Source organism: Monodon monoceros, unplaced genomic scaffold (assembly GCF_005190385.1).
Source record: "Monodon monoceros isolate NGI ecotype Baffin Bay Population unplaced genomic scaffold, NGI_Narwhal_1 Super_Scaffold_3, whole genome shotgun sequence".
Taxonomy (NCBI): Eukaryota; Metazoa; Chordata; class Mammalia; order Artiodactyla; family Monodontidae; genus Monodon; species Monodon monoceros.
Window position 1 is genome coordinate 56,127,170 of NW_021703780.1, and position 71,125 is coordinate 56,198,294.

A 71,125-nucleotide genomic window follows, 5' to 3' on the forward strand; every position below is an offset into this window, starting at 1 on the left:
CATTGGCAGGTGGATTGTTAACTACTGTGCCACCAGGGAAGCCCCCCTTTTTTCTTCTTAGGTGCATGTGTCAATGGCCCCCAGGCCCTCCCTTGCTTTCTGTATTTCAGACCCCATGGGTAAGGGGCCAAGGTCCTTCTACTGTATCATGAAGGGTGGTGCTGGTATCTGTTCCACCTGCATGGCTTTGGCTGCGAAGTGGATCCGTTGGTCATGGGGGACCAATGGTTTGCAGGGGGTTGAATCTTGTACAGTCTATTTTCTTCTCTTGCTCTAAGCGAACACTGTATCACTTGAGCCCATGTGTGTGTTGTCTGTTCTCAGGAACTTAGAATTACGCTCTGGTCTCTTCTGTGGGTGGCACTGATCTGCTTTTTAACCTTGGCTGCATAGCTTGACCACCCAGTGAACAGTGAAACAATTGTATTCTTTCTTAAAGGTCTAGTACAGTCTTTTAAATTGTTGTATGGTATTTCATCCTATAAAGTGCTACACTTTTATTTAGTTGTATTGATGGGCCAGTAGGTCATTTCCAATATTGTGTTATTACAAAGAGTACTCTAGTGAACACCTGTGTAAATGCCTCAATACCTGTGCAAGTGTTTTTCCAGGGAGCTTCCTAGAACTGAAATTTCAGGGGCATAGGTAATATGGCTTTTTAGCTTCACTGCAGACTTTCAAACTACTTTTCCTAGTGGCTGTAAACATTTACACTTCTGTCCAGTGGTTTGTGCTTTTGTTCTTTTTTTTTTTTTTTTTTGGACAAGAGGTTTTAAAATACTGACATAGTCATATATCACCCTTTTTCCTTTGTTTTCTTAAGAAATCCTTGGTTACCCCAGGGCTCTTACTCCTTTTTGTTTTAATATTTGTTTATTTATTTATTTGGCCGCGTCAGGTCTTTGTTGCGGCACACAGGATCTTTAGTCGCGGTATGCGAACTCTTAGTTGTGGCATGTGAGATCTAGTTTCCTGACCAGGGATCGAACCCAGCCCCCCTGCATTGGGAGCATGGAGTTTTAGCCACTGGACTGCTAGGGAAGTCCCTGTTTTTGAAGTTAAATCTTTAGCTAGAACTCGTTTTTTGTGTGATCCCCTGCAGGTACTGAAGGATGGCTGTATCCGTCTATCTAGGAATGGAGTTGCAAGTAGTAACTGTACGTTTAACTTAATGATGCGTGACTGTTTTCCAGTGTGGCTGCACAATTTACATTTCCACCAGCAGTGTATGAGTGTTCCAGTATTTATCTCTACATCCTTACCAACATATGTTATTTTCTGACTGTTTGATTCTAGCCATCCTAGTAGATGTGAAGTGGTATCTTATTGTGGTGTTGATGTGCTTTTCCCTGATGACTAATGTTGTTGAGGATCCTCTGTGTTTTTCAGCCATCTTTATATTTTCTTTGGAGAAATGTCTGTTAAGTTGCTTTGTCTAATTTTAATTGTGTTGTCTTTTTATTATTGAATTGTAAGTTATTTATATTTTCTAGTGACAAGTCCCTTATAAGATATGTGATTTGTAAATTTTTTTTTCCCACTCTGTGTGTTGTCTTTTTACTTTCTTCATGAGACCTTTGAAGCACAAGAATTTTAATTTAGGTGAAGTCCAATTTATCTATTTTTTCTTTTTTTTGCATGTGGGATGCATTTGGTAGAATCCATTGACTAATCCATTGTCACAAAGTATTACACTTACATTTTATGATAAGAATATTATAGTTTTAGCTTCTTACATTTGGGTCTTTGATCCATTTTGAGTTAATTTTTGTAGGGGTCCAACTTCATTCTTATTCATGTAGACATATAGTTGTCCATGTACCACTTGTTGAAAAGACTATTCTTCCTCCCTTTGTGTGGTCTTGGCACACTCGTTAAAAATAAATTGACCATAGACAATTTGTGGACTCTTAATTCTGTTTCATTGATCTCTGTGTCTTTCCTTATGCCAGAACCACACTGTCTTGATGACTACTGCTTTTTTATAAAGTAAGTTATGAAATCTATTCTCCCAGCTTATGCTTTTTAGTTTTAGTGTTTCAATTTTTTAATAGACTATACTCACTCAAAGTTATTATAAAATATTGCTGTAGTCCCTGTGCTGGACAATATATGCTTGTAGCTTATTTATTTCATACATAGTAGTTTGTACCTCTTAATCCTCTACCCCTGTCGTGCCCCTCCTCCCTTCCCTCTCCCTATTGGTAACCACAAATGTTTTCTCTGTTTCTGTTTTGTTATATTCATTTGTTTCATGTTAAATTTTAATTAATTAATTTCTTTGGCCATGCCACACGGCATGTGGGATGTTAGTTCCCTTACCAGGGATCGAACCCATGCCCCCTGCATTGGAAGCTCGGAGTCTTAACCACTGGACTGCCAGGGAAGTCCCTGTTTCATTTTTTAGATTGCATATTTAAGTGATAACATACAGTATTTGTCTTTCTTTTTCTGATTTATTTCACTAAGCATAATACCCTCCAGGTCCAACCATGTTGCAAATGGCAAAATTTCATTCTTATTTATGGCTGAGCAATATTCCACATCTTCCTTATCCATTCATTTGTTGATGGACACTTAGGTTGCTTCCATGTCTTGGCTATTGTACATAATGCTTTTATAAGCACGGGGGTGCATGTATCTTTTCAAATTAGTGTTTTTGTTTTCTTTGGGTATATACCCAGGAGTGGAATTGCTGGATTATATGATGGTTCTATTTTTAGTTTTTTGAGGAACCTTCATACTGTTTTCCATGGTGGCTGCACGAATTTACGTTCCCACTAACAGTGTACTAGGGTTCCACATCCTCACCAACATTTGTTATTTGTGATCTTTTTGATGATAACCATTCTGACTGTGGCTGATTGTGGGTTTGATTTGCATTTTTCTGATGATTAGCAGTGTTGAACATCTTTTCATGGGCCTGTTGGCTGTCTATATGTCTTCTTTGGAAAAATGCCTATTCAGGGTTTCTGCCCATTTTTTAGTTTGGTTGTTTGTTTTTTTGACATTGAGTTGTGTGAGCTGTTTATATATTTTGGATTTTAACCCTTTATCGGTAATATAGTTTGCAAATATTTTCTTTCATTCAGTAGATTCTCTTTTCATTTTGTCAGTGGTTTCCTTTGCTGTGCAAAAGCTTCTATGTTTAATTAGGTACCATTTGTTTATTTTTGCTTTTGTTTCTTTTGCCTTAGGAGACAGATCCAAAAAAATATTGCAATGATTTATGTCAAAGAGTGTTCTTCCTATGTTTTCTTCAAGGAGTTTTATGGTTTCTGATCTTAACATTTAGGTCTTTAATCCATTTTGAGTTTAATCCTTACTTCATTTTGAGTTTATTATGGTGTGAGAAAATGTTCTAATTTTCATTCTTCTACATGTAGCTGTCCAGTTTTCCCAACACCACTTATTAAGGAGACTGTCTTTTTTTACATTGTAAGTCTTGCCTCCTTTGCCATAGATTATTTGATCATAAATGTGTGGGTTTATTTCTGGACTCTCTATTCTGTTCCACTGATTTATGTGCCTTGTATGTGTGTGTGTGTGCGCGCGTGCACATGTGCAGCACCATACTGTTTTGATTACTGTAGCTTTGTAGTGTAGTCTTAAGTCAAGGAGCATATCTCTAACTTTGTTCTTTTTTCTCAAGATCACCTTAGCTATTTTGGATCTTCTGTGGATTCATATAAATTTTAGGATTATTTGTTTTAGTTCTCTGAAAAATGCTGTGGGTTTTTTGATAGGGATTGCATTAAATCTGTAGCTTGTTTTAGGTAGTATGGACATTTTAACAGTATTAATTCTTCCAATCCATAACCACAGGATTTCTTTCCATTTCTTTGTTTCATCTTCAGTTTTCTTCAATAATTTTTTTTTTAATTAATTTACTGGCTGTGTTGGGTCTTTGTTGCTGTGTGCAGGCTTTCTCTAGTTGTGGCGAGTGGGGGCTGCTCTTTGTTGCGCTGCATGGGCTTCTCATTGCATCGGCTTCTCTTGTTGTGGAGCATGGGCTCTAGGCACACGGGGCTTCAGTAGTTGTGGCACGTGGGCTCTAGAGTGCAGGCTCAGTAGTTGTGGCGCACGGGCTTAGTTGCTCTGCAGCATGTGGGATCTTCCCGGACCAGGGCTTGAACCCGTGTCACCTGCATTGGCAGGCAGATTCTTAATCACTGCACCACCAGGGAAGTTCCTCAATAATGTTTTATAGTTTTCAAAGTATATAGGTCTTTCACCTCCTTGGATAAGTTTATTCCTAGGTATTTTATTCCTTTTGATGCAATTTTAAATAAGGTTGTTTTCTTGCATTTTCTTTCTGATTCTTCATTACAAGTAACTAGAAAAGCAATAGATTTGTGTATATTAATCTTGTATCCTGCAACCTTACTGAATTAATTTAGTCTAACAGTTTTTTGGTGGAAGCTTTGGAGACTTTAGGGTTTTCTATATATAGTATTATGTCATCTGCAAATAGGGACATTTTTACTTCTTCCCTTCCAGTTTGGTTGCCTTTTATTTTTTTTTCTTGTCTGATTACTGTGGCTAGGATTTCCAATACTGTGTTAAGTAAAAGTGGCGAGAGTGGGCATCCTTGTCTTGTTCCTGATTTTCTAGGGAAAACTTTGAGCTTTTCATCCTATGGTGTTATCTGTGGGTATGTCGTAAATGGCCTTTATTATGTTGAGATATTTCCCTGTAAGTCAACTTTGAAGAGAATTTTTATCATGAATGGATTTAAATTTTGTCAGATGCTGTTTCTGCATCTATTGAGATCATGTGGTTTTTATTCTTTATTTTGTTAATGTGGTGTATCTCATTTATTGATTTACGGATGTTGAGCCATCCTTGCATCCCTGGAGTAAATCCCATTTGATCATGGTGTGTGATCCTTTTTATATATTGTTGAATTTGGTTTGCTAATATTTTGTTGAGGATTTTTGTGTCTAGGTTCATCAGAGATGCTGGCCTGTAATTTTCCTTTTTTGGTAGTGTCTTTGTCTGGTTTTGGTATCAAGGTAATGTTGGCATTGTACAATGAATTTGGGAGTGTTCTCTCCTCTTCAAAAGTTTGAGAGGAATAGGTATTAGCTTTTCTTTATATGTTTGGTAGAATTCCCCTGTGAAGCCATCCAGTCCTGAGATTTTGTTTGTTGGGAGTTTTTTGATTTCTAATTTAATTTCACTACTAGCGATTGGTTTGTTTGGATTGTCTGTTTATGATTCAGCCTTGGAAGAGTGTAAGTTTCTAGAAATTTATCCATTTCTTCTAGGTTGTCCAGTTTGTTGGCATGTAACTTTTTGTAGTATTCTCTTAGGATTTTTTTTGCATCTCTGTGATATCGGTTGTAGTTTCTTCTCTTTCATTTATTATTTTGTTTTCTTGGGTCTTTTCTCTTTTTTTGTTAAAGAGCCTGGTTAAAGGCTTATCAGTTTTGTTTATCTTTTCAAAAAAAAAACCCAGACAGTTCTTAGTTTTATTGATCTTTTCTGTTGTTTTAAATCTCAATTTTATTTATTTTCTCTTTGGTCTTTATTATTATTATTATTTCTTCTGCTGACTTCGGGCTTCATTTATTCTTCTTTTTCTAATTCCTTTAGATGGTAAGTTTGATTGTTTATTTGAGATTTTTCTTGTTTCTTGAGATAGGCCTGTATTGCTATAAACAACTGCTTTATCTGTGTCTCATAGATTTCGGAAAGTTGTGTTTTTATTTTTATTTGTCTCAAGGTACTTTCAGATGTCCTCTTTGATTTCTTCTTTGACCCATTGGTTTTTTAGTAGCATGTTTAGTCTCCACATGTTTGTATTTTTCCCATTTTTCTTCTTGTAATTGATTTCTAGTTTCATATCATTGTGATTGGAAAAAATGCTTGATATACTTTCTGTCTTCTTAAATTTGTTAAGAGTGTTTTGTGGCTTAGCATGTGATCTATCCTGGAGAATGTTCCATGTGCACTTGAAAAGAGTGTGTATTGTGTTGGTTTTGATGGAATGTACTATAGATATCTATTAAGTCCAGTTGGTCTAATGTGTCATTTAATACCACTCTTTGTTGATTTTATGTCTAGATGATCTGCCCATTGATGTAAGTGGGGTGTTAAAGTCCCCTACTGTTATTGTATTACTGTCAATTTCTCCCTTTATGTCTGTTAATATTTGCTTTTTGTATTTAGGTGCTCATATATTGGGTACATATATGTTAACGAATGTTATATCCTTTTTTTTTTTTTTTTTGGCTGCGCCGTGTGGCTTGCGTGATTGTAGTTTCCTGACCAGGGATTGAACCCGCGCCATTGGCAGTGAAAGTCCTAACCACTGGACTGCCAGGGAATTCCCACATATCTTCTTCTTGTATTGATTCCTTTATTATTGTGTAATGTCAGTCTTTGTCTTTCGTTATAGACATCGTTTTAAAGTCTACTTTGTCTGATATGAGTATAGCTGCCTCAGCTTTCTTGTCGTCTCCACTTGCTTGAAATATCTTTTTCCATCCCCTCATTTTCAGTCTGTGTGTGTCTTTAGCTCTGAAGTGAGTCTCTTATAGGCAGCATATAGATGGATCTTGTTTTTATATTCAATTAGCCACCTTTTGTCTTTCGATTGGAGCATTTAGTCCATTGACATTTAAAGTGATTATTGATAAGTATATACTTTTTGCCATTTTGTTACTTGTTTTTTGTAGTTCTTCTTTGTTCTCTTCTTCTGTTCATTTCTTTCTTTGTGGTTTGATGATTTTCTTTAGTAGTATTCTTGTGTTCCTTTCTCTCTAGTAGTTGTATATCTATTATAGGTTATTGATTTGTGGTTATCATGGGGTTCATATATGTTGACCTGTAAATATATCTACTTGTTTTAAACTGATAATCATTTAAGTTCAAAATACATTCTAAACGATTTATATTTTTCATTCATCTCCCCCATATTTTGTTTTTGATTTCATATTTTACATCCATGTTTCTCCCTTAACTGTTTACTGTAGTTACAGTTGATTTTACAATTTTTGTCTTTTAATCTTTGTGCTGGCTTATTTAAGTGGTTGATCCTCAGCCTTTACTATATATTTGCCTTTAATAGTGGGGTTTTTCCTTTCCTATATATATATTTTTAAATTTATTTATTTTTGGCTGCATTGGGTCTTCGTTGCTGCGCACAGGCTTTCTCTAGTTGTGGCGAGTGGGGACTACTCTTTGTTGCAGTGCCCGGGCTTCTCATTGCTGTAACTTCTCTTGTTGTGGAGCACAGGCTCTAGGCGTGTGGGCTTCAGTAGTTGTAGCACATGGGCTCAGTAGTTGTGGCTCGCGGGCTCTAGAGTGCAGGCTCAGTAGTTGCGGCACACATGCTTAGTTGCTCCGCGGCATGTGGGATCTTCCTGGACCAGGGCTCGAACCCGTGTCCCCTGCATTGGCAGGTGGATTCTTAACCACTGCACCACCAGGGAAGTCCCCTTTCCTATAAATGTTTACTTTTTATTGTAGCCTATTCTTTTCCACTTAGAGAAGACTCTTTAACATTTCTTTTATGGCCTGTTTAGTATCGATGAACTCTTTTAGTTTTTTTGCGTCTGAGAAGTTCTTTAGCTTTCCATCAATTCTGAATGATAACCTTGTTGGTTAAACTGTACTAGGTTGTAGGTTTTTCCCCTTTAACACTGTAAATATATCATGCCACTCCCTTCTGGCATGCAAAGTTTCTGCAGAAAAATCTGCTGATTGCCTTATAGGGGTTCCTGTATATATGACTCTTTGTTTTTCTCTTGCTGCCTTTAGAATTCTCTTTATCCTTCATTTTTGCCATTTTAATTATAACATTTCTTGGTGTGGATCTCTTTGGGTTCATCTTGTTTGGGACTCTCTGAACTTCCTATACCTGGATATCTGCTTCCTTCTTCAGGTTCAGGAAGTTTTCAGCCATAATTTCATCAGATACCTTTTCAATCCTTTTTTCGGTCTCTTCTCCTGGAACCCCTATAATGTGAATGTTGATATGCTTGATATTGTTTCAGAGGTCTCTAAAACTGTTCTCATTCTTTAAAAAAATCTGTTTTTTTCTTTGCTGTTCTGATTGGGTGATTTCTATTATTCTACCTTCCAGTTCACTTGTGCATTCCTTTCTATCAGCTAGTCTGCTGTTAATTCCTCCTAGTGTGTTTCTCATTTCAGTTATTGTATTTTTCATTACTGACTGGTTCTTTTGTACATTTTCTAGTTCCTTTTTAAATTCTCACTGTGTTTATTCTTTTCCCTAATTTAGTTACCATTCTTATTACTGATGCTTAGAACTCTCTATCTGGTAAATTACTTATTTCTCTTTCATTAGTTTTTTTTTTAGGGGATTTCTCTGGTTCTTTCATGTGAGACAGACTCTTCTGTCTTCTCATTTTACTTAACTTTTTGTGTTTCTGTGAAATTAGGTGAAACAAGTTACCTGTCCCAATCTTGAAGGGGTGTCCTTGCGTGAGAGCGTTCCTATACAATCTGTGTGTGCCCAGTGGCTTTGGTGCGAGAGCTGGATCTGATGTGAGCATGAGTCACACCTTCCCCCAGGGTGTGCTCACAGCTCTCACCTTAGTGGGAGGTGGGGCTGGAGATGGAGGGGTTAGAGCTAGAGCCAGGTGTGAGCCAGAGCTTCTCCTATGCTCAATAGCCAACACCACCCTATTGGGAGCAGGGGTGTGTCTCAAGTTGCTGGAGCAAAAGCCGAGGGTCGGGTCCAAGCCTGTTCTGTTTCTTTTAAGTATGTGCTCTCCTCCCTCCCAGGACTGGCACCCTTGCCACCCTTGCCCAGTCTGCTGCCTCTGCATCTCCAGCAATAGCCACCCTCAGATGCAGTGTCAGGTCTGTTGCCCAAGTGTGCACTCTCCTTAGCAATGGCAGCCTTCACCCTAGTGGGGAGCTGCACCAGAGTTAGAGGGACTGGAGTGGGTACTTGCTGGGGCGGTCGCAGGAAACCAGCCAGTGCCCCGGGTGGTTTCAGTCTGCTTCGTTTACTTCCTTTACTTTGTTTCCGGTAGTGTGCGTGCTGTTCACGAGTGGAGCCCTCCTGTAAGTCCCACTGGTTTTCAAAGCAGCCAAGGGGACTCGTCTTCCTGGTGTTGGACTCCAGATCTGGGGTGCCCAATATGTGGTTTGAACCCCTCATTTCCCAGTGAGGATCTGTGAGCCCATGATTATCCCCCTCTTCTGTGTCCCCTCCTCTTGGCTTAGGCCCCAACATAATTTCTTCTCCTCTCTTCCTGCCCTACTCCTTGTGGATCTTTCTTTATAGCCTTGGTTGTAGAAGAGTTTTTCTGCCCATCTCCAGCTTGTTTTTAGTAAGAATTGCTCCACATGGAGATGTGTTTTTTTTTTAAATATTTATTTATTTATTTGGCTGTACCAGGTCTTAATTGCCTAGTGTGGGATCTTCGATTGTGGCATGTGGGATCTTTTAGTTGCAGCAAGTGAACTCTTGGTTGCAGCAGGTGGTATCTAGTTCCCTGACCAGGGATTGAACCTGGGCCCCCTGCATTGGGAGCTCAGAGTCTTAGCCACTGGACCACCAGGGAAGTCCCATAGATGTATTTTTGATGTGTTCTTGGGGATGTGAGCTCATTGTCCTCCTACTCTGCCATCTTTTTTCTACTCTGCCATCTTGATCTCTTCCCTCTCTTCCAGCTTATTCTTTTTCAAGATTGTGTTGTGTATTATGTGGGTCTCTTGAGTTTCCATATGTTAGGATCAGTTTTTCAATTTCTACAAAGAAGCCAGCTGGGATTCTGATAGGAATTTTTTTGAATCTATGGATAAATTTGGACAGTATTGTCATCTTAACAATGTTTTGTCTTCTGATCCGTGAACAACGAATGTCTTTCCATTTATTTAAAGTTTTAATTTCTTCTAACAATGTTTTGTAGTTTTCATAGTATAAGTTTTGTTCTTATTTTGTTAAATTCATTCCTAAGTATTTTATTCTTTTTCATGTGATTGTAGATGGAATTGTTTTCTTAATTTTATTTTTGGTTTGTTCATTTTTACTATGTAGAAATACCACTGATTTTTTTTAAAGTAAAAAAAATTTTCTTCTAGTTTTTTTGAGATATAATTGGTATACAGCACTGTATAAGTTTAATGTGGACAGCATAATGATTTGACTTACATACATCATGAAATGATTATCACAGTAAGTTTAGTGAACATCCATCATCTCATTTAGATACAAAATTAAAGAAATAGAAAAAAATTTTTTCTTGTAAAAAAAATTTTTTTTTCTTGTGATGAAAATTCTTAGGATTTTCATCTTAACAATTTTTATATATAATGTACAACAGTGTTAATTATATTTATCAAGTTGTACATTACATCCCTAGTACTTATTTATCTTATAACTGGAAGTTTGTACCTTTGACTGCCTTCATCTAGTACCCGCGACCCCTGCCTCTGGTAACCACAAATATTATCCCTTTTCCTGGTCTGCTTGATCCTGACAGGCTCCACTGTGCAAATGTTCATGAGTCCTTTTCTCAGAAATCCAAAGATGATCCTAACTAACAGCATCGACTTTGTACCATCCTTCTCACATCCCTCCTGAACAGTAATGTTGGTTATTTCAGTCTCTTGCCAGTGACTTCTGATGTCCCAGCAAATGGCATTGTCCCCAGCAGTGCTGAAGAGATACTCCCGAGGGCCCAGCAGTGATACATACAACTAACGCAGACTTGCTTGCACTCTGCTGGGTAGACCTTGAACAGGAGTGATGCCTCCAGGCAGGTGGTATGCTGTCCATCCAGCTCAGGCCAAGGCTTCAAGGGAGCGAGGATGCCTTCAGATGGTAAAGAAGGAAGAAGAGGATGAAAGCTACACTTCAGTGCCAGCTGCCAGACCACAGACACTCAATCGTCCTGGCCAGGAGCTGTTCCGCCAGCTCTTCAGACAGCTTCGCTACCATGAGTCTTCTGGGCCTCTAGAGACTCTGAGCCGGCTCCGGGAGCTCTGCCGCTGGTGGCTGAGGCCAGATGTTCTTTCAAAGGCCCAGATTCTGGAGCTGCTGGTCCTGGAGCAGTTCCTGAGCATCCTGCCAGGGGAGCTTCGGACCTGGGTGCAGCTGCATGACCCTGAGAGTGGTGGGGACGTTGTGGCCTTGCTGGAAGAGCTACAGAGGGACTTCTATGGGACACCATGGAGGGTGAGTGTGAGCAAGCGTGCAGTGCCCAGTGAACTCTGCCTGCTCGTGAGCCTGCTTGTGGGTGGGGGGGTGGGCCTCTGAACCTTCAACACGGAGGAATTCAGGGGAAGTCTTCCCTTCTCATTCCCATGGCACCTGAGCAGCTAAGAACTTGACCCTAAGCAAAGGACCATTTAGCAGGCAGCCCTTCCCTCTTTCCCAGAGGAATATAAGCTCCAGGAAGAAGAGGGTCTGCAAGTATCCATAAACAGTAATGAGGTTTTGGACACATTGACTTAACAGTGCATAAAGTACATCTCCACATACCTAACTTGACTTGTACTAACCTGTAAAGTGGGGGTGGTATCTCTTGCTCATACACGGGGGAATTAGTGTCAGCATCCTTGGCTTCTAAGTACATCTTGAGACCTAGAAGAGCAGTCTACACAAACCATGTTACTTCTTTCTCAGTAAACTTTTGAGGATTTGTTCTTTGCGGGGGAGATGGGGAAGAAGAGTGGTGAGGGGCAGCCCAGGGCTAGGAAATTGGAAGATCACAATTTTAGACTGCATTCCACAACCTCTGTGTTCTTGCCAACATTGTGGTACCTTCAGAGCCTCAGTTTTTGAAAACAAAATGGAAAACTGATCTAACGATGAGAATTTGTTCGTTACATATTTGAGTGCCTACCATGTGCCCAGCCCTGGGCTTGGTGCTAGGAAACAGAGCTGACAGTCCCAGTGCAGGCAGTAGAGCAGTGGGTCAGTTAAAGTGCACTCTGCATGCCCCTCTGCCCCACTCAGGCCAGCCTCTCAATACTTCTCCATACCTTTGAGGTTTTTTTTTTTAAAGAGCATTTATCATTTTTGTAGGCTTTTAAGAATTTTTATAAAGTATGTGTAATTCTACATGTATGATTCATGCATAAATGAAAGTTACTTTTAAGATTTTTGAAACATATTTGACATACTTCTCCCCTAAATTTAATATAAAAATTAGATCAATCAATTAAAACATTGAACATTGTCTACCAGCAATAAATGATAACAAATATTTAACAAGAAAACCTTTTGCCCAACATTGGGTACTATTTTTTAAAATCTAAAAGAACATTTATAATTTTTACCCAAACCATGAGTTGTTCAAAATGACCTAAAGATAACTTTTAAAGCAAATAAGGTACATAGTAGGTACAAAACTGTGGCTTGGGTATATTCAAGTCAGTCGAGAGCTAGGTGTGTGGTTTAAAAATCCATGAAAACATTGCCAAACGAGCGGAAAGGGCCTACCTGGTTGAAAGCTAGTTAGAAATTAGAAAACAAAAAACAGAGCCTGGAAAAAAGCCTACCAGATTCTAAAAAATGAACAGAAATGCTCAAGATGCATGTAAATTATAGTTTATCAAAATTACCAAAATTTGAGAAACAGGGGCCTGAGAAAGTTTGTCCTTAAACTCATTTGTCTATGCTTCCATATTGTTATTGTTTCTTTATTCTCCCTTTGGTAGGATTTGGGAGGAACAGGAGATAAATTGCTGTGATCACTTTATCTTCTTCAGTCTATAGCTGGGTATTAGGTACTTAATGGCCTCAGGCTAAGATTCGTCCATATCAGTGTAGAGAATGTCTTGGCCACAGGGCCAGAAAAACCTGAAGTTCACTGGCTGTAGCTTCCTATACTCACTTTTGCATCAGGGATAGCCTTGCCTCCAGAGACCAGGACTGTTTGAAGTCCCAGCACAGAGACCACCTTTCTCCAGGTCTCTGCTTGGATGGGTACCTCCCTGTTTTTGCACCTGAGACTTTTTCTTCTGTGATTCCATAGCTGACCCTCACAGTTAGCATTGTCTCTCTAGTGGTGTTGCTATTTTAGTCAGGTTTATAGTCTGGGAGCCTTCCTGCCTCTTCGAGGTCACTTTGCATATCATTACCTAGAGCAGTGCCCGAAACTTGATAGATGTTATCTGACTGCATCTCTGCTGTGAACCATTATCAGTTTAACTCTCAGGGATAAATTTCTTATTTCTAAGTTCCTGGCCAGGGGTGGGGACTGAGGGCTAGTGGGGAGGTATCCTGCAGCACCCGAGGCCTGACAGCAGTGCTGTCACTGACTTGCCATTTGCTTTCCTATGTCAGGCAGGAATCTGGCTTCACCTGTCTCCCCATGGCCCGCATTAGAGCCCAGGGAGGTGGAGGGGTGAGGGGATCCTCCCTGGGCTTTCTATTCCTCCTTTTCCCTCTACCTGTAGGTAATAAAGGACCTAGCTCACCGCTCCCTGGGCCTCTACCTTTTAGAGATTGGCCATGTGGCCTGTTCTGTGAGTTTGCTTTCTGATTCCCACGAGGATCCTCTCACAACATTTTCTTCTTGCCAGGACCCAGCCCTTGCCCAGAGCCCAGATGTGCATTGGATGGGCACAGGAGCCCTGCAAGCCGCACAGATATGGCCCCCTGCTTCACCTCTCAGGAGCGGCTCGGCTCTGGGGGACCACCTGCAGCCTCCCTATGAAATAGGAGTGCGTGACTTCCTGGCTGGGCAACCCGGTACTTGCCGCCTGGCTCTAAGACCCCAGCCTATGCCACACTTCCCAAATTTCCTATAACGTTGTCTTTTCACCCTCTGTCCTCTCAGGAGAATCCCTTCTGTCCTGGCCTTGAGCTCTGTGTCCTTTCTATCCTGTGACCCATGTCTACCTACCTTCTCCTTCCATTGTACCCCCCACTTCCTGACCCCAGCAGACACCGGGGAAATGTGAAATGGGTGTTTAAAACAGTCCATACCTGCCTGTGGGCCCGGGAGTCCTCCACGTGGGGGGAAGAGTGGGCTTCTCAGTGGGATACCAGAGCTGGGCTGCCCTCTCTCATGACTCTTTCTTCTTCAGATCCTCCTGCTGCACAGGTTTCTGCCCTTCCCCAGAGAGAGGGATGTTCAGGAGACCTGGTGACAGTCCAGCCTCAGGTGAGCCACAGAACCTTCGGTCCTTCCTGATGTCCCACCGTTGCTGCCTCATGGGGTAGCTGTAGCTCCCCCCGTCCTGTGTCTTTCTGTCCAGTGACCTCACATCCCGAGACGCATGTCCCAGAGACCAGATTATCCCCCAGGAGCCCAGAGCTCTTCTGCTGGGTGATGATGTTCTCTTTCCCCTTTATCAGATCCATCCTGTACTCACTCAGAGCCAGCCTCATTCCCCTGCCCCCTCCTAAAAGCTGGGAGTTGTGGACTGGCTCTAAGGCATAGGACCATGTTTTTTCAGGAGGCTGTGACTTTCAAGGATGTGGAGGTGACCTTTTCCCAGGATGAGTGGGGATGGCTGGACGCTTCTCAGAGGAACCTATACAGGGATGTGATGCTAGAGAATTATGGGAACGTGACTTCTTTGGGTAAGGCATTGATATCCCCATGCTTCTACCTGCCTCTGCTTCTGCCTTCTTAGTTTTCATTATGGTGCATAGAAAGGGGCCTGACCTATCTCTCTAACTACTAACCAAATCACTTAATCTTAATGCCTGTTAATATAAAGATTAAAAGTCATATGTGTCAAGTTGCTAGTCCATTTAGGCATCCAAAAAAAAGTTGGCTGATTTAACTAGTTGACTTGTCATGTGGCTCTGGAGAATGCTAGCGATCCTTTTGTCTGTGGTTTCTCTCAGCCTCTCTTGTCTCTGCTCAGAGCTGTCAGAAATTCCTGTCTAGGCCTCCTGTCCTCCACCTGCCTCCCTGGCTTTCCCTCCTCCCTGGCTTTCCCTCCTCCCTACCAGGAGCTCAGGCCTGAGAGGCTCCTGGAGAGTAGTTCTGTATGATTCATCTACCTTCCATTCACATCCCATTTTCTTCTCTTCTGCAGTGGGGCCATTCACCAAACCTGCTCTGATCTCCTGGTTGGAGGCAAGGGAGCCGTGGGGCTTGAATGTCCAGGGAGCTCATCCTAAGGGGAGTCCAAGTGCTGCCCCTGCAGGTGAGTTCCAGAGAACTGACCAGGTCTTGCTCCTCCCGCATCTACTCTCCTCTTTCTTAAGGTCTTTTATACTAAGAAAATCATGGGGAACTTACCCCATTGTTTACTGGAAGGAAGATCCTTAGCAGTGTTGCTAAGAAGTACTGGGTGCCTGGGCTTCTCCCCTCCAGACCGGCCTATTAGACATTGGTTTCTGGTCCTGCCCCTTCCCCAGCAGCCCTCTCAGTAACAGCTCTTGCCCACTGAGGGCTTCACTGTCCTTGTCAGTTCACTGATGCTCCTCCTCAGCCCTGTGCTGCTCTCCCCTTCCTGCTCCTAGGAACCCTCATCCCACTCCTGCTGCTCCTCTTTGCTTGGTCCTTCCCCCGTGGTAGGCTTGACCTCTAGCCCTTGCAGCCAGTCCTCCTAGGAGCCCCACCTCTCAGCTCTTGGAGACCTTCCTATCATGCTCTGTGTCATGATTCCTCTACCCTCTCTTGCTGTTTAACACCTGCTTCTCAACCCTTTTTGTTTTTCACTGGATGTGTACAGCTAGCTGCTGTACCCGTCTTGCTTCTTCTCTCCCTTTCCTGTCGTCTGGAATACTCTTCCATATTTTGCCTTATCCCTGACTATTTTGTAAAGGTATTGGCAGTCAGGCAAAAGCCTCACCACCTAAGTTCATGACATTTTTTGGTTCCTTGGTGCTTTCTGCAGTTCCAAGTATGGGAAAAGAGAACATTCTCTTTCCCTTTTTTTTTTTTTGGCCACACCTAGTGGCTTCTGGGATCTCAGTTCCCTGAACAGGGATTGAACCCAGGCCACGGCAGTGAAAGCCCAGAATCCTAACCACTAGGCCACCAGGGAACTCCCAAGAGTACATTCTCTTCTGTTTTATTTGTGTCAGGAAATGAGCTCCATGTGAAAACAGACAAGTTCATCTTAAAACATGAACCTTTGGAAGAAGCTATGCCATCAGGATGTCATGGTGCAGCAAATGTTTCTGAGGGAACAGGGCTCAGAGAATCTTTTGCACAGAAGAGCAGGTTAAAGGAGCAATGTGGAAACCCCATACAAGTGACAGTTAAGAAAGAAGAGACCAATTCCAGCTACGGGACAGGAAAAGACTGTGAAGAATCGGGAAGAAGTAATAGTCTTCATCTAAAACATATTACATGTTTGAGAGGACCCAGAAAAAAGCAGTCCCTTAAACATGGCTATGGCAAACACTTCAGAGGGAGTTCATACCACTGTGATTACAAGGAATATGGAAAAGGGCTCAGACGCGTGATTGGCGGGTTTAGCCTACATCAGAGAATTCACGCTGGACTGAAAGGGAAGGCAAAGGATGCGCACGGGAAGGACTTCAGCCTTAGTTCTCATCACCAACACGGGCAGAATCTTCACATGGTGGGGACATTGTATACGTGCAGTGACTGTGGGAAGACCTTCAGTCATAGCTCCCATCTTGCATGTCATCAGCGACTTCACACTCAAGAGAAGCCGTTTAAATGTAGGGCCTGTGGGAAAGCCTTCAGGTGGAGCTCGAACCGTGTGCGACATGAGAAAATTCACACTGGATTGAAACCTTATAAATGCAGTTTATGTGACAAAGCTTTCCGACGCATGTCTGCCTACCGCCTGCACCAGGAAATTCATGCTAAGCAGAAATTTCTTGAATCTTATCAGCACGAGGAAGCTCTCTCTTGTGGCTCAGGGTTTGATCATCATTTGAGAGACCAAAATGGGGAGAAACTCTTTGACTGTAGCCAGTGTAGGAAATTCTTCCACTGTAAGGCATATATTCTTGAACATCAAAGGATTCACACCCAGGAGAAACCCTATAAATGCATCAAATGTAGGAAAACATTTAGGTGGAGGTCAAACTTCACTCGTCACATGAGACTGCACCAGGAAGAGGAGGTCTGTGATCCAGACAAATGTAGAGAAGACTTTAGGCAGACCTCCAACTACAGTCAGCCCCAGAGTGCCCCCACTGTGGAGAAAGCTCTTCTGTGTCAGCAGTGTGGGAAGACCTTTAATCAAAAGAAAGCTCTCATTGATCATCAGAGAATTCACATAGGCGAGAAACCATACCAGTGCAGCGAATGTGCAGAAGAGTTTCCTCATAAGTCGGCCTTTATCGTTCATAAGAGGCAGCATGCCGTCGAAATAAAGCCTGAGGACGTGCCATCGTTTAGTCAGGACAGAGCATTCCAAGTTCCTCAGAGCAGTCACACCACAGAGGAACCCTACAAATGCAGCCAGTGTGGCAAAGCCTTCCGTAATCACTCATTCCTCCTTATCCATCAGAGAGTTCATACCAGAGAGAAGCCTTATAAGTGCAGGGAGTGCGGGAAGTCTTTCAGATGGAGTTCTAACCTCTCCCGACATCAGAGGGTTCACTCTTTGGGGAAACCGTATGAGTACCACGAAAGTGAAGATGCTCCAAATCTGCAGTCACAAATACTCACTGGTGCAAAACCTTTTTGGTGCCAAGAATGTGGGAAAAGCTTTACACGTAAAAGAAGTCTTTTAGATCATAAGGGAATACACAGTGGAGAGAAACGCTATAAATGTAATCTGTGTGGGAAATCTTACGACAGAAATTATCGCCTTGTTAATCATCAGAGAAACCACACGAAAGAGAGACCATTTAAATGTCAGTGGTGTGGGAAAGATTTCATTGGAAGACATACTCTCTGTATTCATCAGAGAAAACACACCAGGGTGGCCCAGTCTGAATGCAGTGTGGCTGGGTTGTCTTCTCCCCAGGATACAGGGGTGAGTTTACAGGAATTAAAACCAAGTGAGGAGAAGAAGCCTCTTGAAGATTGTGAGAAAACTTGTGATCAGAACTCCGGACTCACTGGGCTCCAGGATATACCCACCGGGGGAAAGTGCCACAAATGTACCACGTGTGGGAAAACTTTTAGCAAGAGCTCACAACTCATTAGCCACAAGAGATTTCATACTCGAGAGAGGCCCTTCAAGTGCAAAGAGTGTGGGAAGACCTTCAGGTGGTCTTCAAATTTGGCTCGGCATATGAAAAACCATACCAGAGATTAGCTTGGGGTCTGACAGTGTGGGGAGGGGGTCCTGGCTACCCTGCTAGAGAACCCCTGATTGTAGGCAGTGTGGGGCAGACCTTCATAGAGGGCCCAGCCCTTTCTATTTTGGAAGCTAGTGGCAGAGAATCCTGAGGATTCAAAAATGCAGGGCAGGCACCCCCCATCCTACTGCTGGAAAATGAAATGCTGGGGAAGAGCAGCAACGTGTTCCAGAAGGAGGCTTGGACCCCTAGGAGTGGTCTTTGCACAATGGCCTGGAGCTCCCCCAGCCAGATCTCCTTCTATAACTCTAAAGGGAGAGACCACTGCCCTTCTTGGTTCAACAAAATGTCCATGGCATGGTGGGCTGTGGCTGCTGGGAAGGGGCCAGTTGGATCCTAAGTTTCCCTTTTGAGTTTGGCTTGTGATGGTGCCTAGTCTGTTTGACCTTAAAAGCACCAGCAGCAGTAAGAACTAGTCTCTTCTGATGCCTCCAGGGGAGTTCTGGCTGCGGCTTCAGTCTTCACAGCTGACTTTGGATATTTGCCATGGGCGTAGAGTTGTCTCAGCTGCGAGTGGAGAACAGGGTACTGGGCTTGATCACCTGGAGAATGAAGCTCGACCAGTGCCCCATCGCCATCTCTGTCCCACAGGCCTGTATGGGCAGCAGCGGTTCATCTGCTAAACAGAAATGTGCTGAGCATCTCTCATGTGCCAGGCACTGTCGTGTGTGCCAGAGACCCAGCAGTGAGTGGAACAAAAATTCTGCCATCTTGGATCTTTACAGACAATAAACAAATGAGATATATATAGTATTTTGGATGATGATATGTGTTGTGGACAAAATGAATCAGAGTAGAGTGAGAGGGAATGCTGGATTGGGAGGTAGGTTGAGATTTTAAATGGGCTGGTCAGAGAGGGCCTCAACTGAGAAGGTGAGATTTGAATAAAGACCCAAAGGAGATCATGGAGGAAGCCCGGTAGGTCCCTAGATGCTACATAGGACCCTTCACAGGAGGTAGGGTCTTGTCTGGTCTCCTAGGGAATGGCAAGTAGGCCCCTGAGCCAGAGTGGAGTGAGCCAGCTGGAAGTGAGGAACCCAGAAAGGTGGAGGGCCAAGGCTCATGAGCATCGTGGGTCCTCACTGGGGCTTGGCTACCTCAAAGGGAGGTAGGGGGCTTTTGGACAGTTTTGAGTTGAGGATTATTGTGGTCTGAATCTGAACCCTTATAGAATGTAATTCAGATTCAGAGTCCCATGTGTTGAGGGCCCAGGGTCATGGCAAGGGCCTTGGAGTCATCAGATCTGCATTCCAGGCTCCGTTTGTCTTTTCTTGGCAGGATGATCTTGAGTAAGTCACTGAGCATCAGCATCTATTTCCTGGTGTGTGAAATTAGAGTAGCTGGCTCTGCTACCTGGCTATTGGGATTGGTGAAAAGAAGGCTTGGTTTACTAAGATTCTGGGTTAGGGGTCTGATCTCTAGACCAGAGCCTTCACAGAGCTGCAGCTCCCATGTCAGTTGATGCTACAAGCACAGAAATACCCCTTTACTGTCCAAATTTTTCATCCTCCCACTCCTTGTGTGCCACCTGGTACCTCATAGAGTTCCTGCCCCAATAGGGGTGTTTCTACTGCCATTTTTATAAATTGATATATATTTATTTTTAAACATTCAAATCAAATTTTAAAAAATGTAAATGGAGTAAAAATCAACAAAAATCTCTCTGTATTGAGGTAAGCCTTGAATATTTGGGGATAGTGCTGATGCAGTCTGTTCAGTAACCTGAGTTTTAAAATAATTTTAATTATATAAGTAGTCTGTGATTATTATAGAAATATTAGTAAATACAGATCAGCTGAAAGGAAAAGTCTGACTACTTGGAGCTAACTACTAAACATCTTGGTGTAAATCAGTGTTGGGTTTAACTTCACTGCCCTTGCCTGAATGCCCCTGGGCGGACCTGCCCTGTGCTGTCTCCCTTCACCTTCACGCAGAGTGCCACACTCCTGTCCAAGCTGGCCCAGGTCCTTACTCTTTTAAGTCCCAGCCTTCCCTGACCTGTGTGCCTCTAAGCCCTCTCCCCAGGTCCCACCTCTCCTAATGCCTGTATGTTGCTCTGTTAGGTGTTGTCTGGGTTTCCAAAAGTTATTCCCACTACTGCAGCCGGACCAAGTACTTTGGAAGCCAGGTTTGGGTGCTTATTTATCCTTTGGCTGGGCAGAGTAGATTTTGCACGAAGTTGACTCTTTTAAGGAATATAGAACTGGGTTTATTATTTCAGCTAAGTCAGGATTGGAAGTTTTTGAAGGGGTATGTGAGTGAAATGTTGACTAGAGACCGCCCACAAGCACGCCTGCTACTTGGGAGCCCAACCATGGGTGGTTCCGTGTCATAGGGCGCTCAGACAGTTTCTGACTGCCCCAGCTATCAGTGCTCACCTCACACCCCATCCTGGCCTGGAGAACATACCCCTTATTCCAGCCCTGCCCCGCCTTCTCTCCGCTTCCTAGGAAGAACTGAAGTTAGGGCCGGCGGGAGCCAGATGGGCTGGGACTCCATGGAGAGGAGTGGGTATCAGGAGGTCTTTCAGGCAGGTGTTCAGTGTGGTCGGTCTCACCCTTGCTGACAGAGACTGTCAGCCCAGACAGAGGCATGTGCAGAGAAGAAAGCGCAGGAAATGTAAATTGATATGGACCATCTTACACTCATAAAGTTGGCAAATTTTTAAAAGCCATTGTGTGGGTAAGTGTATGGCACATGGGAACTCACTGCCATGGGTGTGCCAAGCAATTTGCAACATCTTGTAAAATTGTGTGTACTCTACCACTTAGAATTCTACTCTTGGATAAACCCTAGAATAACTCCATGTGAAGAAGGAAATGTGCATATGACTGTTCATTGCAGCACTGTGTAGATAGTAAGACTGGGAGAAGCCTAAATTTCCATCAACAGAAGAACGGGTAAATACATGGGTTGTTTGGTACTTTGGGAAGTGAACATGAAAGAGCTAGAGTTACATCTGTCAACACAGATGAATCAAAAATGATGCTGAGAAAGTTGCAGAAGCCACGAATACCATTTATGTAAAGTTAAACATACTGTGTATCTGTGGGCGCATTATTTAAACTTACTTGTGTTTCACTTTTTCTGTAAAATGAGATAGTAGTGCCAACCTCACAGGGTGATGGGGGGGAGGGGGACAGTTAATGAATTAATGCATGTAAAGTGCTTAGAATAGTGGCTGGCATGTAAACCTTGTTGGCATATAGTAAACAGTGTTACTCTTTTATACAATAATATATTTCCTATGGATTCAAATTATATGAAGAGCGTAAAATCATGTGTTAGAATGAGGTGTGAAAGCCATGCTCTGCTTTCCCAGAGCAGAAGTTGCTGATGGAATCACGGAGGGTACATGGAGGCTTCAGTTGTGTTTTATTTCTTTTAAGAAGTTGATGTAGATGGGTCAGCATGTTGATTTAATGGGATAAGTGGTGGGTTCTTTTTTAACTGTTTAAAACATCTCAAAATAAAAATATTTTTGAGCATGGGCTCTGCCATTTTATGATTTTATAGAAATCCTGGCTCTGCCATTTATGTGATGTTTCTTAGAGCGAGCCACTCCATCTCTCAAGGCTTCAGGTTCTTACCTGCAAAAATCGGGAGCAACACAGATGGCTCTTAGTAAAGGAGTGGTTAAACAGGTCTGATACATCCATGATAGAGAACTGGGCAGCAGTTAAAAAGAATGGGAATGTTCTCCATGTATTGACACATGATCCCCGAGGCCTGCAGTTTATAGGAAATTATAAGCTCCATTTCCTTTCATTCCTCCTTGCCTAAGAATAACAAGTGATGCCAGAAGCTGTAGCCTTATAAGTTTAATGAAGAAGTGGGAGCCTGTGAATGGAAGATGCCGAGTCATCCATTCCACTTTTTTAGGTTTACATACCAACTACCCCACCTTTTATGTTAATGCTAACCCAGCTAAGAAGAGCAAAGAGGTTTTGTGTCAGCAGGTTCTAGTCAGGAGCCAGAAACCATATTAGTTAATTTAACAAAAAACTTGTAAAGAATTGTTCACTAGATCTGTCTAAGTAACTGTAAAGGCAAAAAGAGAAGGCTAGGGTATCATGGAGGAAGTAACTGTGAGAAGGAGCTACCACCCAGGACTGGAGGAGCTGTGATAGAATCTGGCCTCATTTTGGATGTTTGACCACTGACAGCTTTCAAGCCCTGTCCCCATTTTGCCTCGCATCTGGGCAAGCTGATAAGAAATCCCAAGCACACCCTCTCAGCTCTGAAGGGGAAGTTTATGCAAATCCTGGCCTTCTTTTGTTGCACTGGAATCCTCACCCCTAACCACAATAAAAACCAGAGCCACTCACCCCTCCTTTATCAAGGCAAACCACCTGGCTTTGGTACCTGTCCTGCTGTCTCCACAGAGCCTCATTATACGAATAATAAACTTTTTCATAACCTCTTGATGTGTGTGTGGTCATTATAGTTTCAACATCTGAACCAGTTTGGGGTGGTGGTATCATAGTGATCCCGCCTCCACAGGGCAAGATACAAAGCAGAAACAAGGAGAAACGGTTAGACTCGTTAAAAGGTTAGACATTGGAAGAGAGCCCCTGTGGAACTGAGCTCAGACCTATGAGCAGGAGAGCACTGCCGGGCTGGTGCTAGTGTCTGAGCTCGGGGGAAGGGCCCCGTGTAGGCAAAACCTGCAAGCTGGACTCGGCTGCTACCATAAGGAATTGCCACTGCTGGGGTGAAGAAGCATTGGGAACAGGAAGCAATGCCCACAAAACCCAGGAAGGAACAAGCCCCCTCTTCCTCCTTGTATTAGGATTCTCCAGAGAATCAATCAATAGAAAAAATATATAGGAAGAGAGAAAGAGAGAACAAGGAATTGGCTCATATGATTATAGAGGCTGGCAAGTCCAAAATCTGCAGTGGGCCAGCAGGTTGGAGACCCAGGAGAGCCCATGTTCCAGTTCCACCCAAAGGCTTTTTGCTGTAGAACCTTTAAGAGCTGATGTTGCAGGTGAAGTCAGACGGAAAGTCTGCTGGAGAATTCTTTCTTGCCTGGGTTGGCCAGTCTTTCTGTTCTATTCTGGCTGATCAGAAGGGGCCTGCCCTCATTATGGAGAGTAATCTATTTCATTCACAGTCCGCCAGTTTAAATGTTAATCTCATCCAAAAAACACCCTCACAGGGATACCCAGAGTAACATCTGACCAAATGTCAGTGGCTCAGACAAGTTGACACACACAATTAACCGTTACACTCCAACACTGCAGCTTTCCTCTTGCATTCCTTGATTGCAGAACCTAATGGAACCAGCGAGCAAAGCAGAGATGTGGATTGCAGAACTCAACCCCGTCATCACAAAACATCTATAGGAGGGCAGGTTTGAAGCAGAGAGACAATAAGCTAAATAAACGGTGCAGCTTTCCTGAATTATTGTAATTTTAAAATTCCTAGGATATTTGACTTAAAATTTTGAGACCAGTAATATTTGTTGAGGAAATCATGTGGTGACTGGTGACTTAAAGGTATAAATTATGTCGTAAGCAGTTGATTTTACCCACTGACCTTGTAATAACTAGCTATTCACTGTGACCTTACTCCTCTTGCTGTAATGAACTCAAAGCCGCAAGAAGAGTCTCTCAAAATTAAGAACACAGTTAAAGGTATTCCACTTTATAAACATTATTTTACAACAAGTTTCAATAAATTAATAAATTTAATAAAGCAAATTTGTGACTTTAACAAAACACAGCAGAATCCCAATTTACCTCAAATGGAGCAGTGACTTGGATAAACTCCCAGCAGAGCACAGGGGAAACCAGACAGCAAAGTCCTATAGCCCTGAATTTGAAAAGAATCTTCCAATTAAAAAGACAAGGATGGCTCCATTTAAATCCATGGTTGAGCTGTCTTTGTTGCCCACATCAGTTCGTGCCTTTCACAATTAAATCTGTATAAGTTAGGTAAGGCAAGGAGAATGTATGCATCTAGTTCTACTGGTTAAGATTCATAGGCTATTAATGTGGTTTCAACAGATGGGTTACTATTTGTGTGAATCAAAGAATCTGATAAATATACTGGGTAGAGGTGGAAAAAAAATTGTCTAAGTATGGATGTTTTCCCTCTGCAACTTTAGGTTTGAATGAGAGTAGAAAACAGACTGCCTGCCCTCAGATACATCATTGTGGTTTACTTAAAATGACTGTGGAAGATTCTCCCTTGGTGAGAAAGAGTCCAAGGAGTCATTATGTACATAAACCAATACTAAATATTGAAGTCAGCAACCCAAGAGAAGTATACTTTTAGACTAGTGCAAAAATTTCCACATACTAGTTGTACACATGAATCTTATTCATACAGAAATATAAAGTTGTTGGGAAAATCCACAAGTTTTCCTTCTTTTTGGGCCATTTACAATTAAAATAATTATGTACCTTTAAGGTTCTATCATCATATCCACAACTGAGAAGCTCATTCTACCAAGGTGCAGTCTAATGTGAACATAAGCAGAAACTTTTATATGTTAAAAAAGAGAAACAAGTAGCCGTTATACATAAGAAGAAAGTCTGGTTGGAGTCCTAAGAGCAAGCATGGTGTCTACAATGTCATCAGAAGGAGCTATGTTAGGTAAGTAGAAAGTCTTACTACTATGATTTTAATTGTATGAGGTGGATTGAAGGAGGTTCCAATTGGTAAGCCTTGGCCACTAGTACTAGAGTAATCCAATGTCCAATAACAGGTGGTGTTTTCCTGTCCTCAAATGTGTCATTCACACGCTATGAAGCTTCAACTGTAGGATGACTTTTAACTTACCATTGGTCACATTAGTTGGAGCTGGCAATCATTCATTCATGGGAATCTTTTTTTTTTTTGGCCACATGTGGCTTGTGGGACCTTAATTCCCTGACCAGGGATCGAACCTGGGCTCTCGGCAATGAAAGTGCAGAGTCCTAACCACTGGACCACCAGGGAATTCCTGGGAATCTTTTTTTTTTTAATTGAGGCAACATTGGTTTATAACACTATATAAGGTTCATGTGTACAACACTGTAATTCTGTATATACTGCATTGTGCTCACCACCAAAAGTCTAGTTTCTATCCATCACCATACAGTTGACCCCCTTTACCCTTTTTGCCCTTCTCCCCAGCCCCCTTACCCTCTGATAACCTCCAACCTGTTCTTTGTGTCTATGTGTTTATTTTTGTTTGGTTTGGTTTGATTTTTGTTTTTTTATATTCCACATATGAGTGAAGTCGTACAGTAGTTTATTTTTCTCCATCTGACTTATTTCCCTTAGTATAATACCCTTAAGGTCCATTCATGGTGTTGCAAATGGCAAGATTTCATCTTTTTATGGCTGAGTAGTATTCCATTGTATATATATACATCTTTATTCTTCTGTTGATGGGCACGTAGGTTGTTTTCATATCGTAAATACTGCTGCAATGAACATAGGGTGCATATATCTTTTCAAATTCATGTTTTCATATTCTTTGGATAAATACTCAGAATAGCTGGATCATATGGTAGTTCTATTAATGTACTGAGGAATCTCCGTATTGTTTTCCATAGTAGCTGCACCAACTTAACTTTCCCATCAACAGTGTATGAGGGTTCCTTCTCCACATTCTCTCCAACACTTGCTTTTTCTTTTCTTTTTTATAATAGCCATCCTAATGGGCATGAGGTGATAGCTCATTGTGTTTGATTTGCATTTCCCTGATAGTGATATTGAACATCTTTTCATGTGCCTGTTGGCCATCTGTATGTCTTTGGAAAAATGTCTATTCAGATCCTCTGCCCATTTTTCTTTTTTCTTTTGGCTACCCTGTGCAGCTTATGGGATCTCAGTTCCCTGACCAGGGATGAACCCCGGCCATGGCAGTGAAAGCACTGAATCCTAACTACTAGACCACCAGGGAATTCCCCTACCCATTTTTCAATAGGGTTTTCTTTTCTTTTTTTGGGGGGGGGTTTGTTGAGTTGTATGATTTCCTTACATATTGATATTTTGGATATTAACCCCTTACTGGGTATATGATTTGCACATATCTTCTCCTATTCGGTAGGTTGTCTTTTTGTTTACTGTGCAGAAGCTTTTTAGTTTGATGTAGTCCTATTTGTTTATTTTTGCTTTTTTTTCCCTTTCCTGAGAAGACATATCCGAAAAGATACTAAGGCCAATGTCAAAGAGCATGCTGCCTATGGTTTTGTGGTTTCAGGTCTTACATTCAAATATGTAATCCTTTTTGAGTTAATTTTTGTGTATAGTGTAAGATAGTAGTCTGGTCTCATTATTTTGCATGTGGCTGTCCAGTTTTCCCAATACCATTTATTGAAAAGACTTTCCCTTTTCCATTATATGTTCTTGGCTCCTTTGTCATAAATTGGTTGTCCATATATGTGTGGGTTTATTTCTGGGCTCTCAATTCTGTTCCATTGATCTGTGTGTCTGTTTTTCTGCCAATACCATGCTGTTTTGACTACTAGCTTTGTAGTATAATTTGACATCAGGGAGTGTGAAACCTCCATCTTTGTTCTTTTGGCTCAGAATTGCTTTGGCTAGCTAGGATATTTTGTGGTTTCATACAAATTTTAAGATTTTTTGTTCTATTTCTGTGAAAAACATCATTGGGATTTTGATAGGGATTGAATTGAATCTGTAGACTGCTTTAGGTAATATGAACATTTTAACAATGTTAATTCTTCCAATCCATGAGCATGGAATATCTTTCCATTTCTTTGTGTCTTCTTCAATTTCTTTCAACAGTATCTTATAGTTTTTGGTGTATAGGTCTTTTTACTCCTTGGTTAAATTTATTCCTAGGTATTTTATTCTTTTTGTTGTGATTGTAAATGGGATTGTTTTCTTAATGTCTCTTTCTGCTAGTTCACTGTTAGTGTAAAGAAATGCAACAGATTTTTGTATGTTGATTTTATACCCTGCAACTTTACTATATTTATTTATTATTTTTAATAGTTTTTTTGTGTGGAGTCTTTAGGATTTTCTATATATAAAATCATGTTAGGCTTCCCTGGTGGTGCAGCGGTTAAGAATCTGCCTGCCAGGGCGTCCCTGGTGGCGCAGTGGTTGAGAGTCCGCCTGCCGATGTAGGGGACATGGGTTCGTGCCCCAGTCCGGGAAGATCCCACGTGCTGCGGAGCGGCTGGGCCCGTGAGCCACGGCCACTGAGCCTGTGCGTCCAGAGCCTGTGCTCCGCAATGGGAGAGGCCACAACAGTGAGAGGCCCGCATACGGCAAAAAAAAAAAAAAAAAAAAAAGAATCCGCCTGCCAATGCAGGGGACACAGGTTTGAGCCCTGGCCCCGGGAAGATCCCACATGCTGCGTAGCAACTAAGCCCGTGCGCCACAACTACTGAGCCTGTGCTCTAGAGCCTGTGATCCACAACTACTGAAGCCCATGCGCCTAGAGCCCGTGCCCTGAAACAAGAGAAGCCACTGCAATGAGAAACCCACGCACCACATCGAAGAGTAGCCCCTGCTCACTGCAACTAGAGAAAGCCCGCACCCAGCAACAAAGACCCAACTCAGCCAAAAATAAATAAATAAATAAATAAATAAAATTTAAAAATCATGTCATCCGCAAAAAATAAAAGTTTATTTCTTTTTTTTGCCACACTGCATGGCTTGTGGGATCTTAGCTCCCTGACTAGGGATTGAACCCGGGGCCATGGCAGTGAAAGTGCCAAGTCCTAACCACTGGACTGCCAGGGAATGCCCAAAAGTTTACTTCTTCCTTTCCAATTTGGGTGCCTTTTATTTCTTTTTCTTGCCTAATTTCTCTGGCTAGGACTTCCAATGCCAATGTTGAATAAGAGTGGTGAGAGTGGGCCCTTGTCTTGTTCCTGATCTTAGCGGGATAACTTTCAGTTTTTCACCATTGAGTATGATGTTAGCTGTGGGTTCATCATATATGGCCTTTATTATGTTGAGATATTTTCCTTCTGTACACATTTTATTGAGAATTTTTTTTATCATAAATGGCTGTTGAATCTTGTTAAATGCTTTTTCTGTGTCTATTGAGTTGATCATATGATTTTTATCCTTCATTTTATTAATGTGACATATCATGGTGATCAATTTGCAGATGTTGAATCATCTTGCACCTCTGGAGTAAAATCCCTCTTGATCATGGTGTATGATCTTTTTAATGTATTGTTGTATTTGGTTTGCTGATATTTTGCTGAGGATTTTTTCCATCTGTATTCATCAGAGATTTTGCCCTGTAATGTTTTTTCATGTGTGTTGTCCTTAGCTGGTTCTGGTATCAGAGTACTGTTGGCCTCATAAAGTGAGTTAGGAAGTGTTCCCTCCTCTTCAATTTTTTCAGAGAGTTGGTGAAGGATAGGTATTAAGTCCTTTCTTATTTTTTTTCTCATTAAGAGCTTTAATTCCAACAAAATTTCTTTCTGTTTAACAATTATTTATATAAATTTACAATATTTTTTGTTTTGATTGATTATAATAAGTGCAATTATAATTCAATCCAGGAGAAAAATTCCTCCTCCCCACCCCCATTGGATACTTTTTTTTTTTTAAGTCCTTTTTAAAAAATGTTTGGTAGAATTCACCAGTGAAGGCATCTGGTCCTGGACTTTTGTTTTTTGGGAGTTTTTTGATTACTGTTTAAAATCTCCTTGCTAGTGATCAGTCTATTCAGATTTTCTATTTTTTCATGATTCAGTCTTAGAAAGTTATAATATTTAAGAATTTATCCATTTCTTCTAGGTTGTCCAATTTGTTGGTGTATAGCTGTTCAAACTAGTCTCATAATCCCTTGTATTTCTGTGGTATCTGTTGTACTTCTCCTCCTTTGTTTCTGATTTATTGAACCTTTTCTTTTTTGTGAGTCTAGCTAAATGTTAATTTTGTTTATCTTTTCAAAGAACCAGCTCTTAGTGTCATTGATCTTTTCATTCTCTTTTTAACTCTATTTCATTTATTTCCACCCTGATTTTTATCATTTCCTTCCTTCTACTGACTTTGGGCTTCATTTATTCTTCTTTTTCTTTTCCTTTAGGTGTAGTTCCTTTAGGTGTAAGGTTAGATTGAGATTTTTCTCGTTTCTTGAGGTAGGCCTGTATTGCTATAAACTTCCCTGTTAGTACTGCTTTTGCTGCATCCCATAGATTTTGGTATATCATATTTTTATTTTCATTTGTCTTGCCATTTTTTAAAAACATAAATTTATTTATTTATTTTTGGCTATGTCAGGTCTTCATTGCTGCACGTGGGCTTTCTCTAGTTGCAGCAAGTGGGGGCTAGTCTTCGTTGCGGTGCACAGGCTTCTCATTGTAGTGGCTTCTCTTGTTGCAGAGCACGGTCTCTAGGCGTGCAGGCTTCAGTAGTTGTGGCACTCAGGCTCAGTAGTTGTGGCTCGTGGGCTCTAGAGCACAGGCTCAGTAGTTGTGGCGCACGGGCTTCATTGCTTTGTGGCATGTGGGATCTTCCTGGACCAGGGCTCGAACCCATGTACCCTGCATTGGCAGGCAGATTCTTAACCACTGCACCACCAGGGAAGTCCCTGTCTTGGCATTTTTTGATTTCTCCTTTCTTTGTTGACCCAACAGGTGTTCAGTGGCATGTTATTTAGTCTCCACATATTTTGATTTTTCCAGCTTTCTTCTTGTAGTTGATTTCTAGTTTCATACTGTTGTGGTCAGAAAAGATGCTTGATATGATTTTAATTTTCTTAAGTTTATTGAGATTTGTGTTCTAACACATGGTCTATCCTTGAGAATGTTCCACATGCACTTGAGAAGAAAGTGTATTCTGCAGCTTTTGGATGGAATGTTTTATATATATATATATATATATATATATATATATATATATACACATATATGTATATATACTTATATATGTACATATACATGTACATGTATATATATACGTGTGTGTGTGTGTTTATGTATTTGTGTGTCTACTAAGTCAATCTGGTGCAATGTTTCACTTAAGGCCAGTTGGATGATCTATCCATTGATGTAAGTGGGGTGTTTAAGTCCCTTACACTTATTGTGTTGATGTCAATTTCTCCCTTTAGGTCTGTTAATAATTGTTTCATATTTTTTGGTGCTTCCAGGTTAGGTGCCTATATATTAATAAATGTTATGTCTTCTTGATGAATTATCCCTTTTGTCATTATATATTGTCTTTGTCTCTTGTTAATCTTTTGTGGCTTGAAGTCTGTTTTGTCTGATATGAGTATGTCTGAACTCTTCCTTTTGGCTGCCGTTTGCTCAGAGTATCATCTTCCATCCCTTCACATTGAGCCTACATTTCTCTTTACTTTATTTATTTATTTATATATTATATTTATTTATTTGGCTGTGCCAGGTCTTAGTTGCAGCAGGCGGGATATTTTAGTTGTGACATACGACCTCTTAGTTGTAGCATGCGAACACTTAGTTGCAGCATGTGAACTTAGTTACGGCATGTGGGATCTAGTTCCCTGACCAGGGATCGAATCTAGGCCCTCTGCACTGGGAGCGTGGAGCCTTAGCCACTGGACCACCAGGGAAGTCCCTACCTTGTCTTTAGAGCTGAGTCTTGGGAGGCACCATATAATCGCATCTTGTTTTTTAATACATCTAGCCACTCTGTCTTTTGAATTTAATTCACTTACATTTAGGGTAATTATGAAGACTTATGACTGCCATTTTTTTTTACATCTTTATTGGAGTATAATTGCTTTACAATGGTGTGTTAGTTTCTGCTTTATAACAAAGTGAATCACTTATACATATACATATGTTCCCATATCTCTTCCCTCTTACGTCTGCCTCCCTCTCACCCTCCCTATCCCACCCCTCCAGGCGGTCACAAAGCACCGAGCTGATCTCCCTGTGCTATGTGGCTGCTTCCCACTAGCTATCTACCTTACGTTTGGTAGTATATATATGTCCATGCCTCTCTCTCACTCTGTCACAGCTTACCCTTCTGCCTCTCCATATCCTCAAGTCCATTCCCTAGCAGGTCTTTGTCTTTATTCCTGTCTTACCCCTAGGTTCTTCATGACATTTATTTTTCTTAAATTCCATACATATGTGTTAGCATACGGTATTTGTCTTTCTCTTTCTGACTTACTTCACTCTGTATGACAGACTCTAGGTCTATCCACCTCATTACAAATAGCTCAATCTCATTTCTTTTTATGGCTGAGTAATATTCCATTGTATATATGTGCCACATCTTCTTTATCCATTCATCCGATGATGGACACTTAGGTTGTTTCCATCTCTGGGCTATTGTAAATAGAGCTGCAATGAACATTTTGGTACATGACTCTTTTTGAATTATGGTTTTCTCAGGATATATGCCCAGTAGTGGGATTGCTGGGTCATATGGTAGTTCTATTTGTAGTTTTTTAAGGAACCTCCATACTGTTCTCCACAGTGGCTGTATCAATTTACATTCCCACCAACAGTGCAAGAGGGTTCCCTTTTCTCCACACCCTCTCCAGCATTTATTGTTTCTAGATTTTTTGATGATGGCCATTCTGACTGGTGTGAGATGATATCTCATTGTAGTTTTGATTTGCATTTCTCTAATGATTAATGAAGTTGAGCATTCTTTCATGTGTTTGTTGGCAGTCTGTATATCTTCTTTGGAGAAATGTCTATTTAGGTCTTCTGCCCATTTTTGGATTGGGTTGTTTGTTTTTTTGGTATTGAGCTGCATGAGCTGCTTATAAATTTTGGAGATTAATGCTTTGTCAGTTGCTTCATTTGAAAATATTTTCTCCCATTCTGAGGGTTGTCTTTTGGTCTTGTTTATGGTTTCCTTTGCTGTGCAAAAGCTTTGAAGTTTCATTAGGTCCCATTTGTTTATTTTTGTTTTTATTTCCATTTCTCTAGGAGGTGGGTCAGAAAGGATCTTGCTGTGATTTATGTCATAGAGTGTTCTGCCTATCTTTTCCTCTAAGAGTTTGATAGTTTCTGGTCTTACATTTAGGTCTTTAATCCATTTTGAGCTTATTTTTGTGTATGGTGTTAGGGAGTGATCTAATCTCATACTTATACATGTACCTGTCCAGTTTTCCCAGCACCACTTATTGAAGAGGCTGTCCTTTCTCCACTGTACATTCCTGCCTCCTTTATTAAAGATAAGGCAACCATATGTGCGTGGGTTTATCTCTGGGCTTTCTATCCTGTTCCATTGATCTATCTTTCTGTTTTTGTGCCAGTACCATACTGTCTTGATTACTGTAGGTTTGTAGTATAGTCTGAAGTCAGGGAGTCTGATTTCTCCAGTTCCGTTTTTTTCCCTCAAGAATGCTTTGGCCGTTCAGGGTCTTTTGTGTTTCCATACAAATTGTGAAATTTTTTGTTCTAGTTCTGTGGAAAATACCAGTGGTAGTTTGATAGGGATTGCACTGAATCTGTAGATTGCTTTGGGTAGTAGAGTCATTTTCACAATGTTGATTCTTCCAATCCAAGAACATCGTATATCTCTCCATCTGTTGGTATCATCTTTAATTTCTTTCATCAATGTCTTATAGTTTTCTGCCTACAGGTCTCTTGTCTCCTTAGGTAGGTTTATTCCTAAATATTTTATTCTTTTTGTTGCAATGGTAAATGGGAGTGTTTTCTTGATTTCACTTTCAGATTTTTCATCATTAGTGTACAGGAATGCAAGAGATTTCTGTGCATTAATTTTGTATCCTGCTACTTTACCAAATTCATTGATTAGCTCTAGTAGTTTTCTGGTAGTATCTTTAGGATTCTCTATGTATAGTATCATGTCATCTGCAAACAGTGACAGCTTTACTTCTTCTTTTCCGATTTGGATTCCTTTTATTTCCTTTTCTTCTCTGATTGCTGTGGCTAAAACTTCCAAAACTATGTTGAATAAGAGTGGTGAGAGTGGGCAACCTTGTCTTGTTCCTGATCTTAGTGGAAATGCTTTCAGTTTTTCACCATTGAGGACAATGTTGGCTGTGGGTTTGTCATATATGGCCTTTATTATGTTGAGGTAAGCTCCCTCTATGCCTACTTTCTGCAGGGTTTTTATCATAAATGGGTGATGAATTTTGTCGAAAGCTTTTTCTGCATCAATTGAGATGATCATATGGTTTTTCTCCTTCAATTTGTTAATATGGTTTATCACATTAATTGTTTTGCATATATTGAAGAATCCTTGCATTCCTGGAATAAACCACACTTGATCATGGTGTATGATCCTTTTAATGTGCTGTTGGATTCTGTTTGCTAGTATTTTGTTGAGGATTTTTGCATCTATGTTCATCAGTGATATTGGCCTGTAGTTTTCTTTCTTTGTGACATCCTTGTCTGGTTTTGGTATCAGGGTGATGGTGGCCTCGTGGAATGAGTTTGGGAGTGTTCCTCCCTCTGCTCATTTTGGAAGAGTTTGAGAGGGATAGGTGTTAGCTCTTCTCTAAATGTTTGATAGAATTCGTCTGTGAAGCCATCTGGTCCTGGGCTTTTGTTTGTTGGAAGCTTTTTAATCACAGTTTCAATTTCATTGCTTGCGATTGGTCTGTTCATATTTTCTATTTCTTCCTGATTCAGTCTTGGCAGGTTGTGCATTTCTAAGAATTTGTCCATTTCTTCCAGGTTGTCCATTTTATTGGCATAGAGTTGCTTGTAGTAATCTCTCATGATCTTTTGTATTTCTGCAGTGTCAGTTGTTACTTCTCCTTTTTCATTTCTAATTCTATTGATTTCAGTCTTCTCCCTTTTTTTTCTTGATGAGTCTAGCTAATGGTTTATCAATTTTGTTTATCTTCTCAAAGAACCAGCTTTTAGTTTTATTGATCTTTGCTATCGTTTCCTTCATTTCTTTTTCATTTGTTTCTGATCTAATTTTTATGATTTCTTTCCTTCTGCTAACTTTGGGGGTTTTTTGGTTCTTCTTTCTCTAATTGCTTTAGGTTCAAGGTTAGGGTGTTTATTCAAGATGTTTCCTGTTTCTTAAGGTAGGATTGTATTGCTATAAACTTCCCTCTTAGAACTGCTTTTGCTGCATCCCATAGATTTTGGGTCATCGTGTGTCCATTGTCATTTGTTTCTAGGTATTTTTTGATTTCCTCTTTGATTTCTTCAGTGATCACTTCGTTATTAAGTAGTGTATTTTTTAGCCTCCGTGTTTTGTTTTTTTTTTTTGCAGTATGCAGGCCTCTCACTGTTGTGGCCTCTCCTGTTGCGGAGCACAGGCTCTGGACGTGCAGGCTCAGCAGCCATGGCTCACGGGCCTAGCCACTCCGTGGCATGTGGGATCTTCCCAGACTGGGGCATGAACCTGTGTCCCCTGCATCAGCAGGCATACTCTCAACCACTGCGCCACCAGGGAAGCCCGATGTGTTTGTATTTTTTACAGATATTTTCCTGTAATTGATATCTAGTCTCATAGTGTTGTGGTCAGAAAAGATACTTGATACAATTTCAGTTTTCTTAAATTTACCAAGGGTTGACTTGTGACCCAAGATATGATCCTGGAGAATGTTCCATGAGCACTTGAGAAAAATGTGTATTCTGTTGTTTTTGGATGGAATGTCCTATAAATATCAATTAAGTCCATCTTGTTTAATGTATCATTTAAAGATTGTGTTTCCTTATTTATTTTCATTTTGGATGATCTGTCCATTGGTGAAAGTGGGGTGTTAAAGTCTCCTACTATGAATGTGTTACTGTCGATTTCCCCTTTTATGGCTGTTAGTATTTGCCTCATGTATTGAGGTGCTCCTATGTTGGGTGCCTAAATATTTACAATTGTTATATCTTCTTCTTAGATTGATCCCTTGATCATTATGTAGTGTCCCTCTTTGTCTCTTGTAATCGTCTTTATTTTAAAGTCTATTTTGTCTGACATGAGAATTGCTACTCCAGCTTTCTTTTGGTTTCCATTTGCATGAAATATCTTTTTCCATCCCTTTACTTTCAGTCTGTATGTGTCTCTAGGTCTGAAGTGGGTCTCTTGTAGACAGCAGATATATGGGTCTTGTTTTTGTATCCATTCAGCCAATCTGTGTCTTTTGGTGGGAGCATTTAGTCTATTTACATTTAAGGTAATTATCAATATGTATGTTCCTATTCCCATTTTCTTAATTGTTTGGGGTTCGTTATTGTAGGTCTTTTTTTTCTCTTGTGTTTCTTGCCTAGAGAAGTTCCTTTAGCAGTTGTTGTAAAGCTGGTATGGTGGTGCTGAATTCTCTCAGCTTTTGCTTGTCTGTAAAGGTTTTAATTTCTCCATCAAATCTGAATGAGATCCTTGCTGGGTAGAGTAATCTTGGTTGCAGGTTTTTCTCCTTCATCACTTTAAATATGTCCTGCCAGTCCCTTCTGGCTTGCAGAGTTTCTGCTGAAAGATCAGCTGTTAACCTTATGGGGATTCCCCTGTGTGTTATTTGTTGTTTTTCCCTTGCTTGCTTTTAATATGTTTTCTTTGTATTTAATTTTTGACAGTTTGATTAATATGTGTCTTGGCATATTTCTCCTTGGACTTATCCTGTATGGGACTCTCTGTGCTTCCTGGACTTGATTAACTATTTCCTTTCCCATATTAGGGAAGTTTTCAACTATAATCACTTCAAATATTTTCTCAGTCCCTTTCTTTTTCTCTTCTTCTTCTGGAACCCCTATAATTCGAATGTTGGTGCATTTAATGTTGTCCCAGTGGTCTGTGCGACTGTCCTCAGTTCTTTTCATTCTTTTTTCTTTATTCTGCTCTGCAGTAGTTATTTCCACTATTTTATCTTCCAGGTCACTTATCCGTTCTTCTGCCTCAGTTATTCTGCTATTGATCCCATCTAGAGTATTTTTAATTTCATTTATTGTGTTGTTCATTGTTGTTTGTTTCATCTTTAGTTCTTCTAGGTCCTTGTTAAATGTTTCTTGCATTTTGTCCATTCTATTTCCAAGATTTTGGATCATCTTTACTATCATTATTCTGAATTCTTTTTCAGGTAGACTGCCTATTTCCTCTTCATTTGTTAGGTCTGGTGGGTTTTTATCTTGCTCCTTCATCTGCTGTGTGTTTTTCTGTCTTCTCATGTTGCTTATCTTACTGTGTTTGGGGTCTCCTTTTTGCAGGCTGCAGGTTCGTAGTTTCTATTGCTTTTGGTGTCTGTCCCCAGTGGCTAAAGTTGGTTCAGTGGGTTGTGTAGGCCTTCCTGGTGGAGGGGACTAGTGCCTGTGTTCTGGTAGATGAGGCTGGATCTTGTCTTTCTGGTGGGCAGGTCCACGTCTGGTGGTGTGTTTGTGTCTGTGGACTTATTATGATTTTAGGCAGCCTCTCTGCTAATGGGTGGGGTTGTGTTCCTGTCTTGCTAGTTGTTTGGCATAGGATGTCCAGCACTATAGCTTGCTGGTCGTTGAGTGAAGCTGGGTGCTGGTGTTGAGATGGAGATCTCTGGGAGATTTTCGCCATTTGATATTATGTGGAGCTGGGAGGTCTCTTGTGGACCAGTGTCCTGAAGTTGGCTCTCCCACCTCAGAGGCACAGCACTGACTTCTGACTGCAGCATCAAGAGCCTTTCATCCACACGGCTCAGAATAAAAGTGAGAAAAAGTAGAAAGAAAGAATTAGTAGAAGTAGAAAGAAAGAAAGAAAGGAGGAAGGAAGGAAGGAAGGAGGGAAGGAAGGAAAAAAGGAAAGAAAGAAGATAAAGTAAAATAAAATAAAATATAATAAAATTATTAAAATAAAAAAATAATTATTAAGAAGAAAAAAAAAACGGACGGATAGAACCCTAGGACAAATGGTGGAAGCAAAGCTATACAGACATAATCTCACACAGAAGCATACACATACTCACAAAAAGAGGAAAAGGGGAAAAAATCATAAACCTTGCTCTGAAAGGCCACCTCCTCAATTTGGGATGATTCGTTGTCTATTCATGTATTCCACAGATGCAGGGTACATCAAGTTGATTGTGGAGCTTTAATCCGCTGCTTCTGAGGCTGCTGGGAGAGATTTCCCTTTCTCTTCTTTGTTCTCACAGCTCCCAGGGGCTCAGCTTTGGATTTGGCCCCGCCTGTGCGTGTAGGTCGCCGGAGGCCGTCTGTTCTTCGCTCAGACAGGACGGGGTTAAAGGAGCCGCTGATTCCGGCGCTCTGGCTCACTCAGGCCGGGGAGTAGGGAGGGTCACGGAGTGCGGGGCGGGCCTGCAGCGGCAGAGGCCGGCGTGACGTTGCACCAGCCTGAGGCGCGCCGTGCGTTCTCCTGGGTGAGTTGTCCCTGGATCCCGGGGCCCTGGCAGTGGCGGGCTGCACAGGCTCCCCGTAAGGTGGGTGTGGATAGTAACCTGTGCTCACACACAGGCTTCTTGGTGGCGGCAGCAGCAGCCTTAGCGTCTCATGCCCGTTTCTGGGCTCCGCGCTTTTAGCCGCAGCTCGCGCCCGTCTCTGGAGCTCCTTTAAGCAGCGCTCTTAATCCCCTCTCCTCGTGCACCAGCAAACAAAGAGGGAAGAAAAAGTCTCTTGCCTCTGAGGCAGGTCCAGACTTTTCCCCGGACTCCCTCCCGGCTAGCCGTGGTGCACTAAGCCCCTGCAGGCTGTGTTCACGCCGCCAACCCCAGTCCTCTCCCTGTGCTCCTACCGAAGCCCGAGCCTCAGCTCCCAGCCCTGCCGCCCCGGCGGGTGAGCAGACAAGCCTCTCGCACTGGTGAGTGCCGGTCGGCCCTGATCCTCTGTGCGGGAATCTCCCCGCTTTGCCCTCTGCACCCCTGTTGCTGTGCTCTCCTCCGCGGATCGGAAGCTTTCCCCCTGCGCCACCCGCAGTCTCTGCCTGCGAAGGGGCTTCCTAGTGTGTGGGAACCTTTCCTCCTTCACAGCTCCCTCCCACTGGTGCAGGTCCCGTCCCTATCCTTTGTCTCTGTTTGTTCTTTTTCTTTTGCCCTACCCAGGTACGTGGGGAGTTTCTTGCCTTTTGGGAGGTCTGAGGTCTTCTGCCAGCGTTCAGTAGGTGTTCTGTAGGAGTTGTTCCACGTGTAGATGTATTTCTGGTGTATCTGTGGGGGGGAAGGTGATCTCCGCATCTTACTCTTCCGCCATCTTCCCGGAAGCCCCCCTCTTCCGAATAACTAGGCTTTAAAATGCTTAGGCCCTGGATTCTACCTCAGCAAGTTTCTGCCTAAAATTGAATGGATTGAGGCCCTAACCGGCTTCTGAATAACTAGGCTTTAAATGCTTGGGCCCTGAATTGTACCTCTGCCACTTTCTGACTAAAACTGAAGTGGATTTAGCCCCTACCTCGCTTCTGAATAACTAGGCTTTAAAATGCTTAGGCCCTGGGTTCTACGTCGGCCAGTTTCTGCCTAAAACTCTATGACTGCCGTTTTATCTTTTGTTTTCTGGTTGCTTTATATTTCCATTGTTCCTTTTCCCTTGTGTTTCTGTCTGCCATTTTAGTTTGATGGTTTTTCTCAGTTTTTTTCTCATGTTTCATGTCTCTGCTCTAGATTTTTGTTTTGTGGTTATCATGTGGTTTGTCTAAAATGTGTCATAGATAAAATAGTCCTTTTTCTGCTGATAGCATCTTATCTTCATTTGCCTCTACAGGTTCCATCCTTTTCCTCTTACTCTTTTATGTTTCTGTTGTAATAAATTATTCCTTTTTATGATGTGACCTCTTTACCAAATTGAAGTATCTGTATTTTAAATGTTTTTTCCCCATTTAACGTTTATGCTATAATTAAGTGCTCAACAACCTATTCTGATATAGAGTTGGAATTTTCTGATTCTTTTTGTCCGTTTATCACCTTTCTCAACATTTTGTGTACTTTTGCCGTTTTGTTTCGGGTAGAAGAGCTCCTTTCAACATATTTTTGGTAAGACAGGTCTAGCGGTGATGAACCCCTTCAGCTTTTGTTCATCTGGGAAAGCTTTATTTATTCTTCATATCTGAAGGATAACTTTGCTAGCTAGAGTATTCTTGGCTGACAGTTTTTAATCTTTCAGTATTTTGAGTATGTCATTCTCCTGTCTTCTGGCCTGTAGAGTTTCCTCTCAGAAATCTGCTGATAGCCTAATGGAGGTACCTTTGTAGATTACTGTCATTTTTTCCCCCTGCTGTCTTTAAAATCCTTTCTTTATCATTGACTTTTGACAGTTTTAATATAGTGTGTCTTGGAGCAGGTCTTTTTATGTTAAGATAATTGTTCTATTAGTGTTGTGGACTTGTATATCCAGTTCCTTTCCCACGTTTGGGAAGTTCTCAGCTATCATTTATTTAAATAAACTCTGCTCCCTTCTCCCTCTTCTCCTTCTGGAATACTCATTATTTTAGTGTTGCATTTTCTAATGGAGTTGGATAGTTTTTGTAGAGTTTCTTCATTCAAAAAAAATCTTAGTTCTCTCTCCTCTTCTACCTGAATCATTTCTAGATTCTGTTTTCAACTTGCCAATTCTCTCTTTCATTTGGTCTACTCTATTTCCAATGCTTTGTAATGTATTCTTTGTCTCATGTATTGAGTTGTGCAGCTCCAGAATTTCTACCTGGTTCTTTTTTAGCGTTTCAGTCTCTTTGGTAAAGTATCCCTTAGGTTCATTAATTTTATTCCTGAGCTCATTGAACTGCCTTTCTGAGTTTTCTTGTAGCTCATTGAATTTCTTCAGGACAGATATTTTGAATTCTCTGCCAGTTAGATCACAGTCTTCCATGACTTTAAGTTTGGTTTCTGGAGAACTGTTATTCTCTTTTTGTGATACTGTGTTACTGTGGCTTTTCATGGTGCTCGATGAGTTTTCCCTCTGCCAGTGAACACCGTTCTTATTTAGGTAAAGCTTTGTTTAATTTGATTCTAACAGTTCAACAGATTGGTAATTAAAGGCATTTATTTTATTTTTCAGTAGGTTTCCATGTAGCACAAGTTTTTGGTTCCATTTACCTGAGCTGCCTCTGGCTGCATTTGGAAATTGGCACTTTCCACCCTTTGCTGCCTGTGCCAGAGATGTTGCTGGTGCCCTTGTTGTTGCTGCTTGTGCCTCTGGGTTTCCTGATACCTTGCTGCTGCCAGTGTCACTGCTGTCACTGGTGTCATTATGGGGGCACGAGGATGGCGGGCACCTCTGCTGCCCCCAGGATCACCTAGGGCATGGGCACCACTGTTGCAGTGGGGGGAGGGGGAAAATGGAGGGGGGAGCAGGATCTCCGGCACCTACACCACATTTGGGGTTGCTGGGCTTTTGAGCTCTGCTGCTGCAGGTGGGGTGGGGTGTAGAGTCACGTGGCTAGAGGGTTTGGGCCCTGCCACTGCTGCTGTTCACTTCCTTGTGGCCATGGGCACGGCTGCAGTCAGGAGGCGGGTTCATGTGCGCTGCCTCCACTGCTGCTACTAGGTTCTCTGGGCTGTGGGACTCAGTCACTTCAGCAGGGGAGCCAGGATCGTAGGTACTGGTTTCACTCTTCCCCTGCTTCTGCCTCCTTTATGTGTTCCAGTCCACCCACCTTCAGAGGTGCAGATGTACAGATCTTTCCGGGGTCCTGGTGTGTTGGGCAGGGGAAACTTTGTTGAGTTATAGTTGTTTTAGATGGAAGGGGAGAGACAAAGAGAGTGTCTCATGCCACCGTGATGCTGACATCACTCGGCAATCTTTTCAAAATCATTTTAAATATAAAAGTAACGCAGATGGTCTGGTCTCATATTGGCTGAGCACTGATAAGAGACATACCTGATTCATATTTTGGGGCACTGAACAAATTCAGTAATTAAAACTTGCTTTCTTATGTGGTGGTGGTGGTCAGAGTCAAGTTGAGAACAGATTCCTTTCCTATCCTCTTTGTTTTTTTAACAAAGTTGGGAAGAATGTGAGAACTATCAGTGAGTTTATAATTTAGTTTGAATTATTTGACGGAGTTCCTATTTTAAGTTTGATAAAAATTAACTGCAAAGCAGAATTAAACCCAAATAGTTTTGAACAGGGAATTAATTTTTACAATGGGAAGAGGCCTTAAGATTGTAAATGACTTGACTTAGAGAACTACAGTTGACCCTTGAACAACACAGGGGTTAGGGGCACAGACCCTTTGTGCAGTCAAAAATCCAAGTATAATTTATAGGTCCTCTGTATTGCAGTTCTGCGTCTGCAGTTTCAGCCAGCCATGGATCGTGTACTACTATAGTATTTACTATTGAAAAAAAAATCCTTGTATAAGTGGACCTGCACAGTTCAAACCTGTGTTGTTCAATGGTCAACTCTACTTCTAGTTTTGGAGGGCCTACTCAAAGGAAAATCATGAGGCTTAAAAGCTCTGGGTAATATTCAACTCTGGAAGTACAGTGTAAGTAACAATATTTAAAAAATATTTCTATCATGAAATGTAGTAGTATATGAAATTAAAAATGTACAGCCCAGTGAAGTTTCATAAGATAAGCTCCCCTGGAATCACGAGCCAGACTCAGAACTAGAACTTTGTAGGAAACTCAGAAGTCCCCTCCTGCCATTCTCGATCAGTTCCTCTTCCTTCCCTTTCCTACAAAGTAAACCATATTCTGATGTATTGTAACAATTTCCTTGCATTTCTATCTTTTTACCACCTAAACACACTCCCCTAAACATTATAGTTTTGCTGTTCTGTTTTGTGTGTGTTTTTACTTTAAATAGATGGGACCATATGTATTCCTTTGTGTCTGATTCCTTTTCATCCAAACTTATGTTTGTGGGATTCATTTCTGTTGTGTACCCCTGGCTGGTTCATTTTTGCATGAAAATGTAGGCAGCGCAAGTGGTCACAGAAGATCTCAGCAGGTGAGCTTTTCAAAGTCCTGACAAGAAGACTGGAAAGTAAAGTGCCATAGGAAAGGAATAGATACTCTTTTTTTTTTTTTTTTTTTCCGGTACGCGGGCCTCTCACTGTTGTGGCCTCTCCCGTTGCGGAGCACAGGCTCCGGACGCACAGGCTCAGCGGCCATGGCCCACGGGCCTAGCCGCTCCGCGGCATGTGGGATCCTCCCGGACCGGGGCACGAACCCCTGTCCCCTGCATCTGGAGGCGGACTCTCAACCACTGCGCCACCAGGGAAGCCCAGGAATAGATACTCTTGATCGCTCACCACCCTAAAATTTCCTGGAAGCTAAGCCTTAGTTGTTTTCATCTTTCCAGCTGAGATGAAGGGAAGTTTTGGATGTGGAAATTTTGCTGAAGAAAGGAAGTCAAACAGACAACCCGGTGGAATCTTAGGAGCTATTCTCAGGACCCATATCTGTGGGGTCTGGTGGAGGTATAAGGGTAAATGCCCAAGGAGGGAGAGTGGGGTTCAGGAGTTCAGGGAAGATGTTCTGGATCCTGATCTTAGACGGGCCAGACCTGGGGACAGAAGGTTGCAAAGTCAAGAATCATCAGCTTAGGGAATTCCCTGGTGGTCTAGTGGTTAGGACTCAGGGTTTCCACTGCCGTGGGCCCGGATTCAATCCCTGGTCAGGGAACTAAGATCCCACAAGCCTTGCAGCGTGGCCAAAAAAAAGAGAAAAGAATCATCAGCTCATTTTCCTCGTCACCATAGCAAATGTAGCACCTCAGGTCCTGTGCTGGCTCCATGGGTGTGCAGTTGCACAGGGCCCCGTGCTTAGAAGAGCTTCACACTTGCTTTAGTGCTCTGCTGTCATTCTTTAGAAATTCAGAATAATTTTGAACATTTTGCACTTGACCTGGCAAATTATGTATCTGGTCCTGATCAGATCACAAGGCAGCCCCAAATTAATACTTCAGAGGCCAGCACTGCCCACTGAGAGTGGCTTTTGTGAGCTGAGAATTATCTGAGACTTGAGGCAGCCCCTTTGGAAAACATTTTGGTGGTTCCCCAAAATGTTAAACGTAGAGTTACCATATGACCCAGAAAATCTCATGTAAAATGGTCTCTTGTGCCCCCTTTAAACACACAGAACATAAATATGAATATACAGAACAAAGAATGGAGTTTTGGAAGACAGTGGTCACCCTAGCCAAGTTTATTTCCCATACTGACATGTTATGTGTCTAACCAACATGTTTAGAGTAGTTGCTACTTCTACACGGCAGGTCTCATCACCATAATATCATCAGTATAATGGACCAGTGTGGTATCCTGTGGGTGGAAAGGTGATCCAAGTACCTGTAAACTAGATGGTGACTAGGGTTTTTGAGTTGATATAGCGCTGAAGTAGCGTGAAGTTGTATCCAGCTGAAAACAAACTAACTGCTTTTAATGGTCTTTACTAATAGGTATAGAGAAAAGATTTTGCCAGATTAGTAACTGCAAATACGGTGCCAAATGTGTTAATTTGCTCAGCAACAAAGCTCCATGTGGAAACAGCAGTTGCTCTTGGAGTCACTGCATGATTAAGATCATCCGCTGTCCTTCTCCAAGATCCATCTGTTCGCACAGGTCATGTAGGCGAGTTGAATGGGGATGTGGTTTCAAGTCTTTGATGGTGGCACTAATCTAGGCAGTCTCTCCAGGGATGCAGTATTGCTTCGGCTTACTACTTTTGTGGGTAGAGACCGTTCTAGTGGCTGCCACTCGGGATCCTGCCGGTTGCTGAGTATGTCTGTTCCAAGTATGTATTCCAGACTGTGAAAATAATCACAGGAGGGGTTCACAGTAGGATGTGCCTACTGTGAGATGGATCTGAGCCAAAACTCCATTGATCACTTGAACTCCGTATGCTCATATGCTGACCAGGGGACCACGGTGCCATTCTGAGTCTCCCGTAATTAGTGTCAGTTCAGAACCAGACTCTGGCAATCCCAGAAAAGTCTGATTATATGCCCTTCCCAACGCACAGTCACTCTGACAAATGTTCTCGGGTGCCTTTGGGGAAGAGGAGGATTAAAAGTATAAATATTTCTCATTGGTAGCAGGGTTCTGCTTCAAAGGGACCTGCCTACTCTTCAGTCAAGCAGTTCTAGGTCTGTGAACTAGCTGAAGTCTGGAAACTGAGTGATGGATTGTAACTCTGTTTTTGTGATTCAAGTCAGACTTCTATTTACTAGACCTGGAGCTTTTCCACTTACTTAGATCAAGTAAAACTTTAGTAGTCTGCTCCATCCATTTCAGTTCTAAGGATACCATGAGCAACGAGCTAACATCAAAGGCCTCTGTGGGTCAGACTCTGCAGTTTACTCCTTTGACTCTGTTGTTTAGTACAGTAACCACACCCGCCTTGTCTTTGGTGAGTGTTACCACATGGCTGCTGTTTCCTCAGGATTCCATCAGCCCCATTGCATTTAGGTAGTGATTCCCATAGTCTATAGACTTCCTTGTTTTTTTCTATGTGGATAATCTGAGCGACTATACTAATGGCAGTTTTGTTTCTTCCTTTCCAATCTTTATACTTCTATTTCTTTGACACATGTTAATGAACTGGCAAGTTTTACAATGTTGAACCCTCATCTGATTCCTGATTTTAAAGGGAATTATTCTAAGATTTCACTATTAGGTATGATGTTTGTTCTATGATTAAAATACTAGCCTTATTGTGTTAAGGAAGCTCCTCTATAGTTTTAGTTTGTTGATATTTTAAAAATTATGAGTGGGTGTCTTATTTTGTCACAAGCTTATTCTGCTTCTGTTGAGATGTGGTGACTTTAATGGATTTCCTAATGTTAAACCGTTTGTGAATTCTTAAGATAAATCCAAAGATGTATTTTTTAAGGTATCTATAAGCTGTTAGATTTGATTTGCTAATATTTATAATTTTGCATCTATGTTCATGAATGAGATTGGCCTATAATTTTTTATTTTCCTTATCTAAATTTGGTGTCAAGTTTATACTAGCCATATAAAATAATTTGAAATATCTTCTGTTTCCAACTCTCTGGAAGATTCCGTATACAATTGGTGTGGCAGTGACCACTAAATGTCCCCCATGTTTTGGTCTCCCTTCTTTTTCAATAGTAGAAGGCTTAGCTATTTATAGGACCACTGAAATTAAAGACTCTAGGTTCCAGCCTTTTCTGAAGCTAGGCATGGCCATGAGATGTCCACTTAGTGTTGTAGGGGTTTTCTGGGATCTTCTTGAAGAGTTAGCAGACAAAATTGTGGCTCCTACTTGAACTCTTCCTCCACCATGTGGTTTTGAATGCAGATGTCACTTTCTTATACCAGAAGGACGAGGTTCAGTCCCTAGGGATGGCAGAGGGTGAGCTGGGAGGATCATGTATGCTCAAGGATTTCACACAGCACATGAGATGTGAACCGCACATTTCTGGACTTTTATGTGAGCATGCAATAAATAAACTTGTATCTTTGTTAGCTTACTGTTACTCATAGGCCAACCTAATCTTAATTAACGTAATTGACATTTTCCATGCCTTGTATGTTCGCTAGATTTTTCCTATAAAGTTCCTTGGACTTTACAATGTGTGTATATGTGTGTATCCTTTTTTTTTTTTAAACTGGAGTATAATTGCTTTACAATGTTGTGTTAGTTTCTGCCGCCCAGCGAAGTGAATCAGCCATACGCAATGTGTATCATTTTTAACTTCTCATTAAACTTCAGTGAGGAGAGAGCTACTTAGGTTTTATATTTTTCTTTATATAGATTTTGGAAAATGAGATTGTTTCAGGAAATTGACCATTTAATCTAAGTTTTAAATATAATATCAAAAAGATATTCAAAGTTATGTAATATCAAATAGTGGTGCTTATTATTTTAATTTCTGCTATAGCTAGACTTACACCTGTTTTCAAATTTCCATGATTGTTATTTTTCTCACTCTTTTAAATTGAGTAATCTTACCAGTTTTCTCACTTTCTTTTTTTTTTTTTTGTGCTCAGAGAACTAAGATTTGCTTTTGTTGATTCCTTAGATAATATCTTTGTTTTTACTTTATTATTTCTTTTATCCTTTACCCTTTCTTTTCATTTATTATTTTTAAATCTTAAGTCAGATTCTTACTTAGCCTATTGATTTTCAACCTTTTCTATTAAATAGAAAGCATTTAAGGCTATAATTTTCCTGTAAGTACCATTTGAGCTGTGTTCTACAAATTTTGATTTGGAGTATTTTCATTATAATTTAATTCTGATTTTCTTATTTCCATTTTGTTTTCTCCTTGACCCATGAGAATGACAGATTTTCTGACTGTCAAGATCAAAGTTCTCTAAATTGGATCATGTTTAGGAATTGTGTTATTCCTATAATTGATAGCCTTACTAATTATTTTCTGTGTCCTCTATCAGTTACTGAGAAATACATGTTTTTTAAACCCCTCAATGTGATGGTAGGATTACCATCTTCTCCATGTAAGTATATGTATCTTTGTTTTGTCATGTATATTTAGGACAACATTAATGAGCTGAATTCACACTTAGGATTGTTAAACATTCCTGGAGAATTGTTATCTTTTATCATTATGTGAACATCTATATCCCTGATAATGCTTTTTGCCTTAAGGCAGAGGTTGACAAACTATGGTCCATTGGTAAATCTGGCTGCCGCCTGTTTTTGTATGGCCTGCAAGTAAAGAATAGTTTTTACATTTTTAATTTTTTTTTTAAATTTTTTGGCCGTGCCGTGTGGCATGTGGGATCTTAGTTTCCTGACCAGGGATCGAACCTGTGCCCCCTACACTGGGAGCATGGAGTCTTAACCACTGGACTGCCAGGGAAGTCCTGGTCTTTACATTTTTAAATGGTTGGGAAAAGAATCGAAGGAAGAATATTTTGTGACATGTAAAGATTATATAAAATTCAAATTTCAGTGTCCCTAAATGAAGTTTCACTGGAACAGATCTACACTCACTCACTACATATTGTCTATGGTTACTTTCACTCTTCAGGTCAGAGATAGCCCACAACTTTTACAGAAAGTTTCCTAACCTTTGCTTTAAAGTCTTTTGTTTTGTTTTGGTATGGGAGCTCCACCAGCATTTTTTGGTTAGTATTTTTATTGCAGACCTTTCCCCTCCTTTTACTTTCAGCCAGTGTCCTTATGTTTTTGGTGTATATCTTGAAAACATCACTTAGTTGCATTTTTCCTAGTCTGACCATTTACTCGCCTTAAAAATATCACATTTACTGATATTCTTGGAATCAGTTCTATAATCTTATAGTGTTTTAATTTGTCCTGCTTTATCTAAGCTGTTCTTTTCTACTTTTGTTTGGATTCATTGAAGCCTTTAAATTAATTTTTTCCTCTATACTGTTATATGCTGTTTCTACTATTTGAAAAGATCATGCATTTTTATACTATATAAACACACTTGTATTGTACTTGTATTAACTTATAAAGTTAATACATCTACCTCAATTACTTTGAAACACTATCTTTAATCACTCTTCATCTTTTAAATGTTTTTAATTTTTGAAATTATTTTTAGCCAAAAAAATTAAAATTAGCAATTATTGCTTATATAATATGAAGTTTTATAAAGAAAGAATTAATCAGATGCTCAACCAGAACTGCTTGAGTCTCTCCCACTTCCTTTTTTCATTTAACAATATATCATGGACTTCCTTCCAAGTCAGTATATATAGACACCCTTTATCTTATTATCTAAATTTTTATTTTGTTTTTTATCCCATAAACTGGACATTTTTATTATTGGTTTCTACAATGTTTACTACCGATGTAGACATCTTTAAATATAGTTTATTTTTTCCTGATTTTTTAACTTTTTATATAAATGGAATCAAACTGTTTTCTGTCCTTCTTCTTGCTCAAAATTATGTCAGTTTTATGCATGTTTCTACTGCATGTCACTGTGCTTTATTTTGTTTTATGATATTCTGTATGATAACACCACAATTGATATCCAGTCTACTCTTTTTAAAAAAATTTTTTATTTATTTTTTTATGCACTTCTTTTATTTTTTTATTTTAAAAATATTTATTTATTTATTTGGCTGCACTGGGTCTTAGTTGCTGCGTGTGGTATCTTAGTTGCTGCGTGTGGGATCTTTAGTTGCGGTATGCGAACTCCTAGTTGCGGCATGTGGGATCTAGTTCCCTGACCAGGGATCGAACCCGTGTCCCCTGCACTGGGAGCTTGGAGTCTTAACCACTGGACCACAAGGGAAGTCTCATATCCAGTCTACTCTTGATGGACATTGGGCTCTTTCCAGTTTTTGTCCTGGCTCATTGAGAATGCCTATGTCCTATGCTCTAAAATAATGCCAAATTGGAGCAGTTCTCATTAATGCTTGATTTTTTGCCAGCTTTCTTCACGTTTACCAATATGATAGATGTTATAGAAAAGCAACACACTTAAACTTATCTTTGCTAGCAGCACCAGTGTTATCTCCTGCAAAGGCTGCCTCTTCATAGCCACAGCTAATAACTGCCTTGGCTGAGTATATAGAAGTGGTTAGTTTTCTCAAACTTGTAAGGAAACAACTTATTCAACTGTCCATGTATGGCAGGCCACAATTGGGTGTTAACTACATTAGCAACACTCTGGATCCTTCCAACTCTCCTTGCATACTGGCTAATTCCAGCCAGGGACCACTTTTCTCACAGGACTTTGCTAAGAGCAGCCAAGGAGCAGCCAACAAAACTACCATTCTGGATTCTTATTACCATTTTCTTTTCTTTCTTTCTATCTCTCTTTTGGCTGCACCACACAGCTTGTGGGACATTAGTTCCCCCACCAGGGATTGAACTCGGGTCCACAGCAGTGGAGTCACCACTGGACCACCAAGGAATTCCCTTATTACCATTTTCTTAATGCCACAGATGGGTTCAAATTGTGGTCTCCCTTCCACACAGATGTAGAGAACAAATGTATGGACACCAAGGGGGGAAAGTGGGGTGGGTGGTGGTGGTGGGATGAATTGGGAGATTGGGATTGACATGTATACACTAATATGTATAAAGTAGATAACTAATAAGAACCTGCTGTATAAAAAATAAATAAAATTAAATTAAAATTTAAAAAAAAACCGAACAAATTGTGGTCTCCCTTCCACATTAAGATTGCAATCTGACCAAACATTTTAAAGCACTGGCCTTCCTGTCTCTGCCCAGCTGAAGTCTGGGATTTCTATTACTAAGGAAAAGCCGAGAACGGACATTGGTGAACCCTAACCTTGTCTTTCTTCCAGCAAGCTCTGGCATCATTTTCTTTCTTCTGGAATAACACCCTTTAGACCAGTGGTTTTCAACGAGGGGACATATGGCAATGTCTGAAGACAATTTTTGTTGTCACAACTAAGAAGAGTGACATCCAGTGGACAGAGGACGCAGGTACTGCTAAATATCATATTGATACAATACACAGTACTGCCCCCCAACCCCCCACAAGAAGGAATCACAGCTGACCCTTTAACAACAAAAGTTTAAACTGTGGGTCCATTTATACATGAATTTCTTTTTTCAACAGTAAATACTTCAGTAGTACATGATCCCTGGTTGGTTGAATCCCAGGATGCAGAGGCACTGTGGATACCTGGATTTTCCACTGCATGGGGGGTCTGAGCCCCTAACCCTTGTGTCTGGCCCCAAATGTCAAGGGTTCTGAGGTTAAGAAACACTGCTTGAGGCATTCCTTTAGTCTAGGTCTGATTGTGATAAACTTTTTATCTCGAAAGTCTTTATATTTTCCAATTCTTGAAAAATTAGGTGAGCACACAAATCTGGGGTAACTGGTTTTTCTAAGTATGTTAAAACTGTTATTTGATGAAATTCCATCATTGTTGATGTCATAGGTTATTTATTTTCTTTAGCTGTTTTCAAGATTTGTCTTCAGGGTTCCATAGTTTTGCTACAGTGTAAGTGTGGATGTTTTTAATTATCCCACTTGGGATTCAGTGGAATCTCTGAGAATTCCTGTCTTGCATCAGTTTTGGAGAATGCTCAGCCTTCTATCTTTGATGTGGTCTCCCCCCAGCTCTCTGTTCCGTAATCCTCAAGCTTTCTTTCTGTGATTTGTATATTGTCACTTCAAACTTCCTCATCTCTATACCCCTGAAGGAAAATGGCACTTGAGATCCCGTTCGCTTAGCCCTTCTGCCATCTGTGTCCTATCTTACATTCAATCTGTCCACTGAGTTCTCATTCCTAATGATCATATTTTTTCTTTTTTTAAATGGAAAACACATAGTAGCACAAAGACTCAAACATTGGATATTATTTTTTTAATTTATCTAAAATAATTTATTTAAAAGAATTATATGTATGTATACATAATGATAAAAAGAATTTAAGAAAGCGTTCAATATTAGATTTTGAGAAATGTTCAAGGTCAAACCAGGTCATGATTTGTATCAGGCTGGGGGCCTCTGAGGACCCTGTGAGTAATGCTAACAGCCTGGAATATGACTTTCTGGGGGTTGAAGGATGTCACCTTCATGGACAAATTATTAAAGCAGGAATGCCCTTGAGCTGGGAGAGTGCCTGGAGGGGAGGGAAATGTAGAGGGCAGTGGCCGAGGAGGTGGTACCAATGGCCTACAGAGTGGGGGAGGGCCTGTGTCTGGCAGCGAAGGAGGGCTGTTGATGGCAGCAGGCACCCAGCCAGCGCCTGGAGAGTAGCCAGGGCTCCTTGGGCCACTTTCTTTTGGGGAGGCAGCAGTAGGGGGTGCCACTGGACTCCATGTCTGCGCAGGGACAATAGGTGGGCCTCTGGGACAGGGGGGAGCCACATCCCCAGCCCTACAACCAGATAGAGGTCCATATCTCAGGCTCAGCAGAGAAGCAGGAGATGGTGCCGGAGGATCTATCTTCCACGTGGGGCAGGTGATTTGGGCTGTGACTTCATTTACCCAAATAAATGTAGGTAGAGGCCGGTTCTTTGACCCCACCTGACTTCTAGACATCTAAAGGAGAGGAGAGAAAACCTAGGTGAGTTCTCCATCAGTGGGCAATGGAGGGGCCACCCCTCACACAGCATGCGTTCTTACATAGCAAGGAACCCCAGGGTCCGTGGGCTTCAATGAACTAACCCCATACCCCGTGGGGCTACAGCTTTTCAGAAGCTTTTGCAGGAACAAGAGAGGTCTCATAAACTGTCCAAAGTTCATTTTTAGGTTTGATCAGAACTCCAGTAAGAGAAACACTGGATGTCTCCAAGTCCACTCCTCCTCTAAATAACTGACACGTTTGCCAAAGGCTATTACTATGCATTTATAAGTTCTATTTCTTTTATAACGTATGAAGTGACGTTCCTTCCTGGTGAAATCTGAAAGCCCTTACCTTCTAGGTTAGAGTAGGTTTCAAGGTCTGAGCAGCTTTTCAGGTGTTAGATGCTGGGTGGAAAAGGTGGGTCCGACTGAGGAGCAGTGAGAAGTCTTCGGGCCTGGGACTGGAATGCTACATGGGTTCCAAGGCCATGTTCACTGGGTTTGGGGGAAGGAAGGCTGCGAAGGAAAGGAACACGAGGAGGAGTGGCCAAAGACTGGTAGTCCCCCCTCCGCCCCATGGCCCTCTCCTTTTATTCTCTGGCACTAGCACCTGGCCTTTATGACAGCGAGCTCTTCAGCCAATCACAGAGCTCACACTTCGCTGTCACAGTGGACTCTCCAAGGCAATTTGTGGAGGAGAGCACCTTTGCTACCAGTGTAAATATGTACCTCTTTGCTTTCGCCAGTTGGCATGCCTGGGCAAGGGCAACTATTTTAGTCCTGTGGACTTTAATTAATTTTGGGAAATTTAATTTTGGGGAGTGGCCTGTATTTTTAAGGGTGAATTTATTTCTATGATATTTAAAAATGTGAACAAATAAAATTAGATCAGGGCTATGCAAGGGAATCACTAAAAGGTGATTTAAGTGTATGCCAAAAGTACTGAGAGTTAACGGAATAGTTTGGTGACAAAAAAGGAACCTCTATAATTTGGGCATTTAAAAAAGTAGTCATTTTACCTGAGAGACTGTATTAGGGTTGTCCAGAGAAACAGAACCAGTAGGATGTATGTGTGTGTGTATGTGTGTGTAAGTGTGTGTGTATAGAGAGTTCTTATAAGGAATTGTCTCACATGATTATGAAGCCTGAGAAGTCCAGACCCAAGAGGGCTGCTGGTGTAGTTCCAGTAGATGTTTGGAGGGCAAAGGCATGAGAAGACAGACGTCCTGGCTTGAAAACAGCCACACAGAGCTTTTTTTCCATTCAGGCCTTCAATGGATTGGATGAGGCCCACTTTCCACTAAGTTATGGAAATAGTGGAAACATATTTAACTTATGAAACCAGTATAGGAAATATAGGAAGTTTGAATCATGAGAAATATAATATTGGTCTTAGTCAAACCAAAATATTGTGCTAACATGTTTTTAAATGATAATAAAGACTGAATAATGCTAAAATCCTTTTTTTTTTAATTGATGCCTTATTATCTCATAAGTAGTTACAAAGGCTATTAGGTAAATATACTTTTTTTTTTAATGAAATTACTGGTTTATTATAAAAGGATATAACCCAGGAACAGCCAGATGGAAGAGATGCACAGGGCAAGGTATGGGGAAAGGGTATGGAGTATCCTTGCCCCGTCTGAGCAACCCCTGTCCCAGCATCTCCACGTGTCCACCAGCCCAGAAGCTCCTAATTATACTTTCTAATGTCCGTAAATAGAAACACTTTAATAACGTTTCTTTCCTTTTTCTCAATTAGACAATTTTGGCTTTATCCAAACTAAATGTTTGTGGAGTATATGTATAACAACTGAATGCGTTTTTTGATGAGTAAATCCTTCACATCTTCAAGAGGGGGAAAAGAGAGGAAGTGTGATAGAAAAAAATAAGAGGGAATTGGCTTTAGACAGATAGCTAATCATTTTTCTCTGTAAGGAGAGAGGAGAAAGTTTAGACATGCACACACAAAAAAAAGAGTGTCACATATCTGGTTCTGACATAATTTGGTCCTTGAAAATTATATCCAGCCATGAGATATTTGAAGCCAGCACTTATTAATTCCTTATGTGTGGAAAGGAAGGAAGTGATGCTTCCTGAGTGAAATAAAATTATGTGTTGCTCAGGCAAACAAGATTAATCATTTCCTCATGAGAATTCTTTCGTATTTTGGTGTCTAAAGTCTCCTTAAAATATATAACCGAATGTCAGTGTTTGTTGATGAAAATTCAATTAACAAGTTAAGAAAAAAAATTTGTTCAAGCCAAATTGAGGATTATAATCTGGGAGACAGACTCTCAGAAGCTCTGAGAACCATTCTGCCTGTTAGAAGTGGAAGGCACAGTCATACACATTTTTTTTTTTTTCGGTACGCGGGCCTCTCACTGCTGTGGCCTCTCCCGTTGTGGAGCACGGGCTCCAGACGCGCAGGCTCAGCGGCCATGGCTCACGGGCCCAGCTGCTCCGCGGCATGTGGGATCCTCCCGGACCGTGGCACGATCCCGCGTCCCCTGCATCGGCAGGCGGACTCTCAACCACTGCACCACCAGGGAAGCCCCATACACATTTTTGAGACAAAGGATTGTACATCAAAATGACACTGACATTTAAAGTTCAACAAATATACATAATCCAGGTAACATGTACAAAGAGAGAAGCAAGTCACCATGACCCCTCACAGAATTGGGAAAGAATGCTCATCTTTTAAGAAGTTATATTACTAGCATCAGAAGAAAGAGAAAAAAAATTGAACTTTACAGTTGTGCAGGCATTCCCACCTTTGAGGAAGTCCAGTTAATGTATAAGGCAGATGCACATTAGGGAGGGAGGGAGGAGGCTGAAACAAATAATTTTATGTTTAAATTTTCCTGTCCTGCCTTAAAATATAAATTTTATTTCATCATGCCATGGAGTGATTTACCAGCCAACATTTTTGTTTACCTAATACATCTATGATTTCTGACTTTTAGCCATTAACCAACAGTGGAAAGAGCACTGGAAATAACATCAAAAGCTAATCCTGAACACTGTCTGAAGGTGCTGATGAGGGAGAAGATTCTCATATTTTACATTAGTTTTCACTAAGTAATATTTAGGGAGGTAGTTTTTTTTTTTTTTGCGGTACGCGGGCCTCTCACTGTTCAGGCCTCTCCCGTTGCGGAGCACAGGCTCCAGACGCGCAGGCTCCGGACGCGCAGGCTCCGGACGCGCAGGCTCAGCGGCCATGGCTCACGGGCCCAGCCGCCTCGCGCCATGTGGGATCCTCCCAGACCAGGGCACGAACTCGTGTCCCCTGCATCGGCAGGCAGACTCTCAACCACTGCGCCATCAGGGAAGCCCCCTAGGGAGGCAATTGTTGAGTTTAAATTGTGTTTAGAATCCTTCTCATACCAATTAAGAAAGCACACCATTGAACAGTCAGAATTTTGCTTTGTTTTTTGTTCTAAGACGCTTCTTAAATGAGTAATTTTGTCCATATCAAATTTCCTCAAAAGTGGCTACTAGGACTTCCCTGGTGGCGCAGTGGTTAAGAATCCGCCTGCCAATACAGGGGACATGGATTCTAGCCCTGGTCCAGGAAGATCCCACATGCCGTGGAGCAGCTAAGCCCGTGCGCCACAGCTACTGAAGCCCAAGTGCTTAGAGCCCGTGCTCCCCAACAAGAGAAGCCACCACAGTGAGAAGCCCATGCACCGAAAAGAAGAGTAGCCCCCCCCCCTTGCTGCAACTAGAGGAAGCCCACGTGCAGCAACGAAGACCCAACGCAGCCACAAATAAATAAATAAATAAATAAAAAATTTAAAAAGTGGCTACTATCATTCCAAATTATAATTGCTGAAACTGAGCCGGTGAGAAAGATATGCATGGGCATTAGCATCATAGTGAGAACACGTTCAGGGAGCAGGTGTTTCAGAGTTTTAAATGGATAAGACACCGGAGAACTGGGCGTGTGTCCAGAGGTGTGTAACTTTTCCGCTTGGAACTTGTCAAAGGCCAGTCATCACCAATCAGAGTTTTCAGATGCATGGAAGACACAGCTCTCAGAGCACGAATTTTAAGGGCTGGACACTGTGGTGAGAGCAAGTGAAATCTTAAGCTTGGTAATATTGTCAGCAAGCTGAGTTTCCAAGCTCAGTGAGATGAGGTATGAGTTAACATTCCTGGGGGAAGCTGCCCTTGTGTGTACATGTTACTGAGTCCAAACTCATAGTGCTCGCCACAAGACAGGCCAGTAAATCGAGAGACGAGTTGTTGGGGCCGGGTATAGTGACTTTATTTGGAAAGCCCACTGACCGAGAAGATGGTGGACTTGTGTCCCAAAGAACCATCTTCCCTGAATTAGAATTCAGGCAGGAAGGGAAGGGAGTAAAGTCCTGGTTCCTGTCAGACTCTGGAGGGGACATGTTAATTTCTCCCTTCCTGCAGTCATTCACAGGTGGGCCTGGTCAGGATGTTTGCTGTGAGCTAAACAGGTATTTTTGCTTAATGCTGATTACCTAGGAGGCAGGGTTCCCAGAGATGGGCCATCATGTATAATTTAAGTTTATAGGCAACATCCCTTTAGTGATTAACTTGTAATAGAATACAAAGGTTCTTCCCTATCAGACAGAGATGGGAGTGCTGGGGAAAGAAGTGGGAGACTCACTTAGGCCTTGACAAGTTGCAGGAGGGGATAAGTAGAGCCAGGGAAGGAGGAGACAGAGGGTTTTTCCCTCACCTTAGCAATGGCCTCACGCAAAGGACAGGCTCACAGTAGTCCCTGGGAAGAGTCAAGGCCACAAATGCCCAGGGGAGAAAGTTGTCGGTGGTAGGCTGCCGGGTGGAGAACACCTGGGGGCATAGAGGAGACTCAGCAGTGCTTCTGGACTGCCCTCCTTCAGGTGGGCCGCACCAGGCAGATGAGAAGAGGGGAAAAGCCTAATGAGATGACCTGGGGCCAGTCTAAGAGGTCCGCCATTCCATCTCCACCAGCGTGATGGGCCGGACCGTGTAACACTTGGCAGCTGCTGGGTCCACAGTGTGGGGCAGCCCCAGGTCAGAGGGAGCTTGGTGAAGATTCAGGGTGGTCCTGGGCTGGGGCAGAATCTCAGTTAGCAGATGGTAAAATGGGGAATGGGTCTAATTCTCAGGGAGCTGAGGCCGTGAAGAGGTTGTGGGTCCAAGGCTGAGCCAAACCCAGGGAGTGGCTCTGTGAAAATCCCTAACTGAAGAACCCCTGGCATCCACTATGCTAAGAAGAAACTAACCTTGCCAGAGGAGGGCATCCTCCCTTGTCTGTAAGTTTATGTCCTGGAAAAAACAGACACTGCTTGTGGAGACACACAGTGGGACTGGCAAAAGTCAGGAACTATGGGAAGGGGAAGGGTGGGTGTCAGGGACACCTCTAGGTTGGGGATATCAGACACTATGACAGAGGGGACTGGAGCAGGAGTGAGGTGTGTTTGTGGCTGTGCCGGAGAGATCTGAGGTCACCAGGTGGAATCAAGGCTGGGATAGGGTGGGAAACGCTTTACACGATAAAGATTGGGTTGCTAGGAGCCCCTGGTCTTCTACTGCACCTTCTCCTCTCTGAAGTTCCCTCCACAGACTTCTTCCCCCAGCACCTCCTGACAGGTGAGCTTCAAACCCTTCATACCTTTATAGACCCCTAGCTCCTGGCCAGCCCCTACCTGTTCAACCCACCGAGCCCTTGCTACCAGCCACCCTGACTCTGGGAATCCCTGCAGGATCTGCTGGCTTCCCCATGGCCTTGTGGACCATCAGGGGAAGGTGGGGGAAACCCTCTCTGCCTGAGGGCAAATTGGAGCTTCATGTAGGATGCAGGTGTCAGGACCTTGAAAGCACGTTGACTTGGTTGATGTTCTAGGTAGTGTAACTTGATGTTTCTCAGGACCTTGAAAGCTCGTTGACTTGGTTGATGTTCTAGGTAGTGTAACTTGATGTTTGTCAGGGGTGACAGTCACTGTCCACTTTCAAGAAGGTGAAGCAATTATCAAGCTTGACAGAAGGAAAGTAGGAAGAGTCTCCGGACTGGCTAATAGGCCCACACCAAAGGCATGCTTACCCTGAGCTCAGGAAGAGTCAGCTTTGCAGCCTCTCTCTTGCACTGTTCCTGGAAAAGTGTTCTCATGGTGTATGAGTTTGTTGCTGCAGTAATAAATGACCACAAATTTAGCTGCTTGGAACAAGAGCCATTTACCATCTCACAGAGCCTGAGTCTGGCAAGTGTGGCTTGGTACGCCACTTAGGGTCTCACAAGACCACCATCAAGGTTTTGTCCACCCTGGGCTCTTACCTGGACGCTCTGAGGAAAATCCACTTCTAGGCTCATTCATTTTGTTGATAGAATTGATTTCCTTCTCATGGTCTTCACTTGGTCCCTGCCATCATCAAGCCAGCAATGGTGGGAAAGTCCTTCTCATACTTAATCTGTCTTCCACTTCTCCTTCTGCTCCATTTCTCTGATCCCAGCCAGAGAAATCTCTCTACTTTTCAGAGCCCAAGTGATTAGATTGGGGCACCCAATCTATCTAAGGTGATACAGGATAATATCCCCCTAGTTTTAGGTCCATAATTTTAACTACATCTGCAAAATCCCTTTGGCCATGTAATAAAACATATTTACAGGTTCTGAGGATTAGGGCAAGGACATCTTTGGGGAACAATTCCACAGACTACACATGGTCATGTTTTTGTAAAATTTGTAAGAGTGATTTTTTCTCTTCATTTGTAGAACCTCCAACATTCTCCATTCTCCTCTTAATCTCAGACAGTGTTTTTGAAGCTACAGTTTATTAATCATTGCTGCTTCCCTTATAAAATGAGTTTAAGGAATGGCAAAGAGCATTTTTTAAAGGAATATAGGAAAACTCAATTGCATAGAAAAATATCAGAGACCGCTGCACACAACCACTCACATTCCATGAAATTGTTATCATTCATCCATACACACGTGCACATTCATTCACACAAACACACACACACACAAATATATCTGAACTAGATCAAGATGTAAAGAATACTTTTTAGTATGCTTGGTTAAAATTTTTAAATTTGGAAAGATAATTAAGAAAAGACCCTAGGGACTTCCCCTGCGGTTCAGTAGTTAGGACTCCCTGCTTTCACTGCGGTGGCCTGGGTTCAATCCCTGGTTGGGGAATTAAGATCCCACAAGCCCACGTGGCACTGCCATTAAAAAAAAGAAAGAAAGAAAAGAAGAAGAAGAAGGAGAAGGAGGGGGAGGGGGAGGGGGAGGAGGAGGAGGAGGAGGAGGAGAAGAAGGAGAAGAAGGAGAAGGAGAAGAAGAAGAAGAAGAAGAAAGAAGACCCTTGAATTCATCGGAGCCTCCAGGTAGGCCTGCTTTTGGTCCTGGGAAGATTTCTGGAGCATCTGGGACGACAGAAGCCTAGCACAGTTTGTTTACAGAAGCCGGGGGCTGGCGGCTCCCTTTGATGCTGGTTGTGTAGGTGGAGCCCTCCCTCAGTATGGACGGCTGAAGACCCTCCTGTGTTGTCTCCATTTTCTCCTTTGCAGCGATGTCAAAGAGTCAGTTCGGACAGGGGAAGAAGCCTCTAGATTTTTCTGGGTAAACGAGATAACTAGAGAAATCACCTACCCCCCGCTGAGGGCAGACACACCCGCAGATTCTCCAGCTCCGGTAGAGAAGCCAGGAGAGAGACCCAGATCTCAGCGCGGGAGCGTGCAGGGGGGTCCTCCCGGCGCCCAGGGCTCAGCCAGCACACGCGCAGAAGGCCGCGCCTCCACCCCGTCCTAGGGCTTCACTGGAAGAGACTGGCTCCCGAAACTCCGTCCCACCTACACCGACCCATCTCCCGGCCAAAGCTGGAGCCCGGAGCCCCACGCTGTTCTCAGCAATTCCTGTCACCATCTCACCGCCAGGAGGCGCTCCGCTGCCATTCGGCCCCCTTGGGCTAGCGCCTCTGCCACAAGCCTCTACCTTTCCTCCCAGCCGTTCTGCGCCCCACCTGCACCTTCACCTGCAAGCTGAAAAATGTCCTTACTGGGAATAACCGATTTTCCTTTTGAGCCTGAGAGAATGTGCCGGGGCACGGCCTCTGAGCATCTTTCTGAGCCATTGTCCCCTGCCACCTGTACGCCTTCATACCCTGCAAGGACCATTCCGCCTCCCCTGGAAGCACTCAGGACCCTCTGTGGAATTCTTATAGGAATGTGCCCAATGTTTTCAAACACCATATAAATTTAATTTAGATTTTGACACATAATGTTTTCTAGAACTTCCTTTACCTCTTGAGACATCTTGGTGTTTTTAGCTCTTTGGGGTTCAAGAATCCAATTCTAATGTTGGCAGCAGAGTAATAGTTCCCAGCCAGAGCCAGAAGGATCCCCCACTTGGTTGAGATAGGAACAAGCCAGGATGAGTGGGACTCGAAGGCCTGGTGTCCCTGGGCACAACCTGGGGCCATCTGGGCTTGGGGGCAGCATTGAGGGCCAGCCTGGGCCCTGATCAGAAAGGAGCTAGAGCTGGGGCTGGAGGGACAGCCTGAGGCCAGGGGGCCTTTGGGCAGAGAGCCCCAGCCACAGCCCAGCTCTGTGCCTTCCCTGGTGGAATAGGCTCTGGGTGATGCTTTGGGGGGCCAATGAGCAGCCGCTCGGCCCTCCAGGAGTGGAGTGACTGCTGCCTACTGATGCAGCCATGCTGGGCAGGAGGTGGTAAGTGGAGGCTCTGAAACACACTGTCCCAGCCTGAGGACCCCCAGAAACGTCAGTTCTCTGGGCTGGAGATTAAAGGCCTGGGGTCCAGCATTGAGTCTCTGGCTAATGACCCTCTGACGCAGCCAGGACCCCTCCTCTCTTGGCCTCAGTTTCCCTCCCTGCATGACGTGGGGGTGAGAAGCCTGTCTGCACTTCTGCTCAACTGCACAGTCTGTGACTGTGTTCCTAGGAACCAGGACTGGGTGAGGCCCCGGGGACACAGGGGACCTGGAGGTCAGGCCTGGGCTGGGGTCAGCTGATGCCAAGGGCATGACTGCTTCTGAGAGTGGCAGGGGCCATTAGCTCCACAGGGTGGGTGGTGGGAGGACCAGAGTACACTCTCCGGGCTCCCTGCTGGTTGGCCTTGACAAAGACCTCGTTGTCACGGCTGGGGGTGCTGGCCTCTCAGGCAGAGCTGTTGGGGCCAGGCCCCCAGCCCTGACCTTGCAGGGGCTCTTAGCCTCACTCCCATCCAGCCCCCAAGAGTCCCAACAAGTGTCTCAGAGAGGCCCAGAGAGGTTCAAGCTCAGCCTGCGGCAGGGACCAGGGCTCAGTCTACACCAGCAGAGTCCCCAGGGTAACAGTGTTATAAATCCCATGGACAAAACTGTCCAAGCCCTTCTGGGACAGCATGGCTTGGTCCTCTACTTCATGACCTCTCAGGGCCACTTCCGCTGACAGTGTATATGTGAAAAAATCTTGGCAGGAGTTTCCTGTCAAGTTTGGCCTGATTGTCCACGGGGTCTCTAATCTGGAAAGCCAGCCAGCAGTGGGTATAACCCTCACCTCCAACCCTCTCCAAGCAAGTGGATAACAACAAAGGCCCTGCAGTTAGCGAAACCTCCAAGGCTGGAGGTACTGCTGAATCAGGTGTGCATGTCCTACTTCCTCAGTGGCCTCCTGGCTCTATTTTAGAGAGCTCTCTTAGCAATACTGACTCCATTTTTATTTTCCTTTCACAACCTGGAGATAGCATCCGATTTCACAGGCCAAGGGTTCAGTCCTACAAGACTGCCCACCCTGTCCCCCACTTCAGACACCAGTTGCAGGGCCAGGTTGTCACCTGTGCATCTGACCCACTATAGATCAGAGGTTCCCACAACTGCTTCCTCAGGTTTGATTAATTTGGTAGAACAGCTCACAGAACTCAGAGAAACATTTTACTTCCTAGATCACCAATTTACTATAAAGGGATAAAACTCAGAAACAGCCAGATGGAAGAGATGCCTAGGGCAGGGAACGTGGGAAGGGGCACAGAGCTTCCAACCCTCTCTGAGAGCCCCACTCTCCCAGTCCCTCCACGTGTTCACTAACCCTGTCTATTGGAGGGTTTTATGGAGGTTTCATTACCTCACAATGGTTAAATCATTGGCCAATGGCAATTGATTCAACCTGTGGCCACTTTCTCCTCCTTGGAGGTCAGGGGGTGGGACTGAAAGGTCCTACCCTCTAATCACATGGTTGGTTTCCTGGGCAACCAACCCCCATCCGCAGGTGTTTGCAACAGTCACCTCATTAACGTAACAAAAGACACCTTTACACTCTCAGCACTCAAAAAATTCCAAGGGTTTTAGAAGCTCGATGCAGGGAGTGGGGACGGAGATGAAGACCAACAATATATCTCTTATTATAAATCACCATATTGCACTGACTGAGCAGGACCCCTTATTCCCCTTGTGTGCTAATGTTTTCATGCAGCCATCAGCCCACCCTGGGAGACCCCGAGCACCTACGGCCCCTTCACTGGGTGAACCTTCCAATGTTATGCCAAGCCTGGTGCCTGCCCAGAGAAGGCCTTGGGAAACACTCCACAAAGGATTTCAAGACCCCCAAGACTGCAGGACTCCCTTCCTCAGAGTGCTCATGATCACGTAAAGTACCTGTTCCCCTGGGGCTGGGCCCCCTTGGCATCCTGATCTTACCTGTTCCAGGTCACTGTGGGCTGCAGGATGCCTTTGCTGATGGGCTGACCTGGAGCCAGGAGCTCCTGGGGCCTGCACATCCCCGCTTGTGACCTGCATGGACGGGGGTCCTGAATGGGGAGGGGGCTGTGAACCTAGGTTGCTCCGACACTGGCCGCATGAACATGGGCAAGCGGCCCATGAGCCCGCCCCCCGCCCCACCCCAGGTGCTGGAAAAGAGGGCTGTCTTTGTGCCCCCAGCGGGTCGTCGCTGAGCCTCTGAGTTACTCTGGTGGGCTGTGTTGCTTCCCAAGTGATAGAATCACCACGTCCTGATTCTGGTGAGTTCTCTGATGGTCAGGAAGTTCTTCCTCCTGTCTAGCCACTGCCTACCTTGCTTTGACTTAAGCCAATCCAAAGGTACCTGGTTAACTGTCCAGGATGATAGGCCAGTGCGTGAGGAACATGCAAACCTCAGGCTATCAGGGGGAAAATGGCCCCATGGACAGCCAAGTTCTCTGCTGCCCCCTTGTAGAGTTCACCTCTCCCCAAGGAAGCAGTTTTGGTCAGAGCAGAGGGATCCGGTCATCCCAGGCGGTGGCCAGGGACAGAGGGTAGGTCTGAACGGCTGGCCCTGCAGATGGGCAGTGGGGAGGGTCCTGGGCTGGGAGATGCTGGATGGCTTCAGCTGGCTCTCTGTGCAATGATCCCTTGGCCCTGGGTTCCAGGGTCACGTGCAGCACAAACGACCCTGGCTTGGCCCAGTCCCCCATCGCACTTTTGGTGTGTGTGTTGCTGGTCAAGTGCACAGGGTCCTCTGTGCGGTTTCCCTGAACTTGTCGTCAGGCGTGTTTCAGAGCCAGCTTTGCCCGCTATCATGCGGTGACACGTGCTGAACCTTCCTGCCCAGGGCTGTGGCTGGGCAGAGCATAGAGGGTTTGTGCTCTGTTTGTTTTGGCCACACCACTCGGCTTATGGGGTTTTAGTTCCCTGACCAGGGATCGAAACTGGGCCTTCGGCAGTGAGACCGCGGAACCCTAACCACTGGACCGCCAGAGGGCTCGTGCTCTGGAGCCAGTGGGTCTGGGTTTGAGGACCGGCCTCTCCACTTCAGGGCATGTTGAACCTCACCTAGAGGATGGGGTGGGCCTTGCCTTGCCCCCGCTCGGGAGGCTTTAGCAAAGACTTCAGCTGGGGTCTCGCTCCAACAGCTTTCTGTGTTGAGACCACTGGCCCACTCCCTCCCTCTACCTCCTGGAGGCTCCTTTCAGGCTTGCCCTCCAATCCCCGTGCCTCTTCTGCTGGCTGAGAGCTGAGTGGGTGGGTCCTGCCCTGACCCCCGTGGATGGGGGCATCCTCCGTGCTACCCGCCACTGCATGCTCTGGGGAGACTGCTGGGTGGGGACAGCTCCCACCTGTGCCATCTCCTGTTCCAGGCCACACGGTGGAGGGGCTATCGCACCTTCCTGGTCTCATCTCGGACTTGGCTCAGTGAGACAAGGCAGGAAGTGAGACCCAGCCCGGGATGGGCCATGGGTGCTGCGTGGGTCCCAGAGTGGGGGACGAGGGGCTGGCCAAATGGGCTGCACCCTGAGCCATGTGGAGCTGGACATCACCCTTGTGGGTCATGCGCTGGTTCTGGCTGGGATGCACCTGATCTTGGAGAGATAGCAGTGAGTGGTGGCTTGAAGCAAGATCTTAGTTCTCTTCCCAGGAACTGGACCTGGGTAGCATGGATGAAAACCAGGAATCCCAGCCGTTAGTCCACCAGGGGCTAGAGGCTGGAAGCTAAATTCCCCTGGCCCTTGCCTCCATTGAAAAATGCATTTCTCAAGAAGGCAAAAACTGTAAAAACAGGTACAAAGTTTATTATTAGAGACACAGCACAAGTGGGAAAGCACACAGTTTGTTTATCTAAGACAGAAGCAAGGCAGAAATACACACCCGGAGAGAAAGGGTGTGGGTGTCTCCACTAATGAGGGGGAGCACGGGAAAGAGGTGGTTAAGTCATTTATATAGGGCAGTTCTTCCACTCTTTGTTTATCTTTGGCCCATTATTTGGTTTCTTTTTCCACTCCTGACCTGCCCTAGGACCCTCCCCGACATGGATTCCAGCCCAGAGGCCTATGGGGGGCCTTGGCATCACCTATTATGGCGTGGTGCCCCCTCCTTTTTGACCCCCAAGGAGGCTTTCTGCTCATGTGCAGTGTCTCCCTTGCCCCAAGGATGGGAAACGTGTGACCTCTTTATTTTTTACTCAAATAGGGTTTAGCCCCTCTCTGTCCCCTCCATGACTGTTATCTTAAAGTGTCCTCAGGAGACAAAGTCCAGCTACTTACCCTGTTGCTGTTATTTCTATCTCCTAGTGCAAACAGGAGGCTGGTTGTAAATATCTAGCCTAGAGCCCACCTGCCTCCTTCCTCAAGAAATGTAAACAGGAGGCCAGTGGTAAATGCCCAGCCTGGAGCCCACAACCGGTGGGAAGCAACCAGAGCAGGGTTCTCCAGGGCACTCCCAGGTCCTAAAATCCCCCATGAGCCCGCTCTTGGCCTGCCTTGGCTTCACAGCGCCTTACTTGATTGAGAAGCCCTGTGTTCCTCTCCTGCCGGTTTATACCCAGGCAGGTTCACATTGCAGGGCCTAACTGTGTAGACAACAGGACCACAGCAGCTCTTCCTTCCAGAACACATTCAGGCTTCCCCCACCTGAGAAATGTCACAGAGGCTGTAAGCTTTTTTTTTTTTTGTGGTACACTGGCCGCTCACTGTTGTGGCCTCTCCCGTTGCGGAGCACAGGCTCCGGACTCGCAGGCTCAGCGGCCATGGCTCACGGGCCCAGCCGCTCCACGGCATGTGGGATCTTCCCGGACCGGGGCACGAACCCGTGTCCCCTGCATCAGCAGGAGGACTCTCAACCACTGCGCCACCAGGGAAGCCCGAGCCTGTGAGCTTTATGTCCTTTGAGGAAGAGGTGGGCTGCTGAGGCCGAGCCAGCCTGCTGTATCTCAGCACCAAGGATATAGTCAATAATTTTTAATTTTTTTTAATGAATGACCAGTATGCTAGCTGGACTCAGAAGGCTGGAGCATCTGTGCAGGATCCTCTAGGTGGGGAGCACCCAGGAGGAACGAAGCCTGGACTCATCCCCAAGGCTGGAGGTACTGCTGAATCAGGTCTGGGTCCAATCACAAGACGGTTTAAACGGGGAAACAATATAAAAATTGGTAAATTTTGTCTGATCAGGTCACCCAAGATGGCTGTTCTTCTGCTCTCTGTACATCCCCTGCTCGACCAGCCCCTGCTTTACCTATGCCTTATTCACGTGACTGACCTTCCCTCTCAGTTGTAGAGCCTGATCAGTAAATGCCTGTGTACTTGCTCCTGGCCCCAGCTGGTGATTGTTCTAATCTTTAGATCAGAACTCTCTCCACTATGCTGGTTTATCAAAGGGGCAGTGAGGGGCGTGCTCCTCTGCTGGTTTCTCTGGCAACCAGTGAGTCAGTCTGACGTTTCTCTGGCAACCAGTGAGTCAGTCTGACGTCAGTTCCTCCTTTAACTGGTAACCTCCCCCCGCTCCTCTCCCCCTGGAGTGAAGACTGCCGCCATGTCCTGTCCGCTATTTGCTGCACGCCATGGGCGTCTCGCTCCAGGACCTTGCTTCAGACGTGTAAGATCCTCCTATCCATTAAACCATTGAGGTTGCTCTTGCTGACTCTGGGCTGCTTCTTCTGGCTTGAGGCTCTGTGACATGGGCAAGTACAGGGCTTGCTGGCTTGAGGGGTGCAGCCCAACAACTTAGATAAAAGAATGACTATAAGATGTAATAAAACTCAATATGGGCCCTAGGGCTGAGGGAGAGACCCCCAGGAAGAAAAAAGCTTGGAAGGGGTCCTCTCTTGAGGTCCTGTGTTCAGGCCTCATTGGTGGCAGAGAAGTTGGCTGGGTTGCTCCTGCCGTGGCTCCCCAACCACTGGGTAAGCAGGAAGCAACTCTCTGGGGCACAAACCAGGTGCAGGCAGGTCAGCTGATGGCTAGGCCTGTGGACAAGCAGAGGAGGTTGGAGTGTCAGTGTGGGCAGGAGGCCCAGTGCTTGCAGTGTGTTGATGTTACTGAGTCCAAGCTCATACTGCTTGTCTCATGACAGGCCAGTAAATTGAGAGACAATTTGTTGGGGCAAGGAATAGTGACTTTATTTGGAAAGCCAGCAGACCGAGAAGAGGGTGGACTAGTGTCCCAAAGAACCATCTTCTCTAGAATTCAGGCTTCTTTTATACTAAAAGGGAAGGGAGTAAAATCCTGGTTCTGTTCAGACTCTGATTTCTTCATTCCTGTAGCCATTCACATGTGGGCCTGGTCAGGATGTTTGCTGTGAGTTAACAAAGATATTTTAGCTTAATGCTCATTACCTGGGAGGCAGGCATCCCAGAGGTTGGCCATTATGTATAATTTAAGCTTATAGGCAACATCCCTTTAGTAATTAACTTGTAGCAAAAGCAGTAGGTTACAAAGGTTAAAGTAAAAGAAACAGATCCGATATGGAGTCAGATTTGCCTTCTCTATTACATTGTGAGGGCCACGAGTTCTGCGCCCATGGCTGGGCAGGTCTGCACCAGATGCCATCACACCTACACTTGTGACCAATCAATCTTGCAGCCTCCAAAACCAGCAGGAGAGCCCCTCTCTCTGCAATGTCCCCCTAGCGCCCTCTACTGGAAAAGCTTACCATTGTGCTCACTCTGAAGGACAGAAGCTTAAAGGAATCCTGTTCATTACTGCAGAGCATGTGTGAAGGGTGGGTTGGAAGTTGAGCAGCAATAAAGGGGGAACTGGCACAGAAGACCCATGATGCAGCTCTATCCTGGAACCCATTGGCCCAAGAAGAAAAGAGAATGCTGTGCACAAAAAAACTCACAACTAGCCAATTAGAAAAGTGAGAGGCTGGATCCAACCCAAGTGCCCAATGAATAGGGCAGGCTCAGTAGAGGCTGGAATCATGGGAGACCCTAACTTTGCGGGTGTGAGTGGATGTGAAATAATGCCAGGTGGACTTGGCGTGACACCCACAGATGGTGGCTTCTCTCTGCAAAGTCATTCAAAGGCAGAATGAAACAAAGGGGAGTTTATAATGGTGATCCCGTCACCAAGTGTAATGGATTGCATGCTGGCTCCAAAGGATGTGTCATGTCCTAATTCCTGGAACCTGTGAATTTTACCTTGTATATTAAGGTATGTGACTTAGTTAACAGATTTCGAGAGGAGGTGCTTACCCTGGATTATCCCATGAGCCCTGCATGCAGCCACATGCTTTTTTTTTAAACTTCATAGGAAGAATTTTATATTTTTCAATAACTTGTCTTTAATATGGGTACAATTTACATCATTTTCACTTTCATTTTACCTAAAGATTTGGTAATACTCTTTTTTTAATTAAAAATTTTTTTATTGAAGTATAGTTGATTTACAACGTTGTGTTAGTTTCAGGTGTACAACAGAGTGATTCAGATATATACACACACACACACACACACACACATATATATGTGTATATATATATTCTTTTTCATATTCTTTTCCATTATAGTTTATTATAAGTTATTGAATATAGTTCCCTGTGCTATACAGTAGGACCTTGTTGTTTATCTATTTTATATATGATAGTGTGTATATGTTAATCTCAAACTCTTAATTTATCCCTCCCCCACTTCCCCTTTGGTAACCATAAGTTTGTCTTCTATGTCAGTTTTCCCCTGACTCTTGTATGGTACGTTCACCCCTTTCTAAGGGAAAGAGGCATAGAGTCGCATGTAGTCACGGCATCAGGCCAGGATCTCAGAGTGAAGCACAGTTGTTGCTGTTTTATCCTCTTAATTTTAATTCAGTTTTAAAATAGGCAAAACATATATAGGTTTCAAAAATCAAAGCTAGGGCTTCCCTGGTGGCGCAGTGGTTGGGAGTCCGCCCGCCGATGCAGGGGACGCGGGTTCGTGCCCAGGTCCGGGAGGATCCTGCGTGCCGCGGAGCGGCTGGGCCTGTGGGACGTGGCCGCTGGGCGTGCGCGTCCGGAGCCTGTGCTCCGCGGCGGGGGAGGCCACAGCAGTGAGAGGCCCGTGTACTGCAAATAAATAAATAAAAAATAAAAGCTGAACACAAAGTTTACTCAGGAGTTTCACTCCCATCCCAATTTCATTTACCCCAATCCCATTAACTTCCTGTTGGCAGTCATTTTTATTCATTTCTGGGTTGTTCTGCCTGGGATTTTTTTGGCAAAAATGGAAATATGTATCAAAAAATAATTTTGAAGATTTAGTCCTTCAATAACAGGAAATTCTCTCAGCTGCTCATGGGACTGTCATAGCTGAGAGTGGTATATTATAATAAACAAAAATGAACGGACTGTTCCTAATTTCAGATCACACTGTGTTTCTGAGAAGAGACCTATAGGGATAAGAAGAAAAGTTATTATTTATGCCATTTCTTGGAGCTGTTCCTTCACTAAAAGACATTTCTTTTTTCACTTAACATTATATCCTAGAGATCACTCCATGTCCTTTCATATATGTTGCCTGTGTCACATTCTTTCCCCCTTTTTTTCCTTTTGGTTGTGTAGCACTCCATTGAATGAAGATACCATAATTCAACCAATCTCTGGATAGGCATTTTAAGAGCCTTTTATATAGAAAGAAATTAGCTCTTTACTATGAAATAACTTGCAAATATTTATTCCCAGTCAATTTTTGTCTGTAGACTCTTGTGTGTGTGTGTGTGTGTGTGTGTGTGTGTGTGTTTTCCTTAAAAATGTGTGGTATTTTATGTGTTCTTTTTTAAAGATTTTTTAAAAAATTTACAATATTGTGTTAATTTCTGCCGTACAGCACAGTGATTCAGTTATACAGAAATATGTATATAGTTTTTCATATTCTTTTCCATTATGGTTTATCACAGGATATTGAATATAGTTCCCTGTGCTATATTAAGTTTTTAAACTATCTTAGGTAATTGGATTTATCAATCATTTATTACTTGAGATATTCAGTCATAGTTAGGCTTTTCCCACATCTAAGTTATAAAGGAACTCAGCCATGTTTTCTTCTAGTACTTATGTGGCCACATTTTTTTTACATATCTCATCCCTGTGGAGTTCCATGTTGTGAGGTGTGGATCCAATTTTATCCTGTACTGAGGAGCTATGAAATCCCACCATTTTTAAATACTAAATTTTTTAATATACTCAATAATGTGTTTAAAAGGTCGGGATATAATTTCTGATGTTTCCTTGTTCTATTTTGTGTATAAATGCCTCTTAATATTTTTTTCCAGGAAGTCAATGAAAATTCTCTTAAGAGATTAAGTGCCTACTTAGAAAACCTCCAGAAACCAGGCTTCAAGTCTTTGAAACCAACCCAGCTTGTGTTTTATGTAAGAGAAACAGACCAGAACTCCTCTGATGGCCAGGAACACTTCAGCACTTCCGGTACGTTTCTTATTTCTCGTGTGTCCCTTGCAGGCTTGGTGTGATGTGTCCAGTCTGTCTAACGTTGCTAGAAGACCTTCGGATTGAAGCCTTGTCATAGGAAATAATATCATTTAATTGAGTGTTTTCCTGGAGTTAGATTCTATTCCTGGCTGCATGTGTTTGATGAGCCATTTTTTGTTTAAACTTTTCTGACTAGAAAACTGAAGTGTTCCTATTTGTCCCCTTCCTATTTCAGTGCTGTTTTAAGTATTAAATGTCTATATAACAATTTATATCTTTAAAAAATATAGCTTACATTCTCTAATTTAGTCCTCAAAGTACCCTGTGAGGAAGGTAGTATTTGCCCGATTGTAACTTAGTAATGTCCCAGGACCATGGAGACAGAATAGGGGTCTTGAGCCCTTTAACTCCAGCCTCATGCTGTTTCTAAAATCTGAACAGTCTTCATGTACAGCCTTCTGTTTGTCCTTTGTCACTCCTTTAGCCATGATCCAGTGATCCTTTAAACTAAGGATGAATGTGGGTCTATCCATCCTTTTTGTGATCCTTGAGGAAATAACTATTTTTAGAATGAACTTTAAAACAGTTTAAAGATTTACTAAGAGCTTTCTGTGAACAAATGCTAAAACAAATAGCTGTCGTCAGCTCTGGCTGAGTAAAGAGAAAAATCCTCCACTTTCAGTTAATGGTTAACTTTGAACCATTTATTAAATGAAGATAGATTATAAAAAAATAAATTAGTGGGAATTCCCTGGTGTTCCAGGGAATTCCGCGCTCTCACTGCCAAGGGCCCAGGTTCAATCCCTGATCAGGGAATGACGATCCCACAAGCTGCATGGTGCAGCCAGTAAATAAATAGATAGATAGATAGATAGATAGACTTCCCTGGTGGCTCAATGGTTAAGAATCCGCCTGCCAGTGCAGGGGACACGGGTTCCATCTCTGGTCTGGGAAGATCCCACATGCTGAGGAGCAACTAAGCCCGTGCGCCACAACTACTGAAGCCCAGGTGCCTAGAGCCCGTGCTCCGCAAGAGAAGCCACCGCAGTGAGAAGCTCACGCACCGCAACAAAGAATAGCCCCTGCTCACCACTAGAGAAAGCCCATGCGCAGCAAGGAAGACCCAACACACCCAAAAATAAATAAATTAATTAAAAAAAGTAAATTATATATATATGGAGTTCTTAGAAGTCAAAAAGAAAACAGAGTAGCTTAGTTACAAAAATGGGCAAGCACAATGACTAGACAGTTCAGGAAATAATACACATAAATTGCCAATAAGCATATAAAAATGTTTAGCCTCAGTAATCAAATGCAAACTAAACTAATTAGGTAACATTTCCCAATAAAAGTTACGTGCAGTCTGGCACAAACATTCCACACTATATAGCAGCATTTACATTGGATTAAATAATTAATGGAATTGATAAGAGAGAAACTGAGATTTATTCCTTGACTTACCTCTTCTGAGGATAAACTATTTCTTCCTAACTTCAAATGCAGGAATTTGGATTTTCCTTTCCTCTTTCACTGACTAGAATAATTTTCCTACCAGTATTTCTCACTTTACCATCAATGATTCAACTAAAAACTCTTTCTTAGTTTGCATGTTATAGATTCTATAAATCTATGTGGCAGGCATAGCAGGTATATCTGACAATGATTTAGATTGTGGTGACGGTCATCATGGCAAAGAAAACACAGTCTTGTATGGAATGGTGAAAAATTAAAAACAACTTTTATGGTGATCAGTTTTGGAAGTGTTAAATAAATTGCACTACATTGATTATGTGGATTAGTATAGAGCTACTAAAAAGAAAGAGAATGATGTATACATACAGATAATGGAAGAGTCACCAAGGTTAAATAACAAAAGCAAGTTCAAAGTAATAGATCCAGGGAATTCCCTGGCAATCCAGTGGTTAGGACTCTGTTCTTCCATTGCAGAGGTCCCAGGTTTGATCCCTGGTTAGGGAACTAAGCTGCAAGCTGCGTAGAGCGGCCAAACAAATAAGTTAAAAAAAAAAAAGTCATAGGTCCAGAATGGTGCAGTTTATATGTTAAAAAGGAACAATTCACACTGTGGGTATGTGCTCATGCAGACACAAAAG

The 71,125-nt window shown here is 42.9% G+C and overlaps 2 protein-coding genes and 1 non-coding gene across 7 annotated transcripts in view; 2 read left to right on the forward strand and 1 right to left on the reverse strand.

Moving 5' to 3' along the window:
* Nucleotides 1-10,506: 10,506 nt before the first annotated feature.
* On the forward strand, nt 10,507-21,673 carry ZNF445 (zinc finger protein 445). 2 transcript variants are annotated; one of them, XM_029244055.1, is made up of 6 exons: nt 10,507-11,161; nt 13,516-13,684; nt 14,023-14,099; nt 14,395-14,521; nt 14,986-15,096; nt 15,983-21,673. In XM_029244055.1, the coding sequence occupies exons 1-6, from the start codon at nt 10,733-10,735 to the stop codon at nt 18,142-18,144; spliced, it is 3,075 nt and encodes a 1,024-aa protein (XP_029099888.1). In that variant the 5' UTR covers nt 10,507-10,732; the 3' UTR covers nt 18,145-21,673. The 2 variants fall into 2 exon arrangements, with proteins under 2 accessions (XP_029099888.1, XP_029099887.1); XM_029244054.1 differs by lacking the exon at nt 13,516-13,684 and having other exon boundaries at nt 11,110-11,161.
* A 3,389-nt stretch (nt 21,674-25,062) lies between these two features.
* Nucleotides 25,063-25,135, reverse strand: TRNAE-UUC. The gene has a single exon. It is a non-coding gene; the product is annotated as a tRNA-Glu (tRNA).
* A 24,044-nt stretch (nt 25,136-49,179) lies between these two features.
* Nucleotides 49,180-71,125, forward strand: part of LOC114907434 (T-cell activation inhibitor, mitochondrial-like) — a 43,352-nt gene continuing 21,406 nt past the window's right edge. Inside the window, exons 1-2 of one of the 4 annotated variants that reach the window (XM_029243095.1) lie at nt 49,180-49,313; nt 68,858-69,011. In XM_029243095.1, coding sequence (XP_029098928.1) covers nt 68,985-69,011 — 27 coding nt within the window. In that variant the 5' untranslated portion in view covers nt 49,180-49,313; nt 68,858-68,984. Of the gene's footprint in view, nt 49,314-61,813; nt 61,883-64,641; nt 64,699-68,826; nt 69,012-71,125 lie in introns of those variants that run through there. The other 3 variants (XM_029243096.1, XM_029243097.1, XM_029243094.1) reach the window with 3 other exon arrangements.

Coding starts and splice junctions, on each gene's coding strand:
- ZNF445 (XM_029244055.1), top strand. CDS start 10,733: ATGCCTCCAGGCAGGTGGTATGCTGTCCATCCAGCTCAGGCCAAGGCT. Junction 11,162..13,515: donor TCTATGGGACACCATGGAGG/GTGAGTGTGAGC, acceptor TCTTCTTGCCAG/GACCCAGCCCTTGCCCAGAG. Junction 14,522..14,985: donor TGGGAACGTGACTTCTTTGG/GTAAGGCATTGA, acceptor TCTCTTCTGCAG/TGGGGCCATTCACCAAACCT.